Genomic DNA, 72,089 nt, shown 5'->3' on the forward strand with positions numbered 1-72,089 from the left:
GCAAAGGTTTTGAGTTTTATTTTGGTTTTAATAAGGACCTACAATGGTTCGAAGTTGTAGATTGACTTCATTTGATTTTACTTTCTTTTGGTTGTGACTTTTAAGTTGACTTGTTTTGAATGGTTTCAAAGATAGACTTCCGCTGTGTATCTTTGATAATTGCCTTAGCCGTTCACGATGGCGGTAATGTCTTAGATTTTCCTATTTTGTATTATAGTAAGGTCAAAACAGGTATTTTTAAGGAAAGGAATTTCTAGGGTGTTACATAAACCACATCACATTCTTATGGAAACTAAACATGATTCGCTCTTCACTCGTGCCCATTGTTTAGAGGTATTTTTACTCCCTTTTTATAGAAAAATGAGTGGCCGACAAGCGGCCCAATTATAAGCCGACACGTGGAATCATGCTCAGCTAAAAAGGTTAATATGAGCATGACACGTGGCCTAGGAGAGATATTAGAAAATGAAGGGCTCAATGCCCATTAAAGGAAACATGCCTAGCACGAAGCAAACCCTAATACATGTGTCAACCACGTATAGGGCAGCCGATCTTCCTAGGTTATGAAACCCTAGGAACATGATCTCCTAGTGGCCTATAAAAACCCCATAATTCCATGATGGGAAAAACACTACACAATTCCAAAAGGCACTCTGCCCACAAATATGCTCTTAAAAATATGCTTCATCACCTGAAAAGCTTCTCTTTACTTTGTCCCCAATACTCGCCATTAGAAATGGGTCGTCGTAGGGCCAAGTTAAAGACAAGGCCAAACAAACATACAACACACAATCAACAACGTTGAGTAAATAAGCATAAATAGTACACACTAACATGCTTTCATCTTATTATCACACAACTTACCTTGTTGCACTTGTTTACAAGCATACAACATACAACATAACTAACCAATAAACAAATGATTTGTATATTTAATTTGATTACGCATCGAACGGGTTTCCCCCCTAAACTGACCCAATATAGGGGTACTAACACGGGAGCTAACCGTGCTAGTATAAAAGAACCACTCGTAAGTGGCGGAATTCCGGCACATAATAAAAAGGAATATACAACGTCATGTACTCCCAGTAGAAGTTATGGTTAAATATAAAACCCCATAACTCCCCCCATGTGTTCATAATCAAGGTATATACATTCAAAGAGTTTTGGTGCGTAATCTCTTTCACTTTACATTATTTACATATTTTTAGACTTGGTGATGACTCTCAAACCATAAAACAATCAATCACTATAAATCATTCAAGCAATCAAACATACCAATTTAATTCTTGAATAATTAATGACCATATAAATTTAGGGCATGTTCTTAATTACTAAGCTGAGCTGAACTGAACTGAACTAAACTAAACTAAACTGAACTGAACTGAATTGAATAGAGCTGAAATTAATTGTTTATGAGAGATGGAAATTAAGAACTGAACTGATTAGAGCTGAACTAAACTGAACTGAACTAAAATTAAGCTGAAGAGAACATGACCTTAATGTTGAATCTTTTATAAACTACCTTGGTGTTAAATAACACCTTAAACGCATAATGCGCCACAATCCTATCCCTCGGTGTTTAAGACACCTTAAGTGCACTTAGGCACCAAAATGTGATTTAATCCTTGTGTACATTATAGACACTTAAATAGCTCCTTTTCTATGCTTATAGCATCAATAAAAATTATATGAACCATAATAAAATTCCCTTTCAATATTCTAAACTCAATTAAACATTTAGTTTAATTAAACATGTTCTCAATCATGCTAATAATAAAAGTGTGGTTCATACACAACATGCCAATATAATTAATTCCAATCATTAATTCACCACAAATAATCCATACTTTGCAAATCAATCACCAACATCAATCCAATCAACAATTCCAATCAATACCTATCATGATACTACCTTGGAATTACTTAAACAAATCCTAACATGCTTCTATGCACTTAAATATTTACCGAGTACGCGAACGTACCTCAAATATAATCTCAAAATCGCCACGACTAAATAAAGTCACTCACTTGGAAGTCTCCTACAACCCAAAATTACAAAGAGACATTATAACTTATTCAATATAAATTTCCAGGAATATATACACTCTTTAAATCAACTATAAACCCTCTAAAACAAGCTGAAAATTAATTTAATACCCCTACTATTATTCCCAATTAATGGGTAATTAAAAAATCCTTTCAAGAAACATAATTCTACCCTTTATATAAAAATTCCCGCTTTATAAAAACATGTAAAATTGTTGTAAGGAAAAATTGTGAGGAACTACACGCTTAATAGGGGTATTTGGAAATAACTACGCACTAAAAAATTTTATCAAAAAAACTACACTCTAAATTTAAAAAGTTAGAGTAGCACTACCCATTTGCATTTTCCGGCAAGAAAGTCCGGCGTGTGGGGCCCACTTTTTCAATTTTTCTTCTGAAAATCCCTAATTGAAGAAGTCAAAACAAGTAGGGTATGTAATTCATAGGTAATTCTTCTCTTTTAATCCATTAATTATGAATTTTGATGTTAGGGTGTAATGATTAGAAAAATTGGGGTTCTTAGAAATTGGGGATAATTTGAAATTGGTTGAATTTGCTGCTTTAAATTGAAATTGGTTATCCTAGGGTTACAAATTAAGGTCCAATTTGTCATTGCATCGTGTCTTTTCGGGGAAAATTTGAAAAAATCGGCCCACGCACAGACATTCTCGCCGGAAAATGCAAATGGGTAGTGATACTCTAACTTTTTAAATTTAGGAGGTAGTTTTTTTGATAAAATTTTTTAGTGGGTAGTTGTTTCCAAATACCCCTATTAAGCGTGTAGTTCCTGACAAATTTTCCTTGTTGTAACTATGTTTTAAAACACCTATTTCAATAATATTAATCATCTACAATCAAATTCCATCAATAAACAATAGTTTAGAAACCTAGGGTTTTCAATTTGGGGATTTTGAATTCAAAAACTAAATCTGAAAATTATATATATAATAATCATATTCAAACATCATGAAAATTATCACACAACAAAAAAAACAATAATTAAATCAAGGCTAGATTAATTTAAAACAAAGAAGAGAGTTTTTTTGTTGTTGTTGTTGGGTTGCGCACAACACCATGGCAGGGATGATGTCGCGCGCGTCCGCCGATGCTGCTGCTGCCAGCATTCACTGGTGGCGGTGGCTGGCTTTGGTATTGAACGGCCACGCGTGGTGGCGCATGTGGGGCGTGGCGTGAAGGTGAGAAAATAAAAGGGGAGGAGGAAAATTAAGGGAAAAGGAAAATAAGAGAGAGAGAGAGATTTTACCTTTGAGTATTCTCCACCTTGGGCATAGTTTAATTTTCTCATATGATGGGTATTTATACCCTCTCCCAAAATCCCTCTTAACTTAAATTCCTTTTCTACCCTTAATGATCCCTACTCCTATTCAAAGTAGTCATTGACTTTCTTTAAAACTTTATTGACTTTAAAACTTCCTTTTATAAAATAAAATGTCCCAAAGTTTCTACATAATAAAATTAAAGTATTTTCAAAACCATTAAATAAACAAAAATGGAATTTTAATTTAAAAAAAACATTTTTAAATTAATAAAATACCTTAAATAATTCATTTCGAATTATTTAAATACTTTATGAAATACCGATTTAAATTGAAATACGTATAAAAATACGGGGTATTACAGTGGTGGTTGGTGACTGGTGACGTGGAGTTTCGGTTCATTGGTGGTGGTTGGTGACATGGGGTTTTGGTTCGTTGGTGGTGGCTGGTGACGTAGGGTTTCGGTGGGTGGTGATGAGGTGGGGTTTTGATCTTAGGGATAGTGATCTGGGGTTTTAGATCATGGTGGTGGTTACGGGGTTGGGTGTTACTGGTGGGAATTGGTGGTGTTTAGCTTACTAATCAAAGTTTTCTTTCATTTTATTGAACTTATTTTAATGAACTTATTTCAATCAACGTTTGTATATTTTAATAATTAATAATAAATATTAATAACAGGTTCGACAACTTTTAGGAATTTTTGAATAAATTTTAACAAAAAAAAAAAGAGTCATGGTCCCTAAATAGCCTTAGTCCCTCAACTTTTGAGTGTAAAACACCAACCATGGTGGATAAGGGACTAAAATTGCACAAAAAAGTTAAGAGGGACTAAAAGTGCACAAATGAAAAATTTGAGGGAATGTATTTTACCTTTACTCCATTTTAAGTATTAGAGATGAGGTACAGATTATCGAGAAAGGACTTTATGTGACTTTGTTGGTAGTCGAATGAGTGAAAACAATTCTGGAATTTTTTTCTTTGAGCTTTCAAACTTTAATGATGAAGTAAACCACTCAGATAATTTTATAAGGATGTGTAGACACCTACTTTTGACATCTTGTCCCGAAAGGAAGTACGATGATGTTACCAAAATCCGTTCTTCATGTTAAATCAAAGTTGAATTTTTTATGGACTACGAAATGCATTATGAAGTAAGTTAAAACTCATATTTGAGACCAAGTAATCTTAGAGCCTTGTCCGATTACTAATTAGGCCTAAAACGTGCTCATACATGTTTAAACTTGATTAATAACGGACCCAAATGCGGCAAATGCAATGAATCGATCCAATGGATCTTACGTTGTTGAAAACGGAGCCAAACAAATAAAACAACCATCATATATACGTTCATGGCCTATATAGATGGATAGCCCTTTCAATGATATTTCCAACGGTATATTATAAGCCCAATTTCGAGTTAAAACGAAGAAGTTATGATCAAAACACTAAACCAGGCCCTAAAACCGACACCCTTGCACTCCAACAGCCATATCTTTTGATCCATAACATATTTTCACCTAATTTTAACGGAATTGGAAATTAGAAACTCAAAGATTTCCAAATATATCTTACACGCCTAAATCCTACTTTGCAATCAAAAGTTATGGAAGTTTTAAAAAACGCGTTTTCATATAAGGCAAACCACATCCCAGCGCAACTCAATAAGTTGCGCGCGCACGACTCATTGAGATGCGTGCGGCACCCAGTGGACTCAAAGAGTTGCGCGCGCCACCTTAAGGAGCGGCTCTAAAACCCTAAACCTAGATCCCTACGCCTATAAATAGGGGTCTTCGTTCAGCATTACGAGGACCAAAAAATCATAATTAGAACCCTAACATTCTCAAACCATAATCTATCAACTTCTCTTACTATCATACTACTTTTTCTTCTCTCTTCCCAAATACTTTCCAACCCTAATTGAATCCATTTAAGTCCTTGGAGGTATGAAGAAGAAAGAAAGTCCATAAACGCATTAATCGGAGATTTAACATAAGAAGAACGGTTAGTTTCTTGAGCACTTAGATAAATCACTTTTCTTTTATTGTTTAAATAAATTGGGAAATTCTCTTTGGTAACACTAAACTTTTAAGTTTTCTCAGTGGTGAATTGCAAAAAAACTTATTATCTTTGGTAAACTCGGATTTATGATTACCAAAGAGAATAGCTATTTTCATATAAATTCACTAACCATGGTTAATTTCTTTTATTTTTTAATAATTAAATTTATAAAAAAAATAAAAACCAAACCTTTCATCTCTCTCCTCTGACCGAACACCAAACCAGACCACCACCAACGCCTAAACAAACTAGATCACCAACAACGCCCACACCACCTAGACCACCACCAACCCAACGCCCACACCACCTAGACCACCACAAAACGCCCACACCACCCGACCACCCTTTCTTCTCTCTCCTATAAACAAACAGTATCCTTCTCAACAATTCCCGTCAACGACTCCTATCTCTTGCCCTGACGCCACACCCAATACAACGCCTAGAAACCTAGCCCTTCCTCCTCAAATCCGCCGCTAGAAGACTACTAAATTCGACGCAACGAATAGAAAATTTGTGTGTGGTGCCAAAGAATGGCTGATGAAAGGAAAGGAGAGAGAAAGAGATATCGGAGAAGAAGAGGGAGGTAAGGGGTGCGGTTGAGCTTTGTACGAGTGGCCACGATTCAATGATTAAATAAATAAACGGCTTATAGTTCTTGAAATTGATGATGTTTGTCGTGATGTACGGTAAGGATGAAGAATATGGGTTGCCGTTTTGAGTTGTGGTTAATTGTGTGGTGTTGGAGCGCAAGGGTTTCGAAGGGGAGGAAGAGGCGGCAATCCGGCAAAGGCAAGGTGGTCAATTAGGGTGGGGAATATGGTGATGGGGGTCATTTCGTGTGTGGGGACTCCAGTGGCTGCCGAATTGGGGGAAAGCCAGGCTTCGTGGGTATTGTCGCCGACTGGTGGAGTGGCGGGCTAGTGGAGTGGCAGACTGGTGGAGGGAGAACGTGGGTTTTTTTTTTATAAAATAAAATTATTATGTTGTTAAAAAACATTTTAATTGGTTGAGGCTATTAAGTGAGGGCATTTTTGGAATTTCATATTGTTTTTATTTAAAAAAAAAGGTTAACCATGGTTAAGAATTTATATAAATTGTTTCACTAAGGTTACCATTGAAAATTATAACTAATTAGAGTTTACTAAAGATAATAAGATTTCTTACAATATAATTTACCACTGAGAAAATTGAGAAGTATAGTGTTACCAAAGAGGATTTCCCAAATAAATTTAATTGAATAAATAGTGTTGTTTGATCACTTTAAACAAACTTTTAATTAATTAATTCACATAGTATTCTTTTGTTAATCAAAACTAGAATTTGATAATTAATTGTTTTATCACTTAAGACAAGGCGAATATTGTTTATTTTGTTCTTTTCACGAATATTGATTAAACAAAGAATAACGACTTTTGCAATGTAATTCCTACGTGATTAATGCTTGTAAATAAAATCAACTAACTTAGTCTTTAGGTATCACGTTGCATATATTGTTTGGTAATGAAATTGTGAAAAGAATAGCGATTCTCCTTTAAAGGGACCGTTATTTTAGTACCCTCGCTCCCGAACTCATTTCTGGTTTATATAGACCAATTTGGGCATGGGTAAACTTACAAATTGTGTTAATTATCCCATGAACTCCGCATGGGAGAAAGGCATGAACGAGGTTTATGAGTTTTCCCAAAACTCATTGGCGATTCCTACTTGTTTCTTACAAAAAAAAAAAGCGTGATGAGAGTATCATTTCTAATTCAAGATCTCCCAAACAGTCAGGAATTCAAATTCTAATACACCCTAACAAGTGTAAAGTCTTAGGCTTTTAAAGGGTCATGGGCATCTAAGGAAGGATCCCCTACAATGGGAGCACCCTCCTTACAGGATGTGGTGGAATCTAATTGAGGTCAAGTTTAAGAAAATTTATGGGTATGTTCTATTACTGCTATTAGGTGCCTTTCCAATATTTATAATTCAAATTAAATTAGCTAGCATTTCTAACGTTATTTTTTTTTTTTAAGGTGATGTAGTGGATACATTTTTGTATCTATAGTTCAAGGAATATCCATGTGGAAACCTCTCTGATGCGAAATATAATGCAGTCTACATCACCAATGAAGGACTTGTTCGTTTGATTCCCTCCATGGATACAAATGTTATTTCTGCTCGTGATATACAAGATTGGGTAAAGTATATGGGACGGATGATCAATCTACCTTGTACTGGGCATAGGCTTGTTTTGAGTAATATTAATCATGATCTTTCTCATCTTTTCACATTCTTAGATAATAGAAAGTTGTATGTATTTTTTGATTTCTAAATTTATTTCAATTTTAACTTTTTGAAATTGTGTGTCCCTAATTGTTATGTTTCCGTCTTTATGTTAATAGGAAACACATACCTGATAAGTGATTGCTTGATCACTATATATTTTGGACACCGCAAGAACGTGTGAACTTTTTAAATAATTTGATATGTTTGTTAAAGATGAAGCGAATTCCTGAATTTTATCATGATTTGGGAAGTATGATGACAAGAGATGACATTGGGTATTATAGGTCAGAACAAATTCCTCCCGTTATATTTAAAGAAATTTGGCAAAAAGATGACCCGAATCGTCCTGTTGTACCTGATACTGTGGGTGAAATAGATTTGAGAGATATGGGTTGATTTCAAGTGGCTACTTACGAGACGGATTGAGATATTTTAAGATATATGGTTGCAGTATATCATCATTATAATGACTAGCCCAATGACGAATTTAACATTTTTGTAAGTGAGTTCAAATAACATAAATAAATTATATCGAAATTATTCATAAATTAACAAATTACGTACATACAACTATAAATATCATTAAGACATACGAAGTATATAAATAAGTGTATTCATAAATTAATAAATTATGTACATACAACTATAATCATTTTGAGAAAATATTCTTTTTCTTGGAGTTAAAAATGAATGGATTAATGTGTTTCATAAATATTTCAAATATGGCCCATTGAATACTTTCTTATTTCTATGAATCCATATCGCATAGATTGGCCAATTTATGTTTGTCACCACCTCTCTTGATAAATTTGATGGTATAGGATCATATATATTGGACTTTCATGAACGATTGATTTATATGCTTGGATATTGAGTTTTATGAAATTGATAGTTGAACTAAATGAATCCAATTACTATAACGTAGAATGTAGTTGTTTGACTTTCCATGTAAGTGTGTATTATATGTACAATGAGTAGCACGAACTTGATTTAAACTACTAAATTTGTAAATTGAAACTTCATAATATCCACTATATTGTATAGGTAATCAATCATGGCAGACATTTACAAAGAAACTGATTATTTGTTTAATAAAGGCAAATTTAGTGAAGCTTTGAAAAAGCTTGAGGAATCTACTGCTTTACCTGTCGAGGCTATGGATTTGTGGACATTAAAAGCAAGGTGTTACGAAAAACTTGAAAGACACGAAGGTAATAAACTATTATATTGTATACTTATGCATTATTATGTTGTTAAGAAATGTAATTTACTTTTTTTTTTATCTTTTCTCTTTAGATGCTTTTGAATCAGCTCTTGAAGTATTCAAAGTCGACACCAAAAATATAGGAATTGTGAAAAAATTAGCGTAATTATTTCTAATCTTGATATCCTTTGGCCACATTGTGTTTCCTTATGTAAATTGTTTCAATGTTAAATTATTTAGTGCTTATGTATTGATCTAATGGTTAAAATAGTTTATATACGCTTAAAAATAAAGAGTCATATTTAAATTTAATTAGGGTTTAAACCTTTCCGAACTTAAAAAAAATATGAGATTAGGAAAGTCATTTAATAAATAAAAATAAACTATTTTATAATAAAAATATTATATAAATCATAAAATATTCGGGTATTACACCAGGGGCTGCTTTGGTGTAGACGTTGCAAAAGCATTGTCTCATATTTAAAGTTTTTATTATTGTTTTTTATTTTAGTTTCAGCTTTTGCTGTTTTAGATTTATTATTGGAGCATATTTAAAAGTTGATGGATTTGTGCATATCAAGCTATGCTTTTGCTATTTTAAAATTTCAAGCGATTACTATGCCTTTTTTATATCTATTAATGTTTTGCTACTTTCATGAATTTGGGAATCTTTGATGGCTAGGGTGATGGCACATAATATAAAAAGAGAAACCTGGCTTATTATGTTGATAATTTTTATATATGTGAAATCTTTTTTATTTTAAGTAATTATATTGTATAAAATTAGGGAATTATTTTTGTATAAGATTATTTCTTTAATGTAATTTTATGTAGCAAAATAAATAAATAAATTAAGGACACACCAGGAGATGACACGTGTCATTGCTGGTGTGTCTTTTAGTATATAGATATTGATTCATTGTTGATGTTCACAAAAATAGTTTTTTTTTAAAAAAAAAAAAATTGTTGTATGCTAAGCATATAAAGAGAGAGGCTGGGAGTAAAAGAGCGAGAAAAATTAGGGAGAGGAGTCGAGAAAAAAATAGAGAGGGATAAAATGCAACCTATAATTTTCAAAGCATTTTAGAGGATGAAACAAGGACAAGAAGAATTGAGAATTTCAAAGCCTGTTATAATGTTCGAAGCCTTTTAGAAGATGGAACAACGACAAGCCATCTAATTAGTAGCACAATTAACATAAAAGTTCAACATTAAGGAAGAAATTAAAGGATTGGAAAAGAAAGAGAGAGTGCAGCCGAAAGACAGGGAGGGAAATTCAAAAGAGAGAGGGGGTAGGCAGGAGAAGATAGAGAGTCTGGGAGGAAAAGAGAGAGAAAATTGGGGGAGAGGAGTTGGAAGAAAAGAGAGAGAAGGTTAAAAGTACAGCCTATAATTTTCAAAGTCTTTTAGAGAATAAAACAAGGATAAGAATGATTGGGAACTTTCAAAGCTTTATATAATTTTCAAAGCTTTTAAGAAGATGGAGCAAGGGCAAATCATCTAATTAGTAGCACATTTAACATAAATTCAACACTATGGTAAAATCGTGTTATATTCATGAATAAGTACTATTTTTATGTTGTTCAACCATAAGGAAAGACAGAAAGATATAAAGATAAAGGGGAAGAGAGAGAAGAAGAGAAAGGAGTCGGGAAATAGAAGGGTTGGAAGACAGAGAGAGAAAGAGGGAGAGAGGGAGGGGGGCGAGAGAGAGAAAGGAAAGCCGAAAGACCGAGAGGGAAATTCAAAAGATAGAGGGGGTAGGCCAGGAAAAAAGAGAGAGCCGAGAATATAAGAACGAGAAAAATTAGGGGAGAAGAGTTGGGAGAAAAGAGAGAGAGTGATAAAGTGCAACCTATAATTTTTAAAGCATTTTAGAGGATAGAACAAGGACAAGAATAATTTGGAATTTTCAAAGCGGCCTTTTTATAATTATCAAAGCCTTTTAGAAGATAGAACAAGGACAAGTCATCTATTTAGTAACACAATTAACATAAAAGTTCAACATTATGGTAGAATCATGTTAGATTCATGAGTAAGTACTTTATTTATGTTTTTACAACCATAGGAAGAGAAAGAGAGATATAAAGATAAAGCGGGAGAGAGAGAAGGGGATAAAGGAACCAGGACATAGAAGGGTTGGGAGAGAGAGAGAGAGAAGGGAAACCGAAAGACAGAGAGAGAAATTCAAAAGAGGGAGGGGGTAGGCCAGGAAAAGAGAAAATGGCCAGGAGTAAAAGAGGGAGACAAATTAAGGGAGAGGAGTCAAGAGGAAAGAGAGAGAGGGATAAAGTGCAACCTATAATTTTCAATGCCTTTAAGAGGATGGAACAAGGATGAGAAGGATTGGGAATTTCCCAAACTTTTTATAATTTTAAAGCCTTATAGAATATGGAACAAGGACAATGTAGACACCTAAAAATGTCTCCCCAAAACCAAACCTGATGATGAACAACCTTACATCGCCATTATTGGTCGGGTTGAATATTTAATTTTTGGAGTGCTTAAATTCATATTCAATCCCAATAAATTTCATAAACCAACAAAATTCCTAGCCCATTTCTCCAAACCATAACTTATTTTCCTCTTTTCGTGCCTTCAAACCCAAAATAATTCATTTCGTGTCCTTTACAATCATTCATTTCGTGTCCTTTTTATAAAAACATTTAGCCCAGTTTATTTTGGTCCATAATCTGGGTCAAATGATTTAATAATTGGATGGTTTTTGAAAATATCTTTCCAACGATATATTATAAGCCCAAATCCGAGTTATAACGAATAAGTTATGACCAAAATATTAAACTGAGCCCAAACCGAACCTAAGCCCACCTTACCTACGACCCAATGATCATGTGGAGGGTACAAAGGATTTAATCTCAAATTCCTAAACCAATTAGGATTAATTGGAATCTTCTATAAGTTTCTAAAATATCTTAATTATCCTTTTTGAAAAGATAAGATTAAAGAGTTTAAAATTGAATAAAACTCCTCTTTTTGAAAGTCCTAATTCTATCCGAATTGAAAGACGTTCAAGATAGACAGATATTATTTCGTGCCTCATATTTATTTTCCAAATATTTAATGGTTGGATAGTCCTTGAAATTATCTTTCCAATGGTATATTATAATATCAATTCTAACTATAACGGAAAAGATATGAATGAAATATCAAACTCTATCAAAAACTGACACCGTCTCACTATTTCGGCCATATCTTTTATTCTACAAAATATTTTAATCTGATTCCAATTGGGTTAGAAAGTAGATTTCAACAGCTTTCCAAAGACATATTACTTATCTTATTCCAATTTTTGGATCAAAGATATGATAAAAAACAAAAACCGCAAAAACTGATGTCTATAGCAAGAGTATTATTCCAATTCGAATTCTTATCTTTTCTTACTTCTTCGACCCTCTTTTTTCCTTATAAATAAAGGTCATATATCCCCTTTTTGAATCAGCAAAAATCTTGATCATCAAATAATTCTCTACTCTCTCTTTAGCCTAAACACTAGCCTCCCTATTCTTTCACTATTCCTTCCTTTAAGCACTCCAAGGAGTTCATACGATACCCAAAGTTCTATACTTTAACCAAGGCGTGATAGGTATAATTAAATGAGGGTTTGGACCAAATAAACTATACTTTTAATTTAATTGTTTCAATTAGATTTATGTTTTTATTGAAGTTATTAACAGTTTATTCATGATGTAGCAATTCAAGGAAACGCGAAAAGTGAGTAATTAATCACTTAATTACTCTTATTTTTATTTTTATTGTTAGCATCATGATAGGATTATTATATTTGATTTGACTAACAATTTATTTTTGAATTGCTTCCAATATTAATGTTTATTCTATTATTATTTATTGATCACCACATTGCATGTTAAAGGGAATATGTAATTGAAAAACACGCCTAATAAGATAATTTGGACAACCGGTTTAGGTTCCTTTTTAGTCTTGTTATTAATTCAAGTGATCACAATATTTTAGAATTATATGTTGCATTAATATTCAACCAATTTAGCTTAATAATAGTTTGGAGCGAATCGAATATTTTGTTTGTATGCCTTTGAGATCGCAGGAATACTTTTCACTATAAGAATCAAGTATAGGCCAATACGAGCGAATGTGACTCCATGACTCACTTCGTACCATCATCCCCGATCCTCCTTTTGTGGTTCCGAACCATATGGAGTTAGTAATCTCATGGATTATGAATGGGGTGTAACATTCACAGGTCAATCGTTGTTGCCTATCGTTATCCCTTAATTCGTGGTTGCCTTTTGTGATCCGTGAACGGTTTACAAGTTCCTTAAAAACTTATTGGCGGCTCCCTACTTTCCTTGTCCCTAATCATGTCCCTAATTGTATGTCAATTCTCACTTCCTATGAGTGCCAAGCATATTCACAACATGCTTTAACGTAGGCACACTTCGAGCGACGCCTACAATTTGGCGACTCCACTAGGGAGGATTCTTGGTTATTTATCGATTTAAGTGATCGGTATTTAATTGAGATGAGTGGATGAGACTTGAAAGATTCTTGAACTGTATTCCTGCGATTTAATTGGCAATGTCACATATGCATATGCATTTTAGCTTACCTATTTTTCCACAATAGTACGTGTTCTACGTAGGTGGCTAGCCCGGGGGATTTATGCTCTATCAACCCGAAAACGCTCATGGCAATAAGGGTTCATCCGAGTTTTTAAATCTACCCAAACCATGGAGTCGAGTTCGATTTCATCACGAACTTGCAGAGCCACCCGTTGACATACACCCTCAAGGGAGGTTGCCTTGATAACGCGTCCAAACTCTTAACCATGGTACCCTTTGACACCCAAAAGCTTGACCATAGTGGAACATAGATCTTGACTTTAGGTTCCGAACTTCATTGCATCATGCTTGATGATGTGATTATATGTGCATTTTTTTGTTGAATTTTTTTTAATTATTTTTTTCTCTTATTAAACCCTTTTTAATTTTTTTAGAGTCGAGTCATAGCTAGTTTTTTTTTAAATTTGAGTCAACCCGGATTTTTATTCTCGTATACTGCACAAGAGTCAACTTATTTTGGTAAAAGCTGGAGTTCTAGAAAGAGTTGCGTGTCGTGCCACCTATGGATCTGTAGCCTCGAGTTTTATCTTTCTTTGGAATCAGTTTCGTCCTAAAAAGAGTCACAGATAAAAAGTTATAACCAATATACTACAGCCTGTCCAGTTTAGGCGTCTTTTTAGCGTCAACTTTCTTTTCTATCTTTTTGTTCCAAGCTAGTCTTGGCCAAGTCCTTTCATCCGTGTCAACTCGTATAACATAGGATTGTAGATTTTTATTTTATTTTATTGTTTTTATATCCACGAGTCCTAACACTTCTAGAATTCTAGTCCTCTTCCTAGTTTCTTGTGATTTTTTGTGCTAACCTTAACATGTGTTCTTTGTCTTTAATTGTGGGTGATCTTATTTATGACTAATGATTGCCAATGGACCGTTTTCACCTAGTAAATAGCATAAAAGAACATTAAAATTGGAAAAAATTAATCAAGTTAGTTTGTCTTTTAGTCTTCCGTGCTATTTGGTCATTGGGTCCTTTATTTTTCACAACGTCCTCATGTCTAGCCATGCGATCATACCACGAGTCTTAATAAACTCACCTAATCACACATGTTGAGTCATTGCACACACTTTGTCTTCAAACAATGCACTATATTGTTTATGATCGTATACTAGGACCATGCAAGCGTCATTTTCCGTCGTTATAGGAATGAGTGGAGTATTTCCCATCGGTTTACAAAATTCTTTCATAAACTCTTCCTTTCCAATCTGAGTATTGAGTCAATGCATTAAGTGAGCTCATTTTGTTCCATATTACTCAAGTTCAAGAATCACTAGAGTTGGAAGAATAAGGGGAACGTCATTCCTTCCTTCTTTTCTTCCAATCAAAGCATTAGCAATAACAAACTTCTTGTCCCTCTTGGCGTTAACAAGTAATTCATAAGCAACCATGAAGACAAAGCACAAGACAAGTTTCCATACAAGATTTCATGTTTTCTTTTTTTTCGTTTCAAACCCTTTCCCTCAAAAAGTCTAGCTTAGGTTCTCCTTATCCATGTATCTATATGTCACATTTCTTACCTTCTTCATAAATGAGCATCTCTTTCTTACATTCGATCACGTAATTCGGAAAAAAAAAAACCGAACTAGACACAAGGTACATGAATGACTTGAGGCACCTTTGTAACCCTGTCATTCCCTATTAACCATTCAATCACATATCCATTTCTTCATTAACCACTTTGAGCATTGTCTGACGATTGACCTTATTTATTCAACCCACATTCACTTAACCCTGGGATGGGAAGGTGTGCAATTTGTGTAACATTCAGAAAGCAAGTTCAAAAAAAAATGTCTAAAGGCAAGTGTTCCAATGTCTTCGATATGAACACGTCTCAAATTGCGTCTCTCATCGAGTGCTTGGCACCGTGCCTGAGAAACATGAATTCTAAGTGAGTGATGGAACACATGATCCAAGATTGTCTACATTGATTTAAAAGAATGAAAAAAAAGAAAAGAAATTCAAATAAAAAATTTATGAAAAATAAAACTTGCAAAGTCCAATTCACAATTATACATCTTGGGGATTCTCTAGGGTCTTGAGCCTTATACCCTTTTCTTCTTTAAACCATAAACTTAACCATATTACAACCCTTGAAATACCTCTTTGAGGTGTACATACACTTGTGCAAAGTTCGGTTAGAGCTACGTTCGGTCTGATTCTTAACGGATACGTATGCAACCTCACATTGAGGTGCGGCCACATTCATATTCATATCCATGCATGATCGAGTCAAGAATATCCAATGCTTACCCCTACCCATTTAGATCTTGATTTGGGGGGCTTGAACCCACATCATTTAGCTTACCCATCCTAAAGAGTCACTATTTTGACTCTTCTCACATAAATTTCCATCACCATAACCTTTGCAGCTAACCTTAGTATTACATTCACACACTTCACTCACACATCCATATCCATATACATATGATCTTTCCCTTTAAGAACCCTTTTTCATGAAATCTTGTTTCAACACTGTGCATGTTTCATCATCTTTCAGGACAACATTCATTAAAAGAATCATTGTATACTTGCTTAGCTTCTTGACCTGAGCAATGTTCATTGTTTCACGCATCGCATAATGTGCTGAGCAACATTTATATATCAATGATTTTTAATCATTCAAAGCATATCGTGCTTAGCTCATTGACCTAAGCAACATTCATTATGCAATACTCAATAATCACTTCATCTATATACGTGCTTAGCTTCCAGACCTAAGTGACGTTCAAGATCATTTCTTTACACCATATATGATTCTTAGCTCCATCACCTAAGTTCATTCATCTATCGTTTCACATAATGTAATTGTCCTTAGCCTCCTGGCCTAAGAACATGCATCATGCATACATTATCTTTAAGAAAAGCAATTCAATCCATGCGATTCATTTTGTCTTGCTCAACGAGGAAGTTCAAAACTTCTTCCCTTTTTCATGTCTTTTCTTTTGGGGAAGTTCAAAAACTTTTTCAATATTTTCTCATCGAGGGAAGTTCGAAAATAAAAGTTCAGTTTTCAAGTTTTTCTTTTTCGGGAGAAAGTCGGTACCCTCCACTCGTCTCATGACAAAAATGACGGAATTTTTTTTCATTTTTGGTTACTCGTGTCTGCACACACACTGACAAAAGTCGTATCCCCTAATCAAAAGTAATACCTAAATCCTCTAACTAAACTAGATAGGGAAGTAGGGTCGAACTCCACAGGGAAACAAGTCTTTTTACTCCTAATTATTTATTATAATCTAGATTATGAAGTAACCAATATTTATATTTGAATAATAAACTAAACTACGAAGATTGAGAATAGGGAGAAAACAATATATAAAAGGATCTAGGGCATAGGTTCACCAATAAATAATATTTCAGGGTAAAATATAATAATCATTCATCAATGCATATATTAATCAGATTATAAAGGGCTTTCGCTACGTATTATAATCACACAATTAATTTACCGACATTAAATCTCATCTTTCGAATCTCGACCTAACCATTTATAAATTAACCTACCTATTGAAACTAGACCTAAACATCAATTCTCATCTGTCGAATCTCGAATCAATATTGTTAAACTCATGCATAAAAGATATGCGCAAATCTAGTCACAGAGCATTAAACCAATCAATAGGAAATTAATCTAGCATTGATAATTAACAACAATAAATTACCCCTTCATATTATTTATGGATCCTCATAAACCCTAGAAAGAAAACTACTCACACATAATAGAAACTAAATTAATCAAAGCAATAAAGTAAGACATGATTAAAGGAATAAAATAAACAACTAGATTAAGAGAAGAGAAATCGTTCCCAAACTAAATCTGGAATTAAGAATGGATTAAGAACAAAGGTTTTACAGAAAGAAAATCTAAGAGAACAATTAAGAGAGTAAAGAAAGAGTAAAAGGAAAAAAAGAGAGAGAGGAAAGGAGAGCGTTCCTAAAATCGTATTACGGAGGAGTATTTATACTCCGTACAAATCCTAAATTAAAACAAACTAAAACGACGCTAATCGTCTCCTAATAAATACACGCGCCCGATCGAGCGAGGCACCGCCTGATCGGGCGCACCTTTTTGCTCGATGTACTAATCTCACGCCCGGCCGGGCGCGTCACCGGGTGCCAACCTTAGCTTCTCCCGCCCGGACGGGCGCGCCTCCGGGCGCCAGCCTCTTTGGTCGGGCGGTTCACTTGGGCCACTATTTGGACTACGATTGGGCTCCAATTCTTCGGGCCAATCTGGGTTTCCTCTTCCGGTCTTGAATACTCGGTCCAAATGCCCCGGTATCACCTATACCGAGCCCTTAATCACCGGTTCGATGGCTCTAACCGGCCCTGGGCTATAAAATCTGGTCGTGATTCTCCAATGTTCGTGATTGCTCCAAAATATCTCAGGAAATTACTCCAAAAGTGTAATTCCCTGCAAAAGTCAACCAAATCTACGAAGACACTAGAAAGCACCAATTAGTAATAAAAGTGGCTCTAAAGAGCCAAAAACACTACCAATTATGACCAAGGGACGAGGGTAAAATACTATATAAAATAGACACATCACACACACCATACACACACACACACACCATAAGTTATACACATGTTATGTCGTGACTTGTCAAACTTGGTCAAGTCAGTTGGTCAAGTCTATCACAGTCTATATGAGTCTCCTGGCAAATTTTATTTTGCAGGTCTCAATTACAGCCCACGTCCGGGGACAAGCGGACCATCTACAACCCACGTCCGGGGACAAGCTGACCATCTATAGCCCATGATCGGGGATTAGCGAACCATTTACAGTCCACATTTGGAGATAAGCGAACCATTTATAGCCCACGTTTGGGGACAAGCGAACCATCTACAGCCCACGTCCGGGGACAAGCGGGCCATCTACGGCCCACGTTCGGGGATAATCGAACCACCGTCATTTCATGGCGCAAGGTTCTTGATGCACAGAGACTTGCAATCTTATTAGACAATTTTTTCCTCAAGCATGGAAAATTGTCGGTTGTTGTCATCTCTCAAAGCGAAGAAGTCAGCAATTACATCATATGCCGACTTTCCTCAAGCATGGGAAGTATCTCAACCGGTGAGTTTCTTCAAGCATAGAAAACTACCAAAATCATCTGTCGACTTTCCTCAAGCATGGAAAATATTATCGGTGGGTTTCTTCAAGCATAGAAAACCATCAATTCATATGTCGACTTTCCTCAAGCATGGAAAATATTATCGGTGGGTTTCTTCAAGCATAGAAACCATCAATTCATATGTCGACTTTCCTCAAGCATGGAAAGTATCATCCGGTAGATTTCTTCAAGCATAGAAAGCTACCAAACTCATCAGTCGACTTTCCTCAGGCATGGAAAGTATCTCAACAAAACGTCATCCTATATAATTAACTGATGGTTTGGACCAAATCAACTATACTTTTAATTTAATTGTTTCAATTTGATTTATGTTTTAATTGAAGTTATTAACAGTTTATTCATGATGTAGCAATTCAAGGAAACGCGAAAAGTGAGTAATCAATCACTTAATTACTCTTATTTTTATTTTTATTGCTAGCATCATGATAGGATTATTATATTTGATTTGACTAAAAATTTATTGTTGAATTACTTCCAATATTAATGTTTATTCTATTATTATTTATTGATCACCACATTGCATGTTAAAGGGAATATGTAATTGAAAATCACGCCTAATAAGATAATTTGGACAACCGGTTTAGGTTTCTTTTTAATCTTGTTATTAATTCAAGTGATCACAATATTTTAGAATTATATGTTGCATTAATATTCAACCAATTTAGCCTAATAATAGTTTGGAGCGAATTGAATATTTTGTTTGTATGCCTTTGAGATCGCAGAAATACTTTTCACTATAAGAATCAAGTAGAGGCCAATACGGACAAATGTGACTCCATGACCCACTTCATTCGTACCATCATCCCCAATCCTCCTTTCATGGTTCCGAACCATATGGAGTTAGCAATCTCATGGATTATGAATGGGGTATAACCTTCACGGGTCAATCGTTGTTGCCTATCGTTGTCCCTTAATTCGTGGTTGCCTTTTATGATTCATGAACGGTTTACAAGTTCCTTAAAAACTTGTTGGCGGCTCCCTACTTTCCTTGTCCCTAATGGTGTCCCTACTCGTATGTCAATTCTCACTTCCTATGAGTGACAAGCATATTCACATCATGCTTTAACGTAGGCGCACTTCGAACGACGCCTACAGACAAGTAATCTAATTAGTAGCACATTTAACATAAAAGTTCAACATTTATGGTAGAATCGTGTTAGATTCATGAGTAAGTATTTTTTATTTGAATGTTTGTACAACCATAAGGAGAGATATAAAGATAAAGTGGGAGAGGGAGAAGCGGAGAAAGGAAACAGAAAAGATAAGGGTTGGAAGAGAAAGATATAGGGGCCGAGAAAAAGATAGAGCAGTCGAAAGACAAAGAGGTCAATTCAAAAGAGAGGGAGAGTAAGTCAGGAGAAGAAAGAGAGGCTGGGATGAAAAGAGAGAAAAATTATGGGAGAGGAGTAGGGAGAAAAGAGAGAGATAGAAAGAGGGGTTAGGAATTAAGGAGGATGAGATAGACATAAGAAGAAAGAGAAATAGGACTAGGAGAAATATAGGGGTTTGGAAAAGAAATAAATGGGCGAAAATTAATATTCGATTTAACGCTACAAAATTCACATTTAATTTCCATTTTTTTAAAAAAAAAAAGAAATATAAGTACGCTCAATAATATCCACACCCGGTATTTTACATATTGGACTATAATGATCAGATTCAAGTATGTTTTAGTTGTTGTTGGTTTTTATTATTTTCCAATGAAATGTCCTTCTTACCAATTAATTTTGTATAATATAAACTAATTATAATAAAACAATTTAACACATAAAAAAAACATGTACCAATACCAAATTCTTCAACTCAAGCAATCGATTCTTTAAAAAAACAAAAATCAAGCAATCGATAACCTTATTTTATAGCATACATATTATTCCTATAAAAAAATTTCACTATAACAAAGTAATTCATTCCAAAAAAAATTTCAAGAAAATTTCTAAAATCCTTTTTTTCCAAAATACAATACCGAATTAACGATAAAACCAACAAGTACAATCAACAATATCGACACCCCGTATTTTCCATATTATTAGACTATCGCGCGCAAGGACGACTAGTCTTTAATTAAATATGATTAGTAATTCAAACCATTTAAAACATGCATGATATTAAAATCAATCCTTCAAAAAATACATCTATTAAAACAAATATTAAAATCAATACATCCAAATATACTTTATTTCATAAATCATAATTCAAATAAATTTAATTGAATCACTAATAAAATCATATAAAACATGTTATTCAAACCAATCACTTTCAAAGGTATCTAACCAATCAAACGTACCTATCACAAAACTTTTTTAAAAGCTAGCCACACTGCACTTGAGGTTATTTCTTATTTATATAGTTTTTCTTTGGAAAATTTGACAATTACCACCTTCTATTATTTCCATTTTAGCAATTACCACCTTGTTTTATTTTTTTTTTTTAAAAATTACGACATTCTCTTTTCTAAAACATCAAAAGTTACCACCTTCTTACCTCCCAACTGTCATATGACGTCATGTGGGGCCCACTTTTACCTTCCCTCTTCTTTTTCCCTCCCATTTCCTCTATGCTCACTCAATTTCAACTCCCGTGTCTCTCTTCTCTCTCCTTCGCCATTAATATCAATTAATCCAACCTCACCTACCTCATTTGTTTAGAAAATTTACTCCCTTGCGTCACATCATCTTTCTCTGGCATAATTCATGGTAAAAAAAGTTGCAGCATTGTCCCAAATTTGTACCTTATTCCAGGCGTAGCGCTGAAGGGGGGACCAAGCTAGGAGGAATTTGGTTGTTAGAATCAGCAAAAGGGAGTAAAAAAAGCAAGGTAATTTGACTCTAAACAATGAATTTGTCAAACCCTAGAAATTGTTACACTTTAATTGCATACAAATTTGTGTAATGTGGTATTATATTCATTAATTAGTTGTAAAGTAGGGTTTTTTATTGTTTAATTAGTGGATTCCCTACCTTATAAAAAGTAGAAGATAACTCTTAAGAATAGTGTGCTACCAAATATACCCTCAAAAATATGTACAAAAATGTATATTTACTTTTTTACCCTCATTAGTATGTTTGCTCTCATTAATATATTTTTTTTATCATTAAACATATCATCAATTAATTCGATTTTTTTAAAACAAAAAACTTGTAATTCCTTGTTTTTAATATAAAAATTATACTTCATATGTTATGATTATTATTTTAAAAAATAAAATTATATTTACAAATAGACTGTTTATTACCAAGAGATTGTTTGTTTTTTACTCCTTCGTGGTTGCTCTTCTTATTTACAATCTTGTCATCCTTTAATTGCAATACTATTGTTAAGGTTTATTAGCTTTTGAATTGTACGTTGTTTGATGGCACATAAATAACGTTATGGAATTTGAATGAGATTCATATTAAATAGTGATATTTAAGCATATGTTATCAAGAGGTGTAAAGAACTTAAAAATTCTAAAGTCAAGGGAAAAAAAACGGGTATGGAGTATTAATATTGGAGAGAATTTACGAGGAAAAATATAACTAAATAGTTATTGATTTAGTATTAGATATAGATATAGATATATTAGATGCTCGTAGAACAATATAGAACTTAGATTATTAAGTTTTTAGCTAAAATGAACATTTCACCTATTATTACTCCGTATGACCAGAGCTCAAAAAAAATTCATTTGAAGAAAAACACACTAGATATATTAATCATGCGAATCAATTAAGAATTCTAAACTAACAATAGTTTGAGATATGAAGGGATACAAATCAATTAAATATTATTTAATAATAATTTTGAAATAACAGTGTCAAACTATTGAGGTTTCGAACAATAATTGTCATAAAAAGATTTTGATGGTTTTTTTTTTATACTTTTACAAAGTCACTACATTTGCACATAAACCAAATAACACGTATTAAAACTAGCAGGTCTACCACCCAAATCAAAGGTGTAAATACACACCAATACAATTTCTCTACAAGAGTTAACTTCTTCGTGCGCGTTGCATGCGTGGCCACCTTAGTATAATTAAAAATTCAAAGCTGCATGTTGTTAGTTAGTTCACCAATTGAATACACTGACCCCTAATTTGAATTGCAAAACCCTAATTTCAACTACACTGACTTAATCCCCAAATTGAAAATAAAAAACCCTAAAATCAATTGAAACCCCCTAAATTAAGATGAACAACATACCTTTCTTCGTGGAATCGTTGTCATGTTGCAGCAACACCAAATATTGTTCGTGAATTTTGGTTTGGTGGAGTGAATTGAAGTGTTTCTGATTTCTTTGAGGGAAAAAAAGTGAAAGGGGAGATGAAAATCGAGTTATGAATGAGAAATGGGAGGCAAGAAAGTGGTAACTTTTGATGTTTTAGAAAAGAGAAGGTGGTAATTTTCAAAAAAAATAATACAAGGTGGTAATTGCTAAAATGGATATAATAGAAAGTAGGGCCGAGCAAAACTACCCGAAAAACCGAAAACTAGAAAACCCGTTTTGTTACCGTTCCGAAAATTAGGGTACCCGATCTGATAACCATAATGGTTCGGGTACTCGTTCCGATAATTTGTTATCGGGTATGGTTATTGGGTATCATTTTAAAATTAACGGTTACCCGTTCCGAATCGATAAGCAATTTTTTGTTTTTTTATCCTACTTAAATCTATTTTTTCCAAAATCTAAACTCTTATTTTGCTTCATTATCACTATATAATATCAATGATTAGTAATATAATTAATAATTTGGTCAAGATCATGTGGTATTGTTGTTAATTAGTGTTAAAATATATCATAATAACTAATGCATTAAGTTTAATGATCACTATTGGATAGTTTATTGGGTACCCGATAACCGTTCTGAAAATCCGGGTATCCGAACTTATCGGTTCGGTTTATGGATATCACTTTTAGTGATATTGGTTATCGGGTACTCGAACCGTTATTACTAACGGTACGGGTACCCGTCCCATGCTCACCCCTAGAAAGTGGTAATTGTAAAAATTTCCTTTTTCTTTTTTGAAATACTCTTGCTGGTTTGTAGAGTAAAGGTAAAATACAATCCTCAATCTTTTGTATTTGTGCACTTTTAGTCCCTCTGAACTATTTTGTGCACTTTTAGTTCCTCTGCCACCAATGTTGGTGTTTTCCAATTAAAAGTTGAGGGATTTAGCCTAATCAGCATTAGTTTAGGGACCATGACTCATTTTTATTTTTTTTATTTTTTTTGTCAAAATTTATTAAAAAACTTTTTATTAGTTTAGGGACCAAGCTACTCCAACATCTATCTCTCTTCTCAGTGTTCAGATCTGGTTTTTTCCCTCTTCCCTCTTTGCTTTCCCTCTTTGAACCTTAATTTCTACTCCTTTTCATTTCAAATCTTTAGCCAAAATTAATTTTTTTACCAATAAAAAATCAGATTAAATATCAAGAAACATTGATTAATTAAAACCCTAAAAAATTCACTTTTTCTGAAAATTCGTTGCTCTACAGTAGCAACACCAAAGACGATTTTTTTTTTGAAAGCAACCAACGTTGAATTTTTGGGAGTGATGTAGTCGGATTTCAGGGGATGAAAATGTTGGGGAAAATGGTCGATTTTTTTTGGACAAATTAATTTGAATTTTGGAGAAGTAGTCTAAATTTATAAAATTTGGGGAAAACAGTCAATTTTGGGGAAATTTATCAGAACTGTGTAAAAATTGTACTCATTCTACTCGTATTAGTGTGGAGAAGGCTGTTCTTCACTTTTTTTTTTAACAAAAAACTGATTATTTGTTGAAGAAATTGAAGATAGAGAATGAGGTTTTTCTTTGGAAAACAAGAGAAAGAAAGAGCTGAGCAAACGGATGACAGAGAATATTTAGCAAAAAAAAAAATAAGGGAAAATAATAAAGGGGGACATGAATTATTTGGCAACATATGAGGGTAAAATAGGAAATTAGGATGACTTAAGTGTAAAACATGGGGGTGTTCTGGGAATTTTAAATAAAATTCTGACAAAAAAAAAAAAAACAAAAAAATAATGAGTCATAGTCCCTCAACTTTTGTTGATTAGGCTTAGTCCCTCAACTTTTGGAGGTAAAACACCAAGTGTGATGGGTAAGGGACTAAAAGTGCACAAAAAAAATTGACAGGACTAAAAGTGCACAAATACGAAAGTTTAGGGAGTGTATTTTACCTTTACTCCTAGTTTGTAAAAACAAAAAACAAGAATATACTCTTGCTGTTCGTTCTTTCTCCCCCTTCACCTTCATTTTACTTCCCAATTGAAGCTGCTTCAAGAACTGAAGAACAATCAAATTGAAATGGAGCAAAATCAAAGACCATCTTCTTCAAGATCTTATCAATTACACCCAGCTAAATCAGTTATCACTGATCTCTTCAACCTTTTTTTAGGGGTATTTCACCAATTCCTGCAATTTTTGTAGTTTTCTCTAATCTGGTTTTTTTATACTTCAATTTCCAATTTAGCTTGTTTCTTTTCATCATTGCAGAGAATTTCGCGCCAAAAATCTGATGAACAAACACCGTAAGTTTCGTTCTCAGTTGTTCAGTTCTCGCCCAATTTAATTTATGCCCATTGATTTATTTTTATTTTTTTTACTTATTTTGGAATGAATTTATTTGTTTATAATTGTGTTGTATGTTATGGAATTTGTTTAATCATTGTTTAGTATTCGTAAATATTCTGCTGTGTTTGTTGGTTGATTTGGTATATTATGGTGAACTTAAAAATGGGTACAGTTTGTTTCTTTTAAGTTATTCAATCTGTATTTTTTAAGTGTATTGGAATATCTTTTTGAAACGACTAAATTGACGACCGCCATTGTCGATAAAGTGGAAAAAAGTACGAACACTTTGAAAGCTCATGTTGGTATCTATTGAATAACAATATACCGCTTTTGGTGATTGATGGTGGAAGTGGTCAGTGAAATGGTGAATTGAACAATCATATGATTAGGTCAAAACGTAGATGATTTATTCCTAGCTGGAAGCTCATTGTTTCAAAATTTTTAATTCTTAATCTTTAAGATCACAAAAGCTAACGATTCAATTTTTCGGAGATAGTATGGATATGGTAATGAGTTTGAACAAGACTAAAAATGTACGAATTCAGGTTGCTGTCTTTAATAAACTATCTAGCTATTGGCAAATATGGTGATTGACGGGGGGAATTGGTGTCGTGGGCTTAAACAACCTTTATTTAGAAGCGTAGATGATTAAACCCTAGCTGATTTCCATTTGGGGGGGGGGGGTGGCGGCTCAGAGGGCAATGTTATTGGGTTTGTGTGGTATTGCTATGGTTGTTGATTTCGGATGTCTCATAGTTTATGAAGTTATAAACAAACTCATTGTTGTTATCCACTTACACATATTAGTAGTAACACTCTTGGGTCATTAACGATCAACACCCATGTTCCTTGGTGAATAACTTATTAACTCATCAGTTAAAAGTTTGAAAAATCAGTTACTGCATTATATAAATCTTGTATCCCCATCACTTGTGGTGATTTATCTAAATCTTCGATCAATTTTCTTGCTATGCTCTATTTCCTTTACGAACAGTTCCTTATGACGATTCTTGTTAGCGGACCCCTAATCATTTTGGGACTAAGGCTTTGTTGTTGTCGTTATTGTTGAATGACTGAAAAGAAGAGGAAAGGTATACTAAAATGTATCTGATTCGAAATAAATTGAATGTCATATATGTATACTGTGGTATTATAAATTGATAAGATAATTGGTTTATTGTCTCTAGGAATAAAGCACAAAAGCGTGTAACAGCGCTAAACAGAGATCTTCCTCCTCCAAATGAGCAATTTGTTTCTGACTTTGAACAAGCTCTGAGGCAATTTCCTGTGAGTTTCAGCTTTGGATGTCTGATCTAAGATATGTTCACATTTGATATGTTTTATTCATTTTTTATTTCTTACTTTCAACTTTGACCTTATGTATCTGTGACAATTGTTTCAGGATCAAGAGCAACTGCGTTTGGTAACAGAAGCTGTTCTGATTTCTCTAGTTCTTCAGTGTTGTAGCCATTCTCCACGGGCAGAATTTCTTCTGTTTGCTTTGAGAAGCTTGTGCAGTATTGAGCATATAAAATGGGATACTTTTTTACCATCACTTCTCAGTGCAGTGTCCTCTGCGGAGATGTCATTTGGTCAAGGTAGTCGAGCTACACCTGCAGCCACCTCAACAGTATCTCAAAGTGGGATGTTGCCAACCACAAACACCATATCAGTATCCTCTACTTTTCAGTCAAACCCTGCATCACCATTAATCTCTGCTCAAAATATAGGATCCCCTGCTCAATCTGTTAATGAACCATCATCTGCTGTAACGTCATCTCCAGTAAAGCTGAATGAGATATCTAGCAACCACCAACAGTCATCCCTGATGGTCAGTTCAGCAATAAGGGATAGTGCCATAAGTAGTCTGCGTCAGCTCTGCTGTAAAATTATTCTATTAAGCCTAGAGTCTACTTTGAAACCTGCCACACATGCTGAGATACTATCTCATATGCAAACTTGGCTGGTCAATTGGGATCAAAGACATCAATTCAATGATGAATCTGATGCAAAATCCTGGAGACTTGACAAGGCTCTCATTGACTGGCTTCACAGTTGTCTGGATGTTATTTGGCTGTTAGTCAAGGAGGACAAATGTCGTGTACCATTTTATGAGTTACTACGCAGTGGATTACAATTTATTGAAAACATACCAGATGATGAATCCTTGTTTACACTTATAATGGAGATTCACCGACGACGGGACATGATGGCTATGCATATGCAAATGTTAGACCAACACTTACACTGTCCAACTTTTGGTACCCAACGATTTTTACCTCTAGCCACTCCTCATTTTGGAGGTGAAGCAATAACAAATTTGCGGTATTCACCTATCACATATCCAAGTGTTTTGGGGGAACCATTGCATGGAGAGGTGATAATGTCAACGCTATTATAAGTTTAATTTCTCTTACAGCACATTTTTATGCTTAATTATGAAAGTTTGGCTTAAAATCATGTTTCAACTTACAGCGGCTATTAATTAGTTTATGTCATCAAGAAAAATTCTGTGGTTTAGGATTATATAGTGAGAAAAATTATAGATTTGTCTGTGGTAAATCAATCTGCCTGAAGGATAGTTCTTGACATGTTTCAGCTGCATTGTCTTTATTTTATTTACTTCTGAGATTCCTGTCAGGTGTGACCTTATTGTCAGTTGAATTTATAGTTCCTGCATGTGTACTGGAATCAAGACTGCTTGTCTTAATATCTAACTTACCTAAGCTGTTCACTTATGTACGTTGCATGTTTTTGGCTTTAGCAATACCTGCATTCATTTTTCATTGTGTGTTGCTATCCTTGCTGCTGTTTTCGCTGGATTTCCTTTCACACTCTAGGTATTCTTCATTTTTAAAATGTCATGAATTAGATTTCAATTCCTTTAGGATTGCCAACTCTTCTTAATGTTGCTATGAATTTCAATTATATTTGACTGCCAACCCAATCCATCCCATATTATTTTTTAAGGCTTTTTGCACTCTTAGTCACTTACTTTTACAAGAAACATTCCTCTACATTTATTCACACCTTTTCTTTGACCCTTTCTCTTACTTTTTCTTTTTTCCAACCCTACACTTCATTTTGGTTTCTTTTCAAATTCTAGCTTGAAAAAAAAGAGAGAATACTATCTCTTGTTTACATTTTCCTTACTAAAATATGGGAAATGGAAAATAAATTAAAATAAATAAAACTCTCGAGGATAAGATAGTCTAAATTCAACAAAAAAGGAAAAAACTAGGACTGAGTATAAACATAGATAACCGTAGATACCTATTAGCTGCTTATGTTTACTGTGAGTGTCTTCTAGGGTTGATATAGGATACAAAAATCCTACCTAAGCCAGCTTAGCTGTGTTGGTTGTTTAGAACTCACTCTTCAACATTTAGTACACTAAGGCTATGTTCTCTTCACCTGATATTTGTTTTGGGTTGAAATTTTTAGTCTGATATTTTTTTGTCTGAAATTTCTGGCATGGTTGGGTCAGATCTTATCTCCAAGAGGGGTCTTGTTAGATTTTTCTTAATGTATTTTCCAAATGTCTATTTTCATAATCTTAATAAATACAAAATTCCAGATATTTACGATTAGAAAATGCAAATAGTAAGGTCTTGTCATTTGACTCCAGATATACAATTGCCTCAAAGAACAGAACCGAACCTGTACTCTTCATGCGATCTAACTCTACCCTTGAAATTGTTGTTTTGCTACTTATTCAAGCCTAATAGGAAGTGCTAAAGAGAAAAAAAAAACCAACGAAAGGAGGCCAGAAGATGCTTAACAAGTTTTTTTTTTCTTCTATGATGCTCAAAACAATTTGGGTTTTGTGTTGCTTTACTCATCATTTCATTGGCTGTCCTTTTCATCTAACATTTTGCAACCTCCTAAAATACTCCAAAGTCTGCACAGATCAACAAAACTTCAAATTTTCTTCATCTTCTTTCTGAATTTTCCTGTAAACAATCTGTTTCTGGGTCTTGAGGTTGACACACCATGCATTAATGATGAGAAGATAATTGTGAGGTTGATTAAGGGTGCTGAAATCATGTATATAAAGTGGCTGGTAAATCGAAGGCTTTTTAAATTCTTGAGATGGAGTGGTTTGAAAGATATGAAGGAGAATAGGGAATTCCAGCAAGTTTACTCATTTGCCTTTTGCTTCATAATTCCTTACAATGGACTTTAGATAATCAGATTCTGTTGTTTATATGAATAAAGTAGTTTCTATTGAACACATGTACATGTAATTTTCTGTTAATGGATGCTTCTTGTTTGTCTTTGATACATTCACAAGTCTCTGTGATGTCTATTCTTGAGTTAATATTTGTGGATTCTCTTATACTTTGTTGCAGGATTTGGCAGTTTGTATCCAGAAGGGTACTTTGGACTGGGATAGAGCTTTGCGGTGTATTAGACATGCTCTGCGTACAACTCCCTCTCCAGATTGGTGGAAACGTGTGTTGCTTGTTGCCCCCTGTTACCGGCCACAACCTAATGTATCCTCTCCTGGAGCTGTTTTCACATGGGACATGATTTGTGAGGCAACTGTTGACAGAATTGTTGAACTATTGAAGCTGACAAATTCAGGCAAGAAGCTTCTAGCCATTTCTCATTTTTTATCTAGTCAAACATCTATACATGGGAACATATGGCAATAAAGTTTAGGGTGAATAATAAGATGAGCTATTCTGGGTTATTTGGTAAACTTAAAAGCTTTGAATTTGGCTTAGAAATTAGTTCACATTGCTGTCTCCTTTTTCATTTGAAGCAACATCAATTCAATAAGTGCACTTTCCCTCAAACTTTTTCTTTAATTTTCCTTCCTTTAACCCCCCCCCCCCAAAAAAAAAAAATAGAATAAAAAATATTTCACCACCACCTCTTAGCATAGGTGCTTGGATTTCTATTATGAAATATCTATAACCTATATAAAACAAAAAAGCTGCCAACTTTTTACCCCTAACTGAAAATTCTACATTTCTACAGCAGCTATGTATCTGCTGTAAATGCTGTGAGCTGCAGTCATCAGCCAGGGTCAGTTGAATACTTCTGGTGTTGATGCAAGGGATTTTTTTTTTTTTTTTTTGACATGCAACTTAATTACTTATGATGAAATGACAAGTTATTCTTTGCTTAATAGCCTTGAATAATAAAATCACTCTTTAAAATTGCGTTAACTCTACAATCACTCCCTAAACTTAGACTAAAGTTGCAATTTACTCACTCAACTTATAAAAGTTGCAATTCATTCACTCAAATCAAATATGACCTACAATAGCAGGTTAATTCTATGAAGTCCCTAAGCTTTATGACATAAAAGTTGGGGTTAATAATAGTTTGGGTTTTTTTTTAATGATCAAACTATTTTGGAAATTTTTTTATAAAACAACCAACACCCTCACCACCCACCCAGCCAAGCTCCAGCCCCCTACACCTGACGACGGCCAGCTCCCCCATCCCTCCTCCCTTTCCCCTGAAACAATCTCCTTCTTGAAACAAACACCCTCCACGCAAATTACCCCCAAACCCTTAATAAGTTTTGATTATAACATCTAAATAAAAATCTTTTATTATAACACTACAAAAAAACTCACAAATTTGATTTCACCACCACTTAACGGTTTTTTTGGATAAATTCTGTTAATGGGGCCCATAATTCGACACATGTCAATAGCTTATAGGTTTAAAAAATTGAATTAATAAAAAGAAAAATAAATTAAAAAAAATTCCTTAACCCAGCCACGTCGCCGAATTTTGCTTTCCCCCTCCTCGAAAACCACCCACGCCGCCAAACTCCTACCACCAAACCCGAAAACCACCCTACGTTGCCGAACTCCTACTAGCAACATCATGCCACCACCACCTACCTCAGCTACATCAACACCATCGTCGTCGAAATCCTCTCCCCTACCCACACCAACCCAAAAATCGCCTTCACCTAAACCCTAACCCGTTTCTAGAAACCGAATTGAATCGGGGCTGAGGTTGAGTTGGTACGACGTTTTAGGGTTAGGGTGGTGTGTCTTCCAGTGTGGTTGGCTGGAAACTAGCAGCGGCGGTGGGGGCAGGGGGAACCGGCGCCGGTGGTGAGTGCGGTGGTTGGTCAGGATTTTAGGGTTTTTCCTTTTTTTCTTTTTTTTTTTCCAATATATAGTTGACATGTATACTATGTTGGGCCCACTAACGGTTTTTTGGATGGCGTTAGTTTGTGGTGGTGAAATCTAATTTTTCGGTTTTTTTGTGCTGTTATAATCAGGGTATAAAAATGTGGCCGCATTGTAACGTATCGGCCGAGATGATGCGGTTTTGAATTTTACCGAACCGAGATTATCTGATGTGTAGCGCCTTGTTAAAATACAGCGCATTTATGAGCGATTCGGCCGGTACGTTCCTGATGCGGCCGAGTTTTAGCGTTTTTCCCTTTATTTTTCTTTTTTGCGGTGGATGGTATCTTCAAATGTGAGGTGCGAAGTAGAAGATGAGTGTTTCAAATTTCAAAGTTTCTCTCTCCTCTAGCTGACAGCAACTACTTTTCTTTTCCTTTTTATTTTTATATCTCCTCACAGTCACATGCACTTGACTACCTTGAAATTGTTGACAGCTGGTTACAATTGTTGACCAGTTAAATTTAAATTCTCTAGACACGTAGCAACTAGAGCAACTTTTTACTTTATCATATATTTATTTTTTTGGTTTAGAAATCAGTAAGCTGTTTGGAGATTTGGTCTATCTAACAATAACAATAACAATATCAATAATAATAATTCAAAATTTATGAGTAAGATTGTGAAAAAAAATATCAAAACTACAAAATTAAATTTGGTCATAACATCCGCAACCCATTCCGCGACAACCGCATCATTTCTGTTACCGCGACACGTGATCGTTACCAATATCGCGACCGAAACCGCATTTTCGAACCATGGTTATAATAAAAATTTTAAATTTGTAGTGTTATAATCAAATAATCAAATTTTGGGCTTTTTTTGGTGTTATTTTCTATAAAATCCTTGAATTTTTTTAAAAATAAAAATTTAACCATGGTTAAAGATTTTTTTGTTAAAATAGTTAGGAAGTTTAGGGAGTTGCAAACTTTTATGTCATAAAGTTTAGAGAGTTTATAGAATTAACCTGTTATTGTAGGTCATAACTGATTTGAGTGAATAAATTGCAACTTTTATAAGTTTAGTGAGTAGTTTGCAACTTTAGTCTAAGTTGAGAGAGTGGTTTTGTACTTAACTCCTATAAAATTCCATTTTCGGAGCTAGAAGTAATCATGATGATAATATGACGGAGAGACGAAATTATGTTGCTGGTCTCTAGGGGTTGGGGTTACTGGTTCTGTTTCAGGCATTTGGCAATGGTGTAATTTCTCCCAGCTTGACATTTTGGCAGAAATTATCTATAGAGATCACATCTATTTTGGCCCAAAACTTTGAAGTTCCAATGGCTTTAAATTGGTCTTCTTATTCTATAAGAAAACCCTCCTTTCTATCCTTGTGATCAAATTCATGTATCTGTTGGACTTAATTAAAATAATTCATTCTTAACAAAGAACCACGCTGGTATCTAAGAATCAACCACTCAGCCATCTCTCAATCAATTTCTATATCTGGGGTAAGCTATAAAGTGTACCATTTTTCTGTAGATGGTGATATATCAGGGCTGTTTTTTTTTTTAATTTTTTATTTATTTATATTATTCTGCCTCAATCAGAATGTTATTCTACAATTTGAATATTCTGTTATACAAATACTACCTCCGCTTGAAATTACTTGCAACAAAAGGGGTGCGCTCGGACTCTTAGGCAAAAGATTGAAATCATCATTATTGAAAAATAAGGGTACATGCTTAACTATTGATCCAACCCAAAAAAAGAAAAAACAAATCCAACCTTAATTAAATTAAATAACCCACCACCACCGACACCACCAAGCATCATCGAAACCAACCACCACCACCACCACTACCCAGCATCATCGAAACCACCCACCACCATCACCCAGCACCACCACCCCACGAACCCAACACCACCGACGCACCCAGCACCACCCACGAACCCAGCAAAACAAAGCAGCAACAACTCACTGTACCACCCTGCACAATGAACCCCAATCAAACCCACAATCAAAACCAAAACCAAACCCACAATCAAAACCAAAACCGAACGCTCAATCAAACCCAAACCCATGATGCCACTGCACCAACGAACCTAGCAGCCACGAACAAACCAACCACAAACCCTTCTCTATCATCAGTTAAAGCTTTAATTGGTCAAATTTAACCATCAAAACTGTAGAGATCTAGAGTTTTGATGGTTAAATTTGACTATAAAACCTTCGAATTTGGGTTTCATCGGCAATGAGGAAACAAAAAGCAAAGGAAGAGAGAGAAAACAGAGGCAGCGATGTAGGTAGTGGTTGCCATTGAAGATGGTGGCGGTGGTGATCGGTGGTAATGGTGGTGGTGATGGTCGTGGTTGTCATTGAAGGTGGTGGTTGCAATAGAAGGTGGTGGATTATGAAGGAAGAGAGAGAAAACTTATGAAGGAAGATGTTGAATGTAGATGGAGGAGGGGAATGAATTTGGTGGTAAAAAGAAATTAATTAACCTTAGGGATTAATGTAATAAGAACAGATTTATTTTTTAATTAGGATGTTTAAAAAAAAAGTAAGGGTAAAATTGTCATTTCATAGCCAAAAACTTACTAAATAAGGAAAGAAAAATATTTGTTGCGAGTAATGTGAAGCGGCCATTTTTGGCAAATGTTGCGAGTAATATGAAGCGGAGGTAGTATTTTTTGTATAACTACTGTTTCAAGTCTTCCACGACGTATAGAGTTCCTGATCAATAGTTAAAATGTATCGTTCACAACTCTTGCATCGTTATATTCCCAAACTTCTTAAGCATTCTGATGTATGATTTTGGTAGGCATAAGATCGTTCCAATTTTATTTCATCCTATATTTAAAATTTTATTTTATTTATTTATTTTTAATTTTTAATATTTCGCTTAACTCTTGATATGGCTATCAGTGTACCAGATATTGATCCTATGTTTATGTTAATCAATTTTTTTTATCCCAAATATTGTGATCTGCGATTATGCTTCACTGCATTGTATTTGTGTCTGCAGAAGTTACCATTATAGTGAGCTAATTGGTGTTTCTAATGTATGTTCAGAGTCAAATTGTTGGCAGGAGTGGCTTATTTTTTCAGATATATTCTTCTTTCTGATGAAGAGTGGCTGCATTGACTTTGTCGATTTTGTGGACAAGCTTGTTTTGCGGCTGATTGAAGATGACCGCCATATTCTTCGGACAAATCATGTTACATGGTTGCTTGCACAGATTATTCGTGTTGAGCTTGTTATGAACGCTCTAAATAATGATTCCAGAAAGGTATTCCAGCAGATTATGGCTAAAAGTTTCGTTATCTTTAATTTTGTCCCCTCTTATCTCCTCTCTCAAATGTAGTAAAGCAAGTTGGAAAAATAGTTTATAGGGGCTTACAAGTAGTTAGTCAGTTTGACTAGTGCATTTTTTTGTGTGATAATGATTGTCATGTAAAATAATTTTTTTAACATGTACATGAATAATTTCTTTTTTTTTCCTCTCGATACTTTTTCATTGCTTTGATCTCATAATTTGACTGTATAAAGTGCGAGTTTCCCTTTTATGCATACAGGTTGAGACAACAAAAAAGATCTTGTCATTTCATAGAGAGGATAAGAGCTATGATCCCAATAGCCCTCAAAGTATACTGCTTGACTTTATAAGCAGCTGCCAGAACTTGAGAATATGGTCGTTGAACACACTACATAGAGATCACTTGAATAATGAGCAGCTTCAGAAAGGAAAGCAAATAGATGAGTGGTGGAGGCAAGTGAGCAAAGGTATCCATCAATTATATTATAATGATACCTGTTACTTTATCAGGAGTAAATAAATGATGCTTGACTAATCAACTTCACCCAAAATATGAAGCTTATATGATGCATACAATGAAGTACATGTTCATTTCTGTAACTATTATAAAACCTTTCTTTTTATTTGCACAAGCACAACCATGTTCATCCTTTTGTTCTTGATCCTTAAAGTTTTGTATAGTTTGAAAAAGGTGAGTGGGTGTAAGAGAGAGAGAGAGAGAGAGAGAGAGAGAGAGAGAGAGAGAGAGAGAGAGAGAGAGAGAGAGAGAGAGGTGTAGGTACAATAGTTTTACTATTAAGTGACGACACAACACTGTATTAATGTTCCAAGTTAACAAAATCACTATAGACCTTGTACTTGAAAAGAAACCAAGTGAGTTGAAAAGTTTGGTTAACTAATCAATTCTCTAATGACAACTACTAGTCATGGCAGCCATTTTATTCCTACTTATACTTAACAATATTAATTGGTCACTAAGATCAATTAATCATACAAAAAAAGTACAGGCATTGTTGTACAGAGGGAAAAGTCATTATAACTTCTCAAAATATGCCTCTGCACAGCAAAAGTTATGAATACGATAAAGAATATAACATTCAAGGATGAACGGGGGGATAGGAGCAGAGGTGGTGATTGGTGTAGCAGTGCTCCTGCAAAAGAGGTTTGATATGATGTGATGATTTTTTTTTCATTTTTTTCAAAATAAAATTGGTTAGGATTTTAAGAACAGGGTAGATCAAGAGAGACAGTTGAGCAGTTCTAGGTGCAAGGTTGGAGCATAATATAGTTGATATCCGAAAGAAGAAATTTTAGGTAGATTGATGTTTCACTTATCTATTGACCACAAATCTTGTGGTCAAGAACAGGGTAGATCAAGAGAGACAGTTGAGCAGTTCTAGGTGCAAGGTTGGAGCATAATATAGTTGATTTCATTCATCCAAAAGAAGAAATTTTAGATAGATTGATGTTTCACTCATCTATTGACCGCAAATCTTGTGGTTGGGGAAAATATGAAGGGATGGCTGGTGGAAGTAGGGTGAAATACAGAGAAAATTTAAGCGTTGGTTGCCTCCTTAATCTCATGTCAAAGCTTATATAAACAAGGTTTAGGATAATTTTGGGGGTTTAAGATAAGTATGATCTTGTAATTAGATAATAAAATCAAATTTCAAGTTTGAGATGATTAACTTTTTGTGACATAAAATCATTTTTTTTGTATGATATTTATATTTAAAGTACACCCGAAAATTTGGGGCAATATGCACACACTGTCTCTCTCACACATGCACACATTTGGTTTTGCATGCACAACTTCTAGATAAGCTTGTTTAGATACCAATAGTTCATTTAAATTTAAAACTTTGAATGAGACATGTTAAGCACAACAGTAACTAATGTATTTTTAATGTAATATACGATAAAAGAAACGTTGTCTGTTAGCTTCTTTCTTTTTTAACTGTCTTTTTAGGTCATCTTCTTCTATAAAGAGCCTCTACTTCCTAAAAGAATGATAGTGATAATTTGTTTTATTCCCCCTACCCTAGTAAAAAGCTGTTATGGAAATAGGATGAAAAATCTTGAAGAAATAAGTAACTACTGATTTAGCGCTAAGGACTAAGAATTCCAATATATATTATTTTTTTATTTTAAGTTTCATTTGTATCATTATGTATGCATGTGTTTAGTGCTGGTGCAAAGAGGAGAGTTTCCCTTATGAAGGTTGAGAATAGGAAGACCTACTAATGTAATAATGTTGATTGTGTATCAGAGTCAAAAGTTTATGCTTTCCTGATACAGGTGAACGGATGCTGGATTACATGAATATGGATGACAGATCAATTGGAATGTTTTGGGTTGTATCTTACACGATGGCACAGCCTGCTTGTGAGATGGTGATGAATTGGCTTAATGCTGCTGGTACAGAACTATTACCAGTCTCTGGTATGCAGTCAAATGAGAGACTTGTAATGATGCGGGAAACAAGTCCTCTACCAATATCACTAATATCTGGATTCTCAATCAACTTGTGCATGAAACTTGCTTATCAAATGGAGGATTCTTTATTCTCTGGACAGGTATACTGTTATTATGTCATTAGTGTTTTGCTTTTATGAAATCTTAGCAACCAAACTTGTTAATAGCAGACTTGTAGTACTACAAAGGAATCAAAAAACTATTTCTAGGGGTAAATTTGAGAAGCTCCCTTTGGCATTCGTTCCATGAATATTGACTACTGATTAGCTCATATGCTACGTTCTCTGTCTTTTCATATCCTATAGTTGCTCGTGATTACACTTACTGGGATTTTTTCTACAATTTTGTGTATTAATGCTTCATTGACTTAGATCAAGTATTGTTTTGTAAGGCGTCCTTAAGACCTTTTGCCTTACAATTCGGCTCATTCATGCCTGTTTTATGGCTACCTGTTGTAAGGTTTCCCATCTATACTCTAAGGCTCTAAGCCTTTAATTATCTATTTGCAGTCTTTTGTCAACTTTCTTTCTCTTCTCCCAGACTCCCATCTATACTTATTCCTAGAAAAAGCTGGGCCAAAATTTTTAAATTTTTTAATATACAATCTAAAATTTACAAATATTGCCATTACTTTGACCGGGGTTTGATGTGGAGCATTGGATCTTAATTGATCCTATGATTGTAAGCTATTTACAGCATACCATTTACAGCATTTATAGCATACCATCAACCAAAGAGTGTGCCAATTTACCTACCCCTACAAAAACTCAAAAATAAGCTAACACACAAAATATGTATTTTTATTCAATCCATGAGCATTGTATTGCTTCCCTGCTAACAATGACATTTGAACTATGTAAGAATATTGATCTAAAATTACGACAGTAGTTTCGGTGCATTGTAAAAATTTGAGACCTGAGGTAGTAGTTCTCTGTGGCTCTAACAAGTTGTTCTCACTGTGTAGGTTATTCCTAGCATTGCAATGGTTGAAACCTATACAAGGTTGCTTCTCATCGCACCATATTCATTGTTTCGCTCACACTTCAGTGTAAACTTCTTTACTCTATTGGCTGATTTTTAATCTTGTTTATTTTATGTTTTTATCTATAATAATTAGAGGTAAAAGACTAATAGGTTGCTATGGAGAACTATTATAAGGGCTTTGAGATGCAGATGATTTGTTTAAACTTCTGAATGTATCAACAAGATTACAACTTGAATTACTGTGTATTGTGAGCTTGTCATGTGTAAATGTCTATCGCTTCATTGTTGCAGCATTTGACTCAAAGGAACCCAAGCACACTAAGCAAGCCACTAGCAACACTTCTGGTTCTAGAGATTCTGAATTATCGGTTGCTTCCACTCTATCGGTGAGTATGACTTGTTTGTGTGTGTCTTTATATGTGTACTCATATAGAGTGAGGAATCCATTAAAAGAATAAGAACCCTACTTTCTATGAAAATTAATCTAGGTCACTCTCTTCAAAATTATTATTTGTAAGGATTCAACAAAACACAATTTGTCGATTTTGAACATCAATTGGTCAAACCTCACCAGCTATTGCCATGCTGTACCCTGTGATGATTTTTGACTCAAAGGCTACTATTTGGCTTCATGAGTGTTGTTCACTTCGCCTCCAACTACTTTTTTCTCTAATTGGAGTTGAGTTGAAGGAAAATTTACTATTAATCTACCATAACCCTGGATGTTGTCATTTATGGCAATGAAGCACAACAAAAATGGTGATGATTCCCAGAATCTTAACAGTTTCAGCTAAATATTGAGCAATTATAAATTTATAATACACTTAAAGCCTTAAACTCATTATTATTGCCTATCAACTAGAATTGACAAATAGATACATCATTGGAATCTGGAATATTTCCTAGCTTTCTTCCCAAAATTTATGCTGTGAAGGAAATTATAAGGAATGGATAGCTACAGAAAAAATACCAAGTATTATGTATCTCTAGAAAAAGAAGCGAAATATTGTTGTTGAAGTTTTAAAGAAAAGAGAATAAAAAAAGAAAAGTAGTGGGAATGTATGTGAGAGAGAGAAAGAAAAAGAGTATGTATTTGTCATTGGGTGTGTGTGTGTGTGACTAGAGAGAAAATGGTTGGAAAAGGAAAGGAAGGGTGAAACCACTAGAATTTACCAAAAAGGGATTAAGGAACCACGAGAAAGTTTTTTCTTAGAAGTACAAAAGATTCTAAAAGGCACTTTCCGAGGTGCAAAAATACGATTGCATCATTTTGATTAATTCGTATTGAGGATATTCATTTGACCTGAAGTATGAGTTGTTTCAAAAGCCTGGGATCTTGACATTGCTTGAATCAAATGTTATAACCCCTAATAGACCCGCATTGAAGGTTTAACCAAGTATTTCACTCAAAGTTGCTTTTCATAGATAAAGTGAAAGATTCCCCATGTCTCGTCAATAATGACTTTAAGCCTCTAATAGTCTACTCTATGACAGTGCACAACTATTTAAATCCCTAAAAGACTTTCAAATGAATAGTAGCGCAACTGTCTGAGATCAAAGCATCGTTTATGTTTGTGCGACACCGTACCATTCCCGCAATGGTGACCAAAACCGTATATTTGAACAATGGCCCTCATGAAATTTGTGTTTTAAAAGGTGTGATCTAAAAAAAAATCCTTATGATTACAAGATTTACAACAGTGATGGGGCTTATCCCTTCAATTCATAAATTTGTTTCTTGGTACAAGTACGGTCTTTATGTGCTGTTGTAGATGGTGACTTGGTGAGGGGTTGTGTAATCTATTGGAGAATTACTCCTTAAATCAAATATTTCTTTGAGAGTGATGAAGTGACCCTATGTGACATTGGGCTTTTAGTTGCTCTATTATCCTTTTTTTTTTTTTGTTTGCTTAGTTGCCCTAGCTGTTTTATTAGGAAATTATTACTTATTATAATACTGTGTCATAGTTTGAACTTGTTTACTCTCTATCAACGAGTAGCAGGTCTCACGTGGTTCTTGCCCCTCATTTATGTATTTATTTTCTATTTCAGAATGAAGGAAATTGATGCATAACTTGAATTGTAGGTATGAAGGAAAGAACAAGAGCTTAATGTATGATGTCACGAAAATTGTTGCTGCATTGAAAGGGAAACGCGGTGATCATCGTTTATTTAGACTGGCTGAAAATCTATGCATGAACTTGATCTTGTCCCTGAGAGATTTCTTTTCAGTGAAGAAGGAAGGAAAGGTGTTAAGGTCTCCATAAAGCCTACTTGTATCCATTCAGTTTTATTTTACTCTGGGTATAATTCTTTTATTTTATCATTTTTTAAATTGCAGGGTCCTACTGAATTCACTGAAACTTTGAATCGAATTGCTGTCATTTCTCTTGCTATTATTATTAAGACGCGTGGAATAGCTGAGTCTGAGCATTTACTTTATCTTCCTGCGATGTTGGAGCAAATATTGTCGAGTAGTCAACATACTTGGTCCGACAAAACTCTACGTTATTTTCCTCCTGTTCTACGTGAAACTTTAGCTGGCCGTTCAGATAAAAGGGGACTGGCTGTTCAAGCATGGCAGCAGGTTTTGTAACTTTTTCCTTTTTTTATTGTTTTTTTTTTGTTTACTATTTTCTTGCAGTGCATCACACCTGCAAGTTTGAATTACAGATTTTTAAGGCTGCTTACACCTTTTCTAGTAATCACTCTGTTGTGCCATTTCAGTGATTTCACAATCTAATATGTCTGTGACTTTGTGTTCTGTGATATTTTTTAATGATATTCTTAAGTAAGTGACTTTAAAATTAGTACCTATTATTTATTTATATATTTATTTATTTTGCTGAAGAATTTACTAATTACACTATAAGCAATATGGACAAACCAGTACCTAAAGTAGTTGTATAATTGGGGAAAGCCCAATTGTATTCTGGGTACTTGATTGCTTTAAATTGCTGTATATAGGGTCCTCATGAGCTGATGCCATGTTGGGGAATCAAACTTGTATGTTGAGCTTATGTGACATTTGGGGATACCAATGCCTAAAATAGTTGTATAATTGCTTTGATATCTAATCCTATATGTTGTTTTTTGTGACAGGCAGAGACTACGGTTATCAATCAATGCACCCAACTTCTGTCCCCGTCAGCTGATCCTTCTTATGTATCGACTTACCTAGGTCATAGCTTTCCTCAACACCGGCAATATCTTTGTGCTGGTGCTTGGATACTTATGCATGGACATCCTGAAAGTATAAATAGCGCAAATTTGGTACCTACCCTTTTCTGCTCGTATTTATTTTTTTCTTCTTATTGATAAAGTATTTTTTTTTCCTTAAAAAAAAAGAGCAATTTATAAATAATTACATGAGTATGGATGGAATGATTTTTGTGTATGTAAACTATGCAATCTTATTTGATATATTCTAATTTGAGGCTTCTATCCAATCAAGCACAGGCACGTGTGTTGAGAGATTTTTCCCCTGAAGAAGTGACTGCTAATATTTACACCATGGTTGATGTTCTGCTTCATCACATTCATGTAGAACTTCAGCGAGGACATCCTTTGCAGGTGATATTGCTGGCTGTTACCAGCATATAAATATCTTAAAACTTTTCACTGACTCACAATTGGAAAATTCAATTCATTTATTTTTTTTTCTTTCATCTTGGTTTTTCGTTGCAGGATCTTCTTATGAAAGCATCTACAAATTTGGCATTCTTTATTTGGACTCATGAGTTGCTTCCTTTGGATATTTTAGTCCTTGCATTGATTGATCGTGATGATGATACACATGCGTTACATATTGCAGTGAGTTTTTTTATTTTTATTTATAATTATTATTATCATTATTTTTTATTACAAGTTTCTTTCCCTGACCTCTGGTTTTCAAATTCAAGTGGGTTTCTGTCGTGGTCTCTTCTAGACTGTATTACAAGGAAGCTTGTAATTACAGATTTAAGAATAGTTACTTCCTTATGACTATAAGAGCATGGAATTGAATGTAGGATTTTATGATTATTCCTTATGACTTTGAAGATTTAGCGCTTTAACAAGTGGTGTTCTTGAGTTCAATAAGCTCATATTGTTTCCTAGTGATAGTGTCAATAATTCCTTGCACAATGCCCAAGGTTAATGACCAATAATCTCTTAAGATCAAATGGATGTCATTCATTTCAAACAGTTCATATATTACAGGAAAAGACACAGTTATGTCGAGTACTAAAACTTCTTTGCATTAATATAGGTTACAAGGTATAAATGAAAATCTAGCTTGCTTGAAAGGGGTAAGTCTATTGCTGATGTAAGAGTAATTATTTGATGTGATAATGGACTGAAATATAAAACTACTATGGCTCCAGGAGCTGTCAATTTTACATTATTTACAATTCCTCAATGCAGTTAGTCTCTTACATGGAGCCTAACTGCCTAACTCATATCCTAATATCCCATTAGCCTTTAAACAAAACAACCATTGGGATGGTGACAGGACTGATAGGCTTTCTTCCCCTAGTTCTTACTAGAGAAAAACCTTTCTATCTTTCTATTCTTACTTCCGTAGCATATACCATACGTTGCTCTTCACACGTTCTTTTCTTTAACTGTTATAGTTATTCCTAAGGGCAGTCCTAGAATCCTAGTTATAATTTTTTTTTAATTGTTATCTGATGATTGAGTTGTCTTGCAAAAATGGTTTGCAGATCAGTCTACTTGACAGGCAAGAGCTTCAGCAAAGATTGAAATTATTCTATTTGACCCGTGGACCTCCTGAGCATTGGCTATATTCTGGAATATTCAAACGTGTGGATCTGCAGAAGGCATTAGGAAATCATCTCTCTTGGAAAGAAAGGTAATTTTTTTTTTTTCTACATTATGCTTTATTGGTGTGGACTTGTGGTAGATCTCTTTTGGATAAATGTATAAGATATGGACTTGGAAGACAGTTGCCATTATTTATTATATTCAGATGCATTAATTTATGGCAGCCATCTTAGAAGGGCAGCCTATTGAGGATCAAAAATGCCCTGTAAATTGGTTGCTTCTACTTGATGTGGCAAAGTATTTCTGTGTTTTCTACATTGACACTTCAAAACATAATGTATACATGATATTCCAAAATGGTTGTCTAGCCTGGATTAATCACCATGATATGAAATGAAGTTAAGGATTTTAAGATCAAGGGTTTGACTGGAAAATCCATTCACCCATCAATATTATAATTGATATGTTGATGCTTTCTTTCATATGACTATGGGCATGTGGCAAATCTAGTGGGTTTTTGTTGTAGAGACTAGAGTGGAAGAAGCTTCATTGGCTGTCATCTTCAGTGGCAGCCAGAACCAGGGGCAGAGCTACAAGGGGGGCTGGTAGCCTAGCCCTGCGACTCATGATTTTTAACTTGGCCCCTGTAGATTTATTGTATATGTATTATTAAGTGAAGACCAGTATCACGTAAATGATCTTGCTTTAGTGGTGAAAAGGTACTACATGATACCGCACATGGTCAGAAATGGTCACTTGTTCAATTCTCTTAGATCTCCCACTTTATTTCTTTTTCTTTTTCTTTTATATCCCCACTTCTTTATTTATTTATTTTTTTTTTCTCTTTTATTTTTCTTGTATAATTAAGGTGTTTTTATTATCTTGTACAATCTCACTTATTTATTTTTCCCCCCTTTTATTTCCTTTTATAATTTGGCTGTTTTTCTTTTATAATCCCACTTTTTTTTTTTTTTTTTTTTTTCTCTTTATTTTTTCTTTTATGATGAAGATTCAATGCTTCAAATTCAGTAATACTTTGTCTAAATTTTATTAATTGATGATCATCATGATTTATCTTCTGTATGATGCTGTGACATACATTCAAAAAACATGCATTTTCTAAGATCTAAATATTCAATATTGCTATTTTATGTTTCTAATTGTTTTTGTCAATTGTTAATAAATTAGAGTCGAGTTTGCTTTTGTATGATGTTGTGACATACATTCAAAAAACACGTAACTTTCTAAAATTTAAATGTTATATATTGCTAGTTTATGTTTCTCCTTACTTTTATTAATTGTTATTGATTTAGAGTAGTTTTTAACTTTTAATGCAAAGTACTTTGTATTAGTCTCGTGATTTGTTTTAATGTTAAGGTAAAATGATTTAACTTTGAATTTTGTATAGTAAAATTATATTGTCAATGCTAACACGGAAGATATTTTAGCCATAAAAAATAATAGCCTTGGCCCCGTTAGCTTTACTTTCTGGCTACGCCTCTGGTTAGAACCTTCGATATCCAGCGGGTTATATCAAAGAATATTCTACGTTGTCCTTGTTCCATTGTGCTTTTCAGGGCCCTTGCATTGTAGCCTTAGGTCTTATTTGATATCTAGAGTGGCCCTGTATAAAAATGGATATCTTCAGTATTTGTGCAATAAAGTTAAAAGAGTAATTATTGAATAATTTTTTAAGGGGACGATGGGGGGGGGGGGGGGAGGTGCGGCCGTGCGGGGAAGATGGAGACAAATTATAGGGTGCAGCACCTGAGGCTGGTTGTTCGATCAATGAGAGCAGATATGTGGGTGGTCAGGGGGGCTATGTTACTTAGACTAGGGAGCACGTATGGGGCTGACTCGACTGTTTAATGAAAATTTTCTATGTTTGGTTTAAAATGATGTTGAAATGGCCTACCTATGTTGAAGTGTTGGACTGTCCAAGGTCTGACACGGGTACTTTAGGTAAAAAGAAATTTTTATTTATTTATTTGTTTAACAATGCTTTTATCCGTTTTTAGCGAGTTAATAATTCTTGAAGCTTGAACAGCTTTTGCCTCTGAAGTTTGAAGTTATTGGAAACCTTTTGAATTATAGTATAGGGTTACTCATATTCCATTTTACTTCGAACACTTGACTGACATTGGATGTAATGTAATTGACTTATGTTAACTATGTGATAATGTATTGACTGAAGCATATCACTCTTTCACTTATCTTGTAGGTTTCCTGTGATTTTTGATGATATTGCTGCCCGTTTGCTTCCTGTTATTCCTTTGGTTGTTTACCGACTCATTGAAAATGATGCTATGGATCATGCTGAGAGAGTTCTGGCTATGTATAAACAATTGCTAGCCTACCATCCTTTAAGGTTTACTTTTGTCCGTGACATATTAGCATATTTTTATGGTCATCTTCCAGGAAAGCTAATTGTCCGCATATTGAATTTGCTTGATATACCCAAGGTAATAAAAGGCTTTGTTTTCATAATTTCATGATCTGTAATTTCATTGTGATTCTTGTCATCTTGGTGGCTGATATCTTTTGTGATGCAATTCTTGGTTTAGATTCCATTTTCAGAGTCGTTTCCACAATACATTGCCCTATCAAATTCTTCATGCCCTCCTCCGGATTACTTTGCTTCCCTGCTGTTGGGTCTAGTGAATAACGTCATTCCTCCCCTTAGTAGCAGCTCAAAATCAGGATCGATATTAGATGCTTCATACCTTTCAGCGCGCTGTCCACCGAATAAAAATCCTGTTGCAAATCAATCTGGGCAAACAAATGTTTCTGAGGTTCAGAAGGCTTTCTATCAGATCCAAGACCCTGGGACACACACACAGCTGGTGCTTGAAACAGCTGTAATGGAATTGCTTTCTCTTCCAGTATCTGCTTCCCAAATTGTGGCATCACTTGTTCAAATCGTTATCCATATCCAATCTACACTTATTCAGTCCAGCCATGGGTTGCATGGAACTTCAAATAGTTCGGGGCAAACCTCTGTGTTACCAACATCACCTTCTGGTGGAAGCACAGGTTCTATGAATGCAAGTAGATCTGCCGCACCAGTTTCTGGACTGAATACGTCCAATTTTGTTTCTCGTAGTGGCTATACGTGTCAACAGCTATCGTGTTTGTTGATTCAAGCTTGTGGTCTTTTACTGGCTCAGCTTCCACAAGATTTTCATGTACAACTCTATCTTGAGGTATCACGTCTTGTTAAAGAGACCTGGTGGCTCAATGATGGGAAGAGGTCCCCTAGCGAGCTGGATTCAGCTGTTAATTATGCTTTACTTGATCCGACATGGGCTGCTCAAGACAATACCTCCACAGCCATAGGTATTATTTATTATTGTTTTTTTCCTGCTTATTCAGTTAAAAAAATTACGAACATTTTTCAAAAAGGTGCTTTTAAGTGGTCGACTTTGTGAAAAAGGTCCTTATATAAAAATAGGTGGCAAAAAAGGTCCTTATATAATTATATTCCATTTAGATTGTAAGGAGAGACCTTTGATTGGATTTTGGCGATTGACTTTATTTCCCGGCCATTGACCATCACGTGACTGTAAAAACTCTCCCACCTTTTTTTTTTTTTTTCTTTTTCTCCCTTTTCCCTCTAATTCCAACTGGCCCTAATTCTTATCCCCTTGTTTCTCCTTCCTCTATGTAATTTGTGAACCCTAATTTTCACAAAACAGCTTGTTCACAATAACAAAGTTCAAATCTAGTCCTTCCCATTCAAATTGAAGGGAAGTCGAATTAAGTGAGGTTAAAACCCCTTTGCTAATTATACTAATGTATTTGTTAATGTCGATTAATGGTTTTTTTCAATTTCTAATTTTCCAACTACAAATATAAAATGTTGTTTTTGAATTATAGTATTTCATCCCCACACAAACTGTTGAAGAGGTGTAATTGTGGGCTTCCAATTGCCCAGTTGAGTTATTGCACCGCCATTAATGGAATGTTGCAAGTTACATCAGATAAGAGAAGAGAGGAAGGAGAAATAGGGGGGGGGGGGGAGATTTAGGGTCAGTTGGAATTGGAGGGGAAAGGGAAAAAGACAAAAAAGGGGAAAATAAGTCATGTGCTGGACACGTGATGGTCAATGGCTGGAAAGTAAAATCAATTGCCGGAATTTGGTCAAACAATCCCTCCTTACAACCTAAATGGGATATAAGGACCTTTTTTGCCACCTTTTTGACAAAGTCGACCACTTAAAAAGACCTTTCAGACAAATTTTCCATTATTATATTTAGTTTGCATTGTGAATACCTTTCAGACAAGTTTCCCATTATTATATTTAGCTTGCATTTGTGGATTCTTTTGGGATTTTACTACCATATCATTACTTTTTGTTGTTTGCAAATATATTGGGTTAGTATCATAGTTTAACATGTCAAAATTCTAAGCTTGAATAATTCAGTCTTAAATTAGTTGATATGGTCGGGTTTTATACACAGCCAAATTATATCAGCTCTGTAATTAGGTCCCAGCACGTCATTCTCTTTCCTTGTGACATTCTTTTCCTTACTCTGAACTGGCAAGTAAATCTAGAAAAGACTGATAAGATGATGTTATTGGGTGGTGCAACTGTAGAATACTTAAATTCTGTTCTTAAACCTCATTTTTTTGGGCTTCTCCTATATACTTCCTCCAATTCAAAAAACATGCATCCAAGCTCCTTGGCTCACGTATTACAAAAGAATATAAAGATTATGAAGGACAATATCGTCAATGTATCAAATTAACTTCAACATTGTTGAGATGGTGGGTTGGGTTATTACAAAGCTTATAAGTTATTTTAGTTAGTTTGTTTGTCCATCTGCCTTCTTTATCCTCATCTTAAGTTGTATATCTAGGAGGTTGGTTGCAATCTAAAAGAAAAATAGGAATTTGAAGGGATGAAAAGATCTTAATCAAGGGGTTTTTTTTTTTTTTCTTCTTTTCCTTTTTTTTCTTCCCTAATGCACCTCATTAGTGTTTACAATCCATAACACTCTGGTCCATTTTGATGATCTAATGGCAATATCTAGAGGTTATGGTGACTACCATTTCTTGATAAAGTAATGTGAAAATCACTCAAAAACATCTTAGGGCCTGTTTGATTTGGTGGTTTCGATAGAGGAACTAGAAATTATTCCCTTAATAAAGATCAAACACTAATGAGGGAATATCTAGAGGTTATGGTGACTACCATTTCTTGATAAAGTAATGTGAAAATCACTCAAAAACATCTTAGGGCCTGTTTGATTTGGTGGTTTCGATAGAGGAACTAGAAATTATTCCCTTAATATTCCATTGTATTTATTTGGTGCATTTAATTTAAAATTCCCTAATAACCAGCGCTACTGTCAACATCAACAAACTATAATTCGAACTGTAGATATATATAGACACACACACACTTTGAAGTGTAGATATATAGACAATTTGGCAAATGGATGTACAGTAAACATTCAAAATTAATGATGTCATAGTGAAGGTATTTTTGATTTATGGACATATAGCATTTTAGCGGTTTACTTGTTAAGCTTAGGCAGCAACAAGAGTGGTTTACATTATCATGGAATCAAAGAAAAAAAGCAATATTGTACAATCAAAGATAGATATTTTTCTGTGAATTAAAAAAATAGATTGTCCAAAATAATTATAAAAAAAAGGAAATTTTGTCAAAAACCTCCTTTTTAAAGCATTTTTTTGTCAAAAACCTCCTTATAAATTTTTTTGTGTGAAATCATACCTTAATCAATTTTTTTTTTTTACAAAATCATACCTTATGACAGAAAACGGGGTTTAACCCCGTTTTCAGGCGTTGACCACCAACGTGTTTAACAGAAAACCACCACCAAAATTATCCCACCACCAAAGACCAGCCACCACCACCACCAAAAACCAGCCACCACCAAAATTATCCCACCACCAAAATTTTCCCAAAATTAACCCACCACCAAAGACCAGCCACCACCAAAATTATCCCACCACCAAAATTTTCCCAAAATTAACCCACCACCAAAGACCAGCCACCACGCCCACCCCCACAACACCCACGCAAACACCAACAACCCCACCATTCGACACCAACAACAGCTGCAGAACTGAATACCGCACGCACCACCTCCAATCACCACCAATTCGAGCCAACCAGACCCTCGCAACTCACCTACCCCCACCTACCTGCCCAACCACTCCCTTCGTGGCGACAATACCCTAGGCGGTGGAGATGGAGGCTGCTGGGGATTTTGGGGCTTAATTGGTGCGAATTGGGGTTGCAATTGGTGCGGTGTTGCAGCGGTGGAGATGGGCTGGGGATTGATGTTGTTGTGCTTGCGCGAAGATAGGTGGTGCGGTGGAGCAGGTGGCGGTGATGTGGTTGCGCGGAGATAGCCACCGTGTTAGGAGGGTTCTAGTTGCGGTGGGAAGAGGAAGGAGAGAGAGGGTCGTCGACGGGGTTTGGGGTTCTGGGTGACGGTGGGGTTGGGGCTGGGGTAGCGTCGCCGGCCGGGGGGGTGGGGGACAAGGAACCCTAGACGCTGGCAGGAGGTGGTGGTGGGCTGGTGGGTTTGGGTGGTTTTCCGTTGAACACGTGGGTGGTCAACGCCTGAAAATGGAGTCAAACCCCGTTTTCCGTCTAAAGGTATGATTTTGTAAAAAAAAAATTTGATTAAGGTATGATTTCACAAAAAAAAATTTATAAGGAGGTTTTTGACAAAAACATGCTTTTAAAAGGAGGTTTTTGACAAAATTTCCTAAAAAAAAGATTAAATTGTACTAAACTTGAGATTTTTTGGTGGTTGCATCATGTTTCTAAGTCAAAGCGCAATGTACTATGTAAAGTAATTGAAATTTAGTTAACATGAGTTACATGACACAATGTAGAGGATGCTGAAATTATAGTTTACCCACCCTCAAAATTTTGCAGTTTTATGCTGTATTTCATATAATATAATATGTAGCCAATGTAGGATTCTTATGTTGTTTGATTTTGAATATTCCAGGCAATGTTGTTGGTTTGCTCCACTCATTCTTTAGCAACCTTCCACAAGAATGGCTTGAAGGAGCCCATGTAATCATAAAGCAACTCAGGCCAATAACTTCGGTGGCTATGCTTAGGATAGTTTTCCGTATAATGGGTCCATTGCTCCCAAGACTTGCAAATGCTCATACACTCTTTAACAAGGTACGGACTTTATGCACTATTGTATATCCTATTTTGTGTCATCACCTTTTCCTTTCCATAAAATGATATATCTTGCCTAGCAGGTGCTCCTTGTGACCTTAAATATAGTTTTCTTTGATATTTATTTATTTATTTGTTTATTTTGAGCGTGATATTTATATATTATGCTTAATTGCTTTACACTTGTAGAGTTGTAGGAAAAATTGTCAAAAATCCAAGCATGTCTCATTGCTCGTTTATTCCCAGTTAATTACTAATAAATCCCAAGTTCAACAAAAAATCATTCTCGTTTTCCTCCCCTTCACCACCACAAACCCCTATTTTCTCTTTTCCTCTTGCCACCATAATCACCAGGATACCCCCCCCCCTTCTCTATTAGTCCCTGGCCAAATAGGGCCCAACAACACACATTCATTCCTGCTCCCTATCTACATCTGAATATCACTCATTTTTGCTGAAGAGAGGGTAATAGTTATGGAACGGTATTGGAAATATGCTACATGTGCTTTTCTCTTTTTTTTTTTTTTGCTCCAAATTTTGAAGAATACCATAAAGAATGAATGACAAGTTCTTTTAATCTTTTTGCTTATCATTATTAATGATGAGACGATGATGTAGCAGTCATCCTTGATCTACAGCAAAGGATATACTCTTTATCCAATATGGCATCCCAAGCTCGGTGATATGTTTTTTAGTGCAAATTTTTTTAGGTAGGAAAAAAAAAATTAAAAAATTAAAAAATTAAAAAATAAAAAAGAAAGAAAGAGAAAAAAAAAAATCGTATAGATTTCTGTGACCTGTTTTCTTAATTATCCTTCTAAGTTCTGACTTTTGGACATATATGTCAATCTAATCTTGCAGACTCTCTCTCTTCTACTTGGTGCAATGGTGGATGTCTTTGGAAAGACTGCACAACCATCCGTGCTTGCTCAGGCTTCAGAGATAATTGATCTGATTGACTTCCTGTAAGAATAGGGTTTCATTATTTTCACAGAATACGGCTAATCAGAATTTATAGCAAATTTTTTGAAATGGTCAAAACTTATTTGTGAATTGAACTTATATGAATTTATTGAATTTTATTACAACCTTTCTAGTTTTTGGAACTTATTGGATGGAATATGGAACTTATCATAATTTATATTTCCTGCAATTCTTTTTATTAAGATGAAATGAACAATCTGTTGTAATGGTTGCTAACCTTACATATGTCTTCCTAACCAGTTACTGCTCTTTTTGGTTTCAGGCACCAAGTTGTGCATTACGAAGGGCAGGGTGGGCCAGTACAATCTGCAAGTAAACCTAGAGCAGAGGTTTTGGTACTTTTTGGTAGAGCATTGGAAAGTTTGCGACCGGATGTACAACACCTTCTATCACATCTAACAACAGATGTAAATACTTCCATCTATGCCTCTACTCATCCAAAGCTTGTCCAGAATCCTATGTCATGAGCTCTCTCTTACATTTCATGATTAGCCTCGTGCGAATTGTGACATTTTATCACCTATAACCATTTTCTGATACCTGCATGAGATACCTGATGCCAGCCCTCAAAACTTGTCCCATTCAAACCTGAAAATGATACTGCCCTCATTCTTTGGCTGAGCTATTCTGTTATCTAATCTTATAGCGGTAATCCTTAAATGAGGTTGTGGATGGAATAAGGGAACCACCGCCTTTCTCAAATGAACTGTGTACATATGATAATGTACTTTAATGGTTCTTTTAATTTAATTTAATTTAATTTTCTTTTCTTTAGGAATATTAATCAATGTATATACATCTTTTATTCTATTAATAGCTAATTGCTTTTGGTAATATTCTTGCTTTATCTTTCCTCATAACATGATTTTTAGTTATAACTGGTTTCTTACTATATATGTATGTCACTCTAATGTGTAATAATTTTTAAAGAATGGAGGAAGTAGAATTAATTTGGATATGTAGATTTTATTATTGTTTATTATTCTCTCCGTCACTTAATATAAAAGTCTTATTTCCTTTTTGGGTAAACCAAAATACAATGCCTCTTTAAATTTCAATTTTTTGACATTATTACCCTTTTTTATGAGTTGTCATCTTTTTTGCTTTACTTTTTTGTACTTATCAATTTCCAACTCTTTCTCTCTCTATCTCTTTAATTATTTCCAACTACTTTTTCTTTCTTTCTATCTCTCTCTAACCCCACATGCCCATATGTACTTTTAATCATTAGTTTCACAAAATTTACAACTTTCTTAATTCCCGCGCTAAAACCAAAAGAGACTTTGTATTAAGAGGGAGTATTACTACATGTTCAGAATACCAATAAGCTTAATTGTAATGTGTAGTTGTAACTTATAGGACTCTAGACCTGGCAAATGGGTCATTCGGGTCGGGTATGGGTCGGGTCAAGTTTGGGTCGGGTCAGTTCGGGTTGGGTCAATTTTCGGGTTGGGTCAATTTTCGGGTCGGGTCAATTTTCGGGTCAAATTCGGGTGATGCATTGGGTTACACATTATAGATTAATAAAAAAAAAATTAAGTCAATTTCATTACGGTTTTTTTCTATTTCGGTTTGCTAAGGTCAAGTCTTTAGCTTAAATGAATTATGGTCATTTCGGGTATAAGATAATTTTGATTCGGGTCACTTGGGTTTTGAGGCTATTTGGGTCAATATATTCAATTTAAAGGTCGAGTCAACTTCGGGTCGGGTCATTTCGGGTCTCGGGTCAAGGTCGGGTCAGTTCCACTTCGGGTCGGGTATGGGTTGGGTCGGGTTGATTCGGGTTTTGGGTCAATTTCGGGTCACTGGTTTCGGGTCAATTTCGGGTCATGGGTCGGGTTATTCGGGTCGGGTCATCAGGCCTGGGTCAGGATTGCCAGGTCTATAGGACTCTACTCTCCTAGTCTCCTCAATCTATTTTCAAATAATCAACATTAGTTTATAGATAACATAAGTGTAATGTGTAGCGTATAACTAGTTAGACTCTGCATCATATTATTTACATTGAACTTATTTAAAATTATTACTAGCAGAATAGTAAATCTAATTAGACGATTGAATCATTTTGAAACTGTATGGACTTTACTAGACTAGGGCCTGTTCTCATTGACTGAACTGAGTTAAACTGAACTGAACTTATTAGAGCTGAACTAAACTGAACTAACTTATTAGAGGTGAAATAAAATGAATATTTTATAAGAGAAGGAAATTAAGAGCTGAACTAAACTGAATTGAACTAAACTGAACTTATTAGAGCTGAAATGAATAGAAATGATCTGAAAATAATCGTATGAGAATAGGCCCTAAAATGAATTCTATTTGAAGGTTTAATGAGCTTTTTAGGCGTTAGAATTTTATAATCTTATAAAGAACAATGGTGTAAATTAACAATTATATATTGAGTTAGTAGCAATATACTTGTTACTCCTTTTGTTTCTATTTGTTCTTAGAGCACTCACGACAATGATAAAAAAAATGTTCATAGAGTACTCACGACAATGATCAAATAAAAGTTTCCCATTTTGGGTAAATGTCGTCTGCTAAGTAATAACCCAACTTGTATTAATGGCCGTTCACAGAAAAATTAATTGGAGGTGCCCCATGGAGAACATCATCAAATACCAGAGAACGGTAGAGGACATTAAGATCATTACAAGATCCAGGGATTATTCCAAAAAATGCATGCCAAATCCATAAATCTTGATTTTCTACGGCTTCCAGAATGAGGGTTGTATTTTTAGTTCGGCCTGCGTATTGCGCTTTCAAAGCCATAGGACAATTCTTCCACTCCCAATGCATGCACTTAATGCTACCTATCATACCGGAAAAACCTCACATTTCATTTTGATGCAAGATTCTCCTTAAATCTTCGTCTGTAGAACTTCTGAGGTATTCAGCTTCAAAATGTGTAATAACCCCTTGACAAAAATGTTGCAATGCCTTCCGAGAGGTTGTTTCGCCAATGCGTAGATATTCATCCGCGACATTCGGAGAGGTACCGTACACCAACATTCTAATCGCAGTGGTGTATTTCTGCAACGGTGATAACCCAAGCCTTCCAGCTGCATTCCTACGCTGCTGGAAGAATTGATCCCCCTCGACCACCTTGTTCATAATCCTACAAAAGAAAAAAAGGTTGTTGCATTCGAAATCTATGCCGAAATTGCTTGTTGCTATAAACTGAATTACTCGCAAAGTAATCATTAAACAACTATACATGCCCCTTTTCCTTATCTCTTCTATCTATATTCCTTCTAGGCTCCAAAACATAATCAACTTCAGATTCATGTTGGGCTTGTGTTTGGTTAGACAACAAAGTTGGTAGATGGGTTGTAACAAATTCGTCAACTAATTGATAAAATTCTGCATATTGATCAGTATTATATGAGCTGGAGATTGAGTTAATGGAAAACATTGTGTTTGTTTGATAATTATGATATTTTTGATAATTTGAGCAGTTAGATTATATTGGTTTGGTTGTGTATAGATGGTCTCAGTAGTATTTATAAGCATGAACTCTCAATGGGAGGTCAAAAATATGAATGCCAATTCGATGAGTGATTAAACTAACTTTTTGACAAAGATGAAAAATGACTATTCAAAATACAATAAGAAAATTGACATGAATGCCACATGACTACTCAAAAAATAGTAAGACAAGTAACATAATTGAGACATGACCCTATTATCAAGATGTGACATGACCACTTTTGGCAAGTATGACAGAAATGAGACATGACCACTTTTGTCAAGTTTCATAGAAATGGGACATGACTATTTAGTGCATGTCAATACAAACCAGTGATTATGACTAGTCCTTGCTTACAACAATTCAACTTGGTTACATAAATTAGAAAACTCTAACCTCACAATACAACAAATTAAAAATAAACTTCACGCACCACTAAAATACTACTTGAACTTTAGTTAATACTTAAATTTAGAACTATATCACAATACTTAAAAACATACAATCATCTTGTAACATAGACTAGTTGAAGTAACTCTTCCTTATGGGCCTCTTCAGTAGGAATGAGTGGTGTTGTACTGTCCTTCCTTAAAGAGATTGCAGCATATCAAAATTTATCTTTTTCTCTGCTATTTCAACTTGTTTTTGCTTCCTTTTTTCCTTTTCCTATCAAGTTTCAACCGTTGTTGTCGTAAATTTACCTCCCTTTCTCTAACCTCAGTACACACCTTTATCTGTTCACCGATGCTCAAAACTACACTATCGGAAGCAACTGTGTTGCCCTTACGCTAAGCCTTCGTTTTTTTAACATCATCAAGTCGTCGTAGACCTCGGACGTAAATCCACCAGTTTGGATGTCATTCTCACCCTTCGCCCTAGACATCTTCCCACTTTCACTACTACTATCTTCCTCGTCATCAGCACCATAACCCTTTCTTTCCTCCTTCGACAGACCCCATCTTAGCTTTGTCCTCCACTTCGTGTCTTCCTTAACCATTTCCGCTGCATGAGAAAATACAAAATTATGTTCAGGATTAGAGGAGATATAAAACAACTTGGATGTATTTTTAATTCGATCATCTTCCACTTTTTGGAAGTTTGTCCGCCTCCTCATAGCAACTAGTGTAATACCCTGTATTTTTTATAAGTATTTTAGTTCAAACAAGTATTTCTAAAAGTATTTAAATCAGTGAAATTAATTATATATGAGGTTTTATTATTTAAAGAGTTTATCAAAGGTCCAATTTATTTATTTAATGATTTTGAAATACTTATTTTATAATTTAAATATATTGAGGCATATGGTTTTATAAAAGGTAATTTGTAAAGTCAATGGTATTTACAGAAAACTCAAAATAGTAGTTGGAATAGGTAAGAGATCATTAAGGGTAAGGAAAGAATTTTAAGTAGGAGGGTTGTTGAGAGAGGGTATAAATACCCATCATATGTGCAAAATTAAACTTTGCCCAAGGTGGAAAATACCCAAAGGTAATTCTCTCTTTCTCATATTTTCTCGTTCTCTCTCTTATTTCTCCCCTTCCCCTTCCCCCTTTTTTTTTTTTTTTTTATTTTTTTATTGAGAGAGGGTATAAATACCCATCATATGTGCAAAATTAAACTTTGCCCAAGGTGGAAAATACCCAAAGGTAATTCTCTCTTTCTCATATTTTCTCGTTCTCTCTCTTATTTTTTCCCTTCCCCTTTTCTTTTATTTTATTCACCATCGCCGGCCACCACCGCACCACTGGACGACTGCCGCACCACCAGCAGACGCGGGTGGCAGCGACGACACTACTAGCGGTGCGGCAGCAGCCTGCTGTGGTGTCGGGGCTGTTGTCGGTTCTCAAGGAAAAAAAATTAAATTTTTAATTCCTTTTGTTTTAATCCTAAGTTAGCCTTTAATTAATTGATGTTTTTGGGTTTTGTGATGATTTTTACGATGTTTGATTTCAACTATGATGCACATAAATGACGAGGGGTGAACTAGGTCGTTAGACTAATTCTCCCTAAGCCAAACAAAATTTATAAACACTTAATACAAGTATAGAGGTAAGTCAAGGGTCGAACCCAAAGGAACGGTAATGTCTAAGTGCTTTCAATTATGTGCCAAAGCTAGGTCGAAGTCTAAGGATAAAAGGTGACACTAACAACTACTTAAACGAAGAAACCAAACAAATAAAGTGCTAGGGATTAGGATTCACATATAATAGCAATGAACATAGCCAATTGGGATAGGAAGTTGACTAAGTCGAGTGATGCAAGGGAAAACCAATCATGCAATCAAAAGAGCATATCAAGCTATTTTCCTAGAGGTCTAACTAGCGTCAACTACGATAAACTCTAGCTAGGAACGTCACAAGGCACCTCAATTGTTAAATGCAAGCCACAAATCAATGGTCCGTATCAATGTAAACCTACAATGCAATCTAGTGTGAATAACTAGGGTGATCATGTAACACCCCCGATTTACTAACTAATAATAAACAAGAATTAAAGGAAAAATAAACAACCTTTAAATAAAATTGCGGAAGCATACTCTTAAATCGGAGGTATTACTGCCACACTCGACAACCTGTCAAGTGTTAAGGCTTACAAAATCCCAATAATTACAACCCAATAAACTAGGTGAGCTATTTATACAACTTTACAAACTTTTTATAAACAAACTAATCGATCACTTGAGCTCCTTTAGCTACGATCACTTGATCAACCTGTTTAAACAATCTTGACTGCTCACCATTAAGGACAAATTCCAAAATAGATCGTCGCAGGGCCACCATAAGAAAAAGACATGGTCGCAAACACAAGTAGCACAACAAAATAACACACACGTCAGCAAAAGCTGAGTAATCACCACATATCTGAATATAGAGTATAATATAATAATTAACATTACTAGATCAATTAAACAATGTTGTTCAAAACTACATTACACGTTGTATTCTGAAAAATAACCTTTATCAACTCAACCTCGAATAATAATACGAACTTTTACTCAATCAACTCATATAACCCATAAGTGTGCCATGCTCTTTGTTTTATACATAGCCTTGGACATGGGTAATTCGAATAAAACCAACAAGTATAAAAACTTGAATACTCCCAATAACCAGAAAACACCTTGAACCAGACCACATACGGGCCAATTCCCACTGTAGTGTACCATAGAAAAATAGATAATAAAGATTGTACCTCATTCTTAACTCATGATTATTACCCTCTTACCAACAAGCCAAGGACTAAGTTATATAACGCCGAGCCTCAAACCAAGAACAAAATAAATAATTCCTCAACCTTTTGATCTCATATATCGATCAAATAATTATTCATAAACAATCTCAACAATGGCACATGTTCCCAAATAACATAATAATTCGATTCATAAGTTTCTCAACTCTTAGGGAAATAATACTAATAACCCAAATATAATCAAATCTCAACCCAAAAATAGCACTCTGCATTAACAACCCTAAAACCTTGATAAAACAATACTCCCTATAACAACAACATTAAAAACCCTAGCAATAACACAATCAATCAATGCGACAATTAAATCATATAATACCACACACTAATCAAATTCAAATAAATCATGATCATATATAATTCACAAATTATAAAATTTACACATAACAATACGGAGTACAATTAATACTAACAATTTATAATCAAATAAATCAAAAAAATTAATTAAGGTAGTGTGATTACCTTTCCAATGAAGACTAAAATAGTGAGACGAAATAGAGAACCACGCAAATTGCACAGAGTGATGAGCAAAATATTTAAATCAATTAGTTGCACACCAACAGAAACCCACGTCCAACAATTTGTATCAAGAGTTTATAATAGAAGGCTTGATGATAAAATTTGGGTGGAATCATACATGATGATGATAATCAATATAATATAGGTTGAGGTTTTCCTTCATAAGAAAATCAAGGTTCTGATTGTTCCAAAAGAAAAAGCGACGAGTAACGGCGAAAGACATAAAAACAATTAAAATAATAAGGGTTTATTAATATTTATAGGTATTAATAAAAGAGTCTATTTAAACAATATAGGGTTTTAAAACTTTCCGAACTCTAAAAAAAAGTATAAGATTAGGACAGTTATTTATAAATAAAAATAACTTTTTTAAAAAAAAAATATAATATATAAAATCATAAAATATTCGGATATTACAATCTACCCTCCTTAAAACAAGTTTCTTCCTCAAAACTTAAAATAGAAAAATTTTAGGGTATTACAATCTACCCTCCTTAAAACAAGTTTCGTCCTCGAAACTTAAAATAGAAAATTTTTAGGGTATTACAGATCAAGCCTAAATCAAACACACACATGCACATAATCAATCAACCAATTTAATCACATCATCAACTCCATCAATTATCCCCAATTTACATCAATCCATCACATCATATAAGCTTCACCATCACCCTAGAAAGTAAACTACTCTAACCACATCATCAAATCAACAAACAACTATAGAAAACAAGAATCAACACTCAAAGAAGAACAATTACTCTAATCAAAGATCAAAATCCAATCAAAACAAATCAAACAAACATGAATATTAAACAAAACAATAAATGAGATAGAGTTTAGAAATGCTCATTGATAATAGATTAATAGAGAAGATCTCCAATACAATTGTCACCATTGAATCTTCAATCTCTCAATCACCATTGAAATTCCTCACTTTCTCTCTCTAAAATCTACTCCAAAAACTAACCCAAAAACTAGAGAGAGAAGCTCTCAACTAAGATAAGAACATGATCAAAATGTAATATGAAACTTATTCTAAACTTGCCCCAAAAATCGGGTTACAAAGATATTTATAGAAGCGCGAAAACACCAAAAATCGAGCAACAAATACCCAGGGAGGCTCGCCCGTGCAACAGGGGAGGCGCGCCCGCATTATGGGGAGGTGCGCCCGCGCCAAGGGGTGGTGCGCCCGCACCGAGCTTTGCGCGCCCGCGCTTCACTGGGTATCTTCAAAATTCTCGCGACTTCGTGCGTTCGCTAAGGTCGCGCGACTATGATGATGATGAACACTAGGAGTGGCAGTAGCTAAAGCTCTAGATTAGTGGGTGCACCACTTCTTAATGGTAGCACGACATGAGAGCGCAAGAGCCAAGACTTGGAATTTCCACTTCCTTGCATCTTGAGCTTTCTAAATGTCGTGAGCTTGCTCTAAAGGCTTTCTCCACCTTAGTAGATCACCAATATCAAGACCCAAACCTCGTACAATACTTACAACCACGGAAATAGAGCAAATAAAGGAGAAAAGGCTAGAAAACCAACGAAATGCACAAAAGCTACAAAATAAGAGTGGAAAGGTAAAACTAAGAAACAGAGCATAAAACTAAGCATTCAATGAGCAAGAAATCTATGAATAGAGGGTGAAAACAACCGAAATACTCATCAAATGGGTGCAATTTATGACACCCATCAAATGCCCCCAAGCTTATCTTTTGCTCGTCCTCGAGCAAAACAAAACTAAGGGAGTGAAAATGACGAGCTTATTCAAATAAACTAAAGAAGAGAAGAGACAAGAATATACACTAACTCACTTTTGTAGGAATCACGGTGAATTTTAGCAACTAAAGACAGGCCATTTAAACCCCTAGATCGCCCTAGAGGACGAGTGATGCTCTCGTAAGGGTTTCCTAAGAGTTTAACCCATAACTCTCATAATAATACAAACAAGGCAAAGCATGAAAAACAAGTCAAATGGAAAGCAAAACAAACAAATGTTCATGAATGGACTTTTCCAAATGTACAAGCACAAATGAATGCAAATCTTTCTAAACAAGTAAGGGAGTGCACGTTCCAAGATACCCAAGGTTGATTGAAACATAAATATGCTAAGCATAGGAACTAGCTTTCACAATCCACTTTCATCCCAAAAGATCTTACCACGTTCTTCCCACTAGTCTCATATCAACCTCTAGTGAGCATCCCAATGATTCCTCGAAGGAACCGGAAAAAGAGAATTTTTAGGCTACTCGACATCTTGACTATGCATCCCTTCTCCTTAGGCTAAAAGTCACATTTCTCTCTCCCGATGAATGACTCAACCACTTAGGTCAAAAGGTCTTTCCCCAAGGTTGAAACGTTAAGGCAAAAGTGTGAGGGTAGGCTAAAATTTAAAATTTGGTGGTTAACCTAAATTGTGAAGCAATTATTGCGCATTTCTTTACACTATAACCAAGTAATCACCAAACAAAAACAACAACACCCCCAAGATTATTCAAAGCTATAAATCACAAACATATACCCAAAAAGAGTGAGAACGCTACCCCCCAAGCTTAAATGGAGCATTGTCCTCAATGCTAAAAAAGGAAGAATACTCACATCAAAATATTTTTGCATTTTTTTATTTTTTTACCTTTTTCTCTCTTTTTTTTCTTTAATAGTGCTTTGTCCTCGCCTCTTTTAACTTTGGACGGCTTTTTCAACTTTGCACTTGTTATGTCCTTGCCTTTTTTTACTATGGACGACTTTTTCATTTATTCACTTGCCATTATTCACAAAATATTCACAACACAAGCTTGCTTACAAATATGAACCGATATCCAAACTTATATACCACAATATCCAAAATATGACCATTTGCTTCACAAAAACCAAAAATGGAACAAAAAGAAACAAAAGGCTCAAAATTCTAAAGATGTGGCTTGAAAAGAAGTGAAAAGGCTCAAATGGTTAGCAAGTAGGAAAATGTAAACCCAAAGAGGACAAAATTAAAGAAAACTATCCTAGAAAAAGAAAAATTACCACCCCGAAAAGATGCCTTTGTCCTCCCTAAATAGTTTGGTCTCGGTCTTAAGAAATATGAGTCAAGATTCTAAATTAGGTCCGCAATAGTCAAGGATCCATGCCACTCATGCAAATATATGTTGAAGGCTTAAAAAACAATGAACCTCACACGGATGTAGCAAAAACTCACTATTGGTGTCAAATCGACTATAGGAAGCAGCTACCAAACATGCCACAAACAAATAGAATCCGGCTTCATGGTCCAACTAGTTCTAACCAACTACCTTAGCATGCTTTATCCTAGAATCAATCAAGCATACTCTCAAACCGTGCACACCGTTACCATTTAAGAAAAATAACATTCAATTATACAAGTCCAAATGTTATTATGTCCAAAGCAAGAACAAAACAAAACACATTGCAAATTTGCCTTGATAGAAACAAAAATCTTTTTGGAGTTTTTCAAAATATAAGAAACATGGAAAAACATATACAAGGATGCATAGCATATATGAATCAACATCCCACCAAACATGATAGAATACCCTCCCCCAAGCTTGAATGAGACAATACACTCATATCATAAATCAAATAATCCATGGGAGGGGAAAACAAGGAGATCAATCCAACAACCAACATATGTCCAACAAGTTATCATCCACTAGAGAAAGAGCAAGGAAGGATATTACCGGATATTAGGTGGGTGTAAATACCCGCAAATGACCCAATTAAACCTTTCAAAGCTAATTTCTCAAGAATTGAACTTTGTTTCCATGTGCTAGCAAAAATAGGAGTCAACCTTCCTTGATTCTTGATCCAAATCGAAGCACCAAAGTATATCAACTCATGTACCTAGCAAAAGGCACACAAACATTTCCATGAGAGAAAATATATTCCAAAAAGAATAAGAAAATCTAATCTAAAACACGGGTTACTTCCCGAGAAAGGCTTGCTTAAGGTCCAAGCTTGACCGCTCTAATAAAATAATATTGCAACGATCGCAAGAGCTTGTCAAATGCACTACTACACATTTCATGGGAAAGTAAGTGTGCACATGTCAAAAATAAGGCATGCAACAAGCATAGTGCACACCTATGAGGAGAGAGATGCCAAGAGAAGGAAGAAGAATCAAAAGAAAACTCAACAAAATAAGAAGAAAAAGAAAAAGAAGAAGAAGAAGAAAAAGACGGCAAACTCTCCTCAAAATATTTTTGGGTGGCAACATCACCCTTTTCCTCAATTGGAGACAAATGAGCCACTTGCAAATCCTCATAGACAAAAGGGTCCCCAATAGGCTTACCAACAAAGGAAGGGAGAAAAATAGGGCAATAGGGGATGTGGTCAAACTTTTGAGAGAAAGGGGTATGAGAAATAGGCAAAGGGGTAGCTACTCCCTCAACATAAGGTCCTATATCGCTAATGAAGGCATGAAAATCAATCATAGAGCCCTCAAAAGAGGAACACTCATGATCACCATCTCCTTTAAACATCCAACTCCCAAGAGGAACCACATAATCTCCTCCACTACCTTCATGAACAACAACTCCCTCAACTTCCTTAAAGCCTAGAGTCTCATAGCCATGCATGAATGGATGCAAATATAACTCAAAATAATATCTCTCCCATGAAGCATCCTCAATGAACTTGCTTAAAAAGCTATGGCTATTCCTTATACACTCAATAAACACATTTGACATAACCTCAAACGAGTCCAAATACTCATGGATAGAAGAGTCACATTCATACACTTGAGACTCATCACAATCAACAAAGGAAGAGATGTCTAGACTTAAAATATCATCAAAATCATCATCACTCTCGACTCTCTTTCCTTCACTCCTATGCTCAACAATAGGATCCTCACACACTCTTGGTTGCTCGAAATTATCATCATCACCCTCAACACACACATTGGATTTGAAATTTTCCCACACAAGCATCAAAGATGACAATTGGCTTTCTAGTTCTTCATTTCTCTTTCTTCCCTCCTCAAGACGCTCCTCACTCTTTTTCATCACCTCCAATTGACTTTTCATAGAATTATGAATCGACTTCTTTTTAGGCCCAAGATCGTCACTAAGCTCAACATGCCTAATTTGAGTTTCCAAAGTAGCAATAAGAGATTCAAAAGGTGTAGAGGATTGGGGCTCAACAAGAGAAGAAGAATTGACATTGAAATCATGAGCATATACATCACATTGGGGAGTGGGGGCACAATAAAACATATGAGATTTGTTAACATGAGCATGCACTTCGTTATCATGAACAAAAGAGGAAATAGAATTGGAAGCATTTGTTCTAGGTTCAACTATGGGATCATGTGACAAATCATGGGAAATTATGCTAGCATTGGAAGAATTAACACATTGCACATCAAAAATGTAACACCCCAATAATTCTCTCTTTAAACCTGTGAGTACCCTGAACAAAATTCAAGAGAATTACTGGCGTGCTACCGCCACGTGTTCAAACGTTAAGGCTATATCAGAAATTAGCAGCGGAAAAACTAAATCAGTTATATAAATAAGTTTCAAAACCAATAACCAAAACCAAATTAAATGCTACAATTTGGAACCATTAAGGCCCTTATTCAAAACCCCACAAAAGTAGTAAATAAATAAAACCAGAGTTTAAATAAATTCAAACTTATGAAAAGAAATAAACTGCGAACAATAACCAACTCTCCACTACAAATCCCACAACCCTGATATGAATGTTGCATGTGTAAGAACCTGTGTTTATTCTGCTCCCCAATATTACAAGTGTAAAAAATGGATCGTCACAGGGTCATTGAAAGGCGAAGGCCATGACCAAAGAAAGACACACACGAAAGCACGCAATCAGCAAAGCTGAGTACATACAAGTTGCAAAACCAATAAGTAATCCATAACATGCTACTAATAATCAATCATCATTCATCATTAAATTATAGACTCAACACACGACTCAACTATCAATTTTATTAAGTCTTCACTAGTTAATAGTAGATAACTTATTTATTTATTTCATTGGATTACGCAATAGACAAGGTTGTCCAACCCATGCTCCATTTGTAACATCAATAAAAGAAAAATCCCATGCCTCCTTTCGGAAACATCAATAAACATCCAACGACCACGGGTGCGACTCCGTGACCGTAGTTAGTATGAGATCTCACCTAACTCCTAGTTTTAAAAAAATATTTAAACTAGGAGACTCGTAGATCAGACGACCTCGATAAAAGTACACGGCTAATACCCCGTGTACCCCAACCCCTAATTGTCATTACTCCAGAAGTGCACCAATCCAGAGTTTTATTGCTCATCCATCTTGCACTTTACGTGATTCACAGGTTCTGACTTGGTGATGACTCATATGCAAACAATACAATCAATCCAATACCAAATCAATCAAGTAAAACAACTTTCCAATTTCAATTCTTGATTTATTAGTGACAAGCAACATTTATTGTTTATTCCTTTAACTACCTTGGTGTATAAACACCTAAAGTGCATAAGGCACCCTAAAACCTTAACCTTGTCTTATAAGACTTGAATTCTTCCTTTACTCATCCTATTTCAATAATCATGAATGAGTAATAAATAAATCATTCCATATATTCACATACCTTTGCCTCTAAGCGCATCTTGCAAAGTTAATGCATAAATAATATTTACAAAGTAGAATAGTGCACATCATACGGAAATCACAATGTATAACCAAACAATCATTCCCAGTCTTCTCTATACATGATACTAAGTTCTCGATCCGTCCTTAAACATGCACCTAAAAGCAAGGTTTCGTAACTTGTATGTACCTTGAATAAACGAATTGGTATGCCACTTTACTATCTAGAAATCACCTTCAATAAACTCCTCTCCTAAACCAAACAATAACATCTCAATCAATAATCAAATTTACAGCAATACCAACTTACTTTAAAACCTTCAAAATCCAAATCAAACAACACTTTAAAACCTTCTCTTTAGTTAAAATTAAAGGCTTATATATAGTTCTTTAAATTTAATTCATAAAAACCTTAAAATACACTCTTATACATGAAATTACAGCAAGTTTAAAGTTTAATAAAAATCTTAAAATTATTTTAAAACCCCTAATAATCTCCCTTTTTAATGGGTGATTAAACCCTCTTTATAAAACATCAAAAGTAGTACTTAGAAACTATTTCCAACACTTAAAACTTCAATAAAAACATATATTTATGCTTAATTAACTTTAAACATAATTAATTTTATTAATCAAACTCAAGGATAATATTTGAAGTATAAAAAAACTTCGTTAAAATAAAAAAACTGCCCGAAAATCATATTTAGAGGCTGAATTTGGCCACGAGAGGGTGGTGCACATTACCAAAGGTAGTGAGTCTTTCTTAAAACGTTGTTTCCACATGGAAAACACTACTTTTTTTTTATCAAAATCGGATGAGTTCAGAACCTGATCGGGATTAAAACGGGATTAACATTAACGAACGGAAATCTAAAAATTAAAACACGAATTTACGTGTTCAAAATAATCTGAAATCAAGTTAAAATAATCAGTAGTTATAATCAACAAAATTTCAAAACATCATTACTATAAAAGCCTAAATCAATTGTTCATAAAAACCCTAAAATCATGATTTTCAATAATTAAAAACCCTAGGTTATAAAATTTACAAAATCTGAAAATTATGACATTTATAAAATCTGAAATTATAAAGTTTAATCATCAAAATACAATTTGATACTAACTAAATTAATTTCAAACAATAAAACCAAAATTCATAAATCAATCATTATAATTACCCAAATTAATAAAACAAAGGAGAAAGAAAATAAGACTAACCTTTTTATGTGGGAAATTTTTGGGGATTAACGGGGTATTTATAGGAGAAAATTGTAGGGTAAATAGGAAGATTGAGCCTCATAAAAATAATGGGTCAATTAAGTAAACAAATGGGTTAGGCTTGTGTGATTGGACATAAATTGTAGAATAAAGGTGCATAAAATAATTTGTTCAAATAATTTCAACCCTGATTAATAATTTGAAACTTTTGACATTAAATTCTGGAAAATAACAAATAAATATTATAAATAAAATAAAATTTCATTTATAAAATATTTAAAAAAATACGGGGGATTATAAAAAATAGAAACATGATTACCCTTATTATAGACTTCCCAAGAAAACCAAACATAAAATTCCCAAGCATCTTCAATAGAAAATGCTCTAAATCTACCATTATGCATTCTTTCAACTATATCCCTAGTTTGCTCATTCAAACCAAAATAACAAATCTCACAAGCCTCCCAAAGACTACAACGATTATAGTCAAGAAATCCCTTAAGTCTATTGAAATATTTACAAAAAGGCTCATCATCATATTGAGAAAAAGATAGACATGCCATTTTTACAAAGCAAACACAAATCAAATAAAAGAAAAGTATATACAAAGACCTAGACTCAAGAAATCAAAAACACTCAAACATAGACACCGCTCCCCGGCAACGACGCCATTTTCACGAGGGGTGAACTAGGTCGTTGGACTAATCCTCCCTAAGCCACACAAAATTTATAAACACTTAACTAACCTAAATACAAGTATAGAGGTAAGTCAAGGGTCGAACCCAAAGGAACGGTAATGTCTAAGTGCTTTCAATTATGTGCCAAAGCTAGGTCGAAGTCTAAGGATAAAAGGTGACACTAACAACTACTTAAACGAAGAAGCCAAACAAATTAAATAAAGTGCTAGGGATTAGGATTCACATATAATAGCAATGAACATAGCAAATTGGGTTAGGAAGTTGACTAAGTCGAGTGATGCGAGGGAAAACTAATCATGCAACCAAAAGAGCATATCAAACTATTTTCCTAGAGGTCTAACTAGCGTCAACTACGATAAACTCTAGCTAGGAACGTCACAAGACACCTCAATTGTTAAATGCAAGCCACAAATCAATGGTCCGTATCAATGTGAACCTACAATGCAATCTAGTGTGAATAACTAGGGCAATCAAGCCTAAATCAAACACACACATGCACATAATCAATCAACTAATTTAATCACATCATCAACTCCATCAATTATCCCCAATTTACATCAATCCATCACATCATATAAGCTTCACCATCACCGTAGCAAGCAAACTACTCTAACAACATCATCAAATCAACAGACAACTATAGAAAACAAGAATCAACACTCAAATAAGAACAATTACTCTAATCAAAGATCAAAATCCAATCAAAACAAATCAAACAAACATGAATATTAAACAAAACAATAAACGAGATAGAGTTTAGAAATGCTCATTGATAATAGATTAATAGAGAAGATCTCCAATACAATTGTCACCATATCTTCAATCTCTCAATCACCATTGAAATTCCTCACTTTCTCTCTCTAAAATCTACTCCAAAAACTAACCCCAAAACTAGAGAGAGAAGCTCTCAACTAAGATAAGAATATGATCAAAATGTAATATGAAACTTATTCTAAACTTGCCCCAAAAATCGGGTTACAAAGATATTTATAGAGGCGCGAAAACACCAAAAATCGAGCAACAAATACCCAGGGAGGCGCGCCTGTGCTTCACTGGGTTTCTTCGAAATTCTGCAGCTTCGTGCGTTTTCTTAGGTCGCACAAATATAATGATGATGAACACTAGGAGTGGCAGTAGCTAAAGCTCTAGATTGGTGGGTACACCACTTCTTAATGGTAGCACGGCATGAGAGCGCAAGAGCCAAGACTTGGAATTTCCACTTCCTTGCATCTTGAGCTTTCCAAATGCCGTGAGCTTGCTCCAAAGTCTTTCTCCACCTTAGTAGATTACCAATATCAAGACCCGAACCTCGTACAATACCTACAACCACGGAAATAGAGCAAATAAAGGAGAAAAGGCTAGAAAACCAACGAAATGCACAAAATCTACAAAATAAGAGTGGAAAGGTAAAACTAAGCAACAAAGCATAAAACTAAGCATTTATTGAGTAAGAAAGCTATGAAAAGAGGATGAAAACAACCTAAATTCTCATCAAATGGGTGCCATTTATGACACCCATCAATAAATTTTCGGATTTGGTTTTGAATTAAAAAGCCCCAAATTACAAACCCTAAATCACTAAGTTTATGAATATTGATGGAAATTGATTGTGGGTGATTTAAACTATTGAAATAGGTGTTTTAAAACATAATTACAACAATTTTAGATGATTTAATAAAGCTGGAATTTTTGTTTATAAGTCATAATCAAGTTTCTTAGAATGATTTTTGACTACCCATTAATTGGGAATAAAAGGGAGGGTTTTAAATTAAATTTCAGCTTATTTTTAAAGGATTTATGAGGGATTTAAGAAGTGTATATATTGCTGGAAATTTGTGTGTAATAGATATTAATGTCTCTTTGTAATTTTGGATTGTAGGAGATTTTCAAGTGAGTTATTTTGTGTAGTCGTGGCGATTTTGAGATTGTATTCAAGGAACGTTCACGTACTTGGTATTTATTTGATGTTGTAGGAACATGATAGGCTTTGGTTGATTAATTCCAAGTAGTATCATGACAGGTATTGATTGAAATTTATTGTATGGTTGATGTTGGTGATTGAATTATGAATCATGGATTATTTGTGATGGATTGACAATTGAAAATAATTATATTGGCATGTTGAGTATGAACCACACTTTTATTATTGGCATGATTGAGAGCATGTTTAATTAAACTAAGTGTTTAATTTGGTTTGGAATATTGAAAGAGAATTTTATTATGGTTTATATAATTTTTATTGATGCTATGAGCATGAGGAAAGAACTATTTAAGTGTCTAAGGACACGAGGAGTAATTTACATTTTTGTGCCTAAGTGTACTTAAGGTGTTTCTAACACTGAAGGATAGGATTTGTGGCGCATTATGCGTTTAAGGTGTCTTTGACACCGAGGTAGATTAAAAAGGGTTCAACATTAAAGATTATGTGGTCACTTATCATTTAATAATTAAATTGGTATACTTGGTTGCTTGAATGGTATTGATTATCGTTATTGCTATGGTTTGTGAGTCATCACCAAGTTAAATAATATGTAAATAACGTAAAGTGAAAGAGATTACGCATCAAAACTCTTGGAACGTATATACCTTTAAGTATGAACATATGAGGGGAGTTATGCGACTTTACATTTGATCATCACTTCTACTGGGAGTACAGGATGTTGTATATTCCTTTTTATTAATGCGCAGGAATTTCTCCACTTACGAGTGGTTCTTTTATATTGGCACGGTTAGCTCCCGTGTTAGTATCCCTTTATTGGGAAGGTTAAGGGGAAACCCGTTCGATGAGTAATCAATCTAAATAAATAAGTTAGTTATTTATTGAATGTTCATGTTGTATGCTTGTAAACAAGTACAACAAGGTAAGTTGTGTGATTGATAGGATGAAATCATGTTAGTGTGTTTCATTACGCTTATGTACTTAGCTTTGCTGATTGTGCGTTTGTATGTTTGTTTGGCCTTTTCTTTACCTTGGCCTTACGACGACCCATTTCTAATGGAGAGTAGCGGGGATAATTAAGTAGAGAAAATTTTTTTGAGGTGATGAAGCATATTCATGATGGGCATGAGTGAAGAACGAATCATGCTTAGTTCTCATAAGAATATGATGTGTCTTTATTACATTATTATTTTTTATCGTGCTTGCAGACTAATGCAGAGGTTTTGGTATTTCTCGGGTTTAACAAGGGCCGACAATGGTTCTAAGTTGCAGGTTGACTTTCTTTGACTTTGTTTGACTTAGGTTTTACTTACTTTCGTTGGGTTTTGACTTTAAAGTTCACTTGTTTTGAAAGGTTTTAAAAATAGTCTTTCGATGTATGTCTTTGATAATTTCCTTAGCCATTTTCACGGTGGCGGTAATAGTTTAGATTTTTTCTATTTCGTATTTTTAAAAGGGCAAATTTGATATTTTAAAGGAAAGAAATTTCTAGGGTGTTACAACTAGCCCACTGTAGCAAATCAGCTGCCATTCTTTTCCAATGTGTCTTTAAACTGTTCATATGTCTTGGCGGGAGTATATGCGACTTCTCTACTTGAGCTTTACCAGTAAGCTGCATATAATTTTCGTCAAAGGTAGGATGCTTTTTGGTTCGTACCAACAAGTGCATCATCACTTATTTTTAGGTATAACCCAATTAGAGGTTTATCATCGGCAACCGGTCAAATGCGATTGGCTTTAGCGAGTGGTTGGTTGATCGAAATCCTTGGAGGTGGTGGAGGGTATTGTGGTGTCTCCGGAACAACTCCTTCTTGGCTAACGTCACACTTAGAGTTGCTCCCTATAGTAACGGGAGGAGTTTGTTGTTCATTATAAGTGTTTTCATTAGGAATCTGTGGAGGTGTTTGTTGATGATCAGAATTTTACGAAGACGGGTTTCCTAACCTTTCTAGGAATAGTTGAAAAATGGGACTAGTGATGAAATCATCACCTAAATTAGAAAATTGTTGAGAAAGTTGATAGTAATTAGGGTTGTTGGGATCCATTATATTGTATAATAAAAATAACAACAATAATAATTACTTAAAAAAATGCACCGATATTATAATTAAAATATCATTAAAAACGTTTTAAAAAATATTAGAGTACTAAAAAGTTTTATTTTCTAAACACACAAAATAACCATTTAGAACTTTATATTAGAAAATATAATTTAAATCTTACTAGAATTGGGGGAAAAATAAATATAGAGAATTTTTGTGATTTTTGAAAGTATACCAAAATATATACGTCAAAATGAATCTCTATTTGTAGAGAAAAAAATTATAACCGTTAATGAATTTTTTCAATTAAGTTGTAATTTGTTACCATTTTAAAATGGTAACAATATTTTGATTGGTTGTTGGGCTGACAAGGACGGGTGTCAGCGCCCCACTTGTTGTCTGACGCGCGTCTATCAGTTGGGTGCATTTAATTTATTTATTTTTCTAGTTTTCGCCCATCAAAACAACGCGTTTTGATGGAGGGATGTTGACTCCTCTTCCCAAAACGCGTTGTTTAGGGGTGTGGAGAACAAAAAAAGCGCGTCAGTAGACTTGGTGAATGGGGCCTACGCGCACAATGTTCATTGTAAAATTTGTACATCCTATGAGAATTTTCTAAGCTGATCATGAACATTTTCTTAGTTGCTCATTGACGTAGGACTTTTTTACCAATTTTCGCTCATCAATTTTGCCCATGAGCAAAGATATGCTCACCGATGTGAATGCTCTTGGAGCATAATCATCTATTGCCCTCTTGAATGGTCATTATCAAATTTTGTACCAATCTTTCTCTCTTCCACCTCACCCTTAATGGCATAACCAAACCTCACGCCACTAATAATCTTGTAGGCAGTCCACAATTTTTATGGGCATGAGAATGGGGGATAGCTTGTGGTTAGATCTTCCCTCCCGGTTTCAGTAAATTATGGAATCGATTCTTATCCCCGCCCTACACACACACTCACTCACAAAAAAAAAAATGGGCATAGATTTTCTCTTTTCTATTTTACTCTACTATACCCATTTCAATTATCAAGTAAATGATAACAAGTAATTATAATCATTGTATTTGATAATTGTTAATTAGACATAATAATTATTTATTAATGTAAAGTGCTTCCTAATTAAACGTTAATTAAGAAAAAATGAATAATGCTATAATAACATACAATATAATACTACAATAAAAAAAATTACAATATTCAATTACATTATGACCCCCAAATTTGAGCAACAGATGTTCTACTAAATCCAACTTAATGTCTCTACGCATCTTTTCATAATGAACACGAGCCCTATTACACAAGTAATTGTCTAATATTGAAATTCTTTTTCACTATTTAGAAATTAAAAGGTTTTTTTTTTAATTATTTTTG

The 72,089-nt window shown here is 34.6% G+C and overlaps 1 protein-coding gene across 1 annotated transcript; it reads left to right on the forward strand.

Annotated features, from left to right (window-relative positions):
• Positions 1-24,503: 24,503 nt before the first annotated feature.
• On the forward strand, positions 24,504-51,815 carry LOC110712664 (mediator of RNA polymerase II transcription subunit 23-like). Its single transcript, XM_021891137.1, has 21 exons — positions 24,504-24,994; positions 25,091-25,125; positions 26,356-26,455; positions 26,571-27,545; positions 29,521-29,755; positions 34,351-34,568; positions 34,855-35,062; positions 36,894-37,171; positions 38,035-38,118; positions 38,346-38,440; positions 40,141-40,303; positions 40,396-40,641; positions 41,157-41,327; positions 41,514-41,627; positions 41,742-41,867; positions 42,758-42,906; positions 45,040-45,280; positions 45,383-46,154; positions 49,814-49,995; positions 50,857-50,960; positions 51,242-51,815. Exons 1-21 carry the CDS (start codon positions 24,902-24,904, stop codon positions 51,444-51,446), a joined length of 4,794 nt encoding a protein of 1,597 aa, XP_021746829.1. The 5' UTR covers positions 24,504-24,901; the 3' UTR covers positions 51,447-51,815.
• Positions 51,816-72,089: the final 20,274 nt, after the last annotated feature.

Source organism: Chenopodium quinoa, unplaced genomic scaffold (genome assembly GCF_001683475.1).
Source record: "Chenopodium quinoa cultivar QQ74 unplaced genomic scaffold, ASM168347v1, whole genome shotgun sequence".
NCBI classification, from domain to species: Eukaryota; Viridiplantae; Streptophyta; class Magnoliopsida; order Caryophyllales; family Amaranthaceae; genus Chenopodium; species Chenopodium quinoa.

Bases quoted from the DNA above. Each gene is read 5' to 3' on its own strand.
- LOC110712664 (XM_021891137.1), top strand. From the start codon at position 24,902: ATGGAGCAAAATCAAAGACCATCTTCTTCAAGATCTTATCAATTACAC. The intron at 27,546-29,520 runs GTGATAATGTCA...ACTTTGTTGCAG, and splicing joins GGGAACCATTGCATGGAGAG to GATTTGGCAGTTTGTATCCA. The intron at 45,281-45,382 runs GTAATAAAAGGC...TTCTTGGTTTAG, and splicing joins ATTTGCTTGATATACCCAAG to ATTCCATTTTCAGAGTCGTT.